This window comes from Benincasa hispida, chromosome 11, assembly GCF_009727055.1.
Source record: "Benincasa hispida cultivar B227 chromosome 11, ASM972705v1, whole genome shotgun sequence".
Classification (NCBI taxonomy): domain Eukaryota; kingdom Viridiplantae; phylum Streptophyta; class Magnoliopsida; order Cucurbitales; family Cucurbitaceae; genus Benincasa; species Benincasa hispida.
This window is the reverse complement of record NC_052359.1, coordinates 70,682,438-70,754,526: the sequence shown is the minus strand read 5'-3', so window position 1 is coordinate 70,754,526 and position 72,089 is coordinate 70,682,438. Positions and strand designations below refer to the sequence as shown.

The 72,089-nt window shown below is 34.0% G+C and overlaps 5 protein-coding genes across 12 annotated transcripts in view; 2 read left to right on the top strand and 3 right to left on the bottom strand.

Annotated features, from left to right (window-relative positions):
- LOC120090365 (delta(12)-fatty-acid desaturase FAD2) overlaps positions 1 to 2,633 on the top strand; it is a 3,440-nt gene extending 807 nt beyond the window's left edge. Inside the window, exon 2 of the mRNA XM_039047978.1 lies at positions 997 to 2,633. Within this exon, the coding sequence (XP_038903906.1) occupies positions 1,015 to 2,163 (1,149 nt within the window). The 5' untranslated portion in view covers positions 997 to 1,014 and the 3' untranslated portion in view covers positions 2,164 to 2,633. The remainder of the gene's footprint in view (positions 1 to 996) is intronic.
- Positions 2,634 to 30,771: 28,138 nt separating this feature from the next.
- Positions 30,772 to 34,645, bottom strand: LOC120090941 (DNA-3-methyladenine glycosylase 1-like). The gene is made up of 2 exons (XM_039048641.1): positions 33,135 to 34,645; positions 30,772 to 31,178 (listed from the first exon to the last, which is right to left on the bottom strand). Exons 1-2 carry the CDS (start codon positions 34,250 to 34,252, stop codon positions 31,157 to 31,159), a joined length of 1,140 nt encoding a protein of 379 aa, XP_038904569.1. The 5' UTR covers positions 34,253 to 34,645; the 3' UTR covers positions 30,772 to 31,156.
- A 3,155-nt stretch (positions 34,646 to 37,800) lies between these two features.
- Positions 37,801 to 42,470, top strand: LOC120091466 (sugar transporter ERD6-like 6). 3 transcript variants are annotated; one of them, XM_039049501.1, is made up of 18 exons: positions 37,801 to 38,209; positions 38,415 to 38,477; positions 38,565 to 38,654; positions 38,749 to 38,808; positions 38,913 to 38,978; positions 39,063 to 39,128; positions 39,213 to 39,288; positions 39,493 to 39,557; positions 39,650 to 39,742; positions 39,882 to 39,962; positions 40,056 to 40,140; positions 40,583 to 40,629; positions 40,717 to 40,779; positions 41,131 to 41,190; positions 41,284 to 41,349; positions 41,446 to 41,505; positions 41,715 to 41,829; positions 41,914 to 42,470. In XM_039049501.1, the coding sequence occupies exons 1-18, from the start codon at positions 38,018 to 38,020 to the stop codon at positions 42,024 to 42,026; spliced, it is 1,461 nt and encodes a 486-aa protein (XP_038905429.1). In that variant the 5' UTR covers positions 37,801 to 38,017; the 3' UTR covers positions 42,027 to 42,470. The 3 variants fall into 3 exon arrangements, with proteins under 3 accessions (XP_038905429.1, XP_038905428.1, XP_038905427.1); XM_039049500.1 differs by having other exon boundaries at positions 39,541 to 39,557; positions 41,715 to 42,470; XM_039049499.1 differs by having other exon boundaries at positions 41,715 to 42,470.
- A 141-nt stretch (positions 42,471 to 42,611) lies between these two features.
- Positions 42,612 to 49,740, bottom strand: LOC120091467 (7-methyl-GTP pyrophosphatase). 6 transcript variants are annotated; one of them, XM_039049505.1, is made up of 10 exons: positions 49,591 to 49,740; positions 48,603 to 48,674; positions 48,438 to 48,512; positions 47,864 to 47,947; positions 47,470 to 47,550; positions 44,347 to 44,416; positions 44,172 to 44,263; positions 43,694 to 43,735; positions 43,513 to 43,593; positions 42,612 to 42,885 (listed from the first exon to the last, which is right to left on the bottom strand). In XM_039049505.1, exons 1-10 carry the CDS (start codon positions 49,615 to 49,617, stop codon positions 42,814 to 42,816), a joined length of 696 nt encoding a protein of 231 aa, XP_038905433.1. In that variant the 5' UTR covers positions 49,618 to 49,740; the 3' UTR covers positions 42,612 to 42,813. The 6 variants fall into 6 exon arrangements, with proteins under 6 accessions (XP_038905433.1, XP_038905434.1, XP_038905435.1 ...); XM_039049506.1 differs by lacking the exon at positions 47,470 to 47,550; XM_039049507.1 differs by lacking the exon at positions 47,864 to 47,947 and having other exon boundaries at positions 42,614 to 42,885.
- Positions 49,741 to 50,887: 1,147 nt separating this feature from the next.
- On the bottom strand, positions 50,888 to 52,874 carry LOC120091643 (protein RADIALIS-like 3). Its single transcript, XM_039049745.1, has 2 exons — positions 52,515 to 52,874; positions 50,888 to 51,158 (listed from the first exon to the last, which is right to left on the bottom strand). The coding sequence occupies exons 1-2, from the start codon at positions 52,772 to 52,774 to the stop codon at positions 51,134 to 51,136; spliced, it is 285 nt and encodes a 94-aa protein (XP_038905673.1). The 5' UTR covers positions 52,775 to 52,874; the 3' UTR covers positions 50,888 to 51,133.
- Between the last annotated feature and the right edge of the window lie 19,215 nt (positions 52,875 to 72,089).

Sequence of the window (72,089 nt, the reverse complement as noted above, 5' to 3'; positions counted from 1 at the left end):
GTCGTATTTGATATTAATGCATTTTTTTAACTCTTAATTGACGTTAACTATTTTATTATTATTATCTTTTATTTATGGTTGTTCTAATAGGTTTTCCTTTTACTAAAAGCTAGGTGTATTTGGGGTTTCCCGGTCTTTGTTCCCGAGTCAATTAGGATAGGCGCCGTATCGGTTTTAGCTTCTGTAGCATTCACCAATCACCATGTGTATATTGTGTTCTAAGGGGAAAAAAACAGAAGAAAATTCCTCTGTCCTACAGTGTGCTGAGTAACAATTTGAGCAGCCTTTTCTGCCGAATACTTTTTAAAATTATTTTTCTTCTGTGATTAGGTGAACTTAAATTGTTTTAATAACACGATTAAACGAACATAGTTTTAATGAATATTATTTTATTAAAACAATCCCCATCAATCCTGATATCTCCTAGAAAACCCATAAATCACACATCTTGATCAACAAATATAGAAGAAGACAATAGGATAGCCCTTTTTTTTCTTTTTGCATTCTAGTTTAATTAAGTTTCACAATAAGCAATTTTTCTTTCTCAAATGTTTGGTAGGGTCAAACAATTTGTAAAATACTTAATATACGGCCATTTGTCCGACGTAAATGTGAAGTTGACAGCCACCTTATCGCTCTTCCAGGCGTTCATAAACTTACCAAGCCCTCTAGTTGATACAAACCGGAGGATTCCACTTGCGCTTTTAAATTACAGAATATTTCTGTCATAGACTTTTCCTGTTTGTATTCTATCTTCTCTTTCCGCCTCGAGTAGGCGGTGAAGTGTCTTGGGAAGTTGGTTTTCTTTGTACTGCCACCCCTTCTCCTTTGGCCCTTTTATTTACGTTTTCCCCTTTAATTTCGTGGTAGGCGTACGTTGAATTAGTAGGTTTGCATTTAACATATGTATTTATAAATCTGTTAAGCAATAAATGTGGGACCTGGTGCTTTGACTCTTATTTGATCAAATGTACTTCGATTTTTTGCTTGTTTCAGGACAATATCCTTGAAAAAATGGGTGCTGGAGGTCGAATGTCCTCTCCTTCGTCCCTCAAGAAGTCAGATTCTGACCACTTGAAGCGAGTACCATCCACAAAACCCCCATTCACCCTTGGTGAGCTCAAAAAAGCCATTCCCCCACATTGCTTTCAACGGTCAGTCCTTCGTTCATTCTCCTATGTCGTTTATGACCTTACACTAGCCTCTATCTTCTATTACATTGCAACCACCTATTTCCAAAACCTTCCTAGCCTCTTATTTTATCCAGCCTGGGCTGTGTACTGGGCTGCCCAAGGCTGTGTCCTGACTGGCGTATGGGTCATTGCTCACGAGTGTGGCCACCACGCCTTCAGTGATTACCAGTGGCTCGATGATACTGTTGGCCTAATCCTCCACTCTTTCCTCATGGTCCCCTACTTCTCTTGGAAGTATAGCCACCGTCGACATCATTCCAACACTGGTTCTCTCGAGCGAGATGAAGTCTTTGTCCCTAAACAGAAATCTGCCATGAAATGGTACTCCACATACCTCAACAACCCACTTGGCCGAGTCCTCGTTCTCACCATCCAACTGGTCTTAGGCTGGCCTCTTTACTTGGCCTTCAATGTTTCCGGCCGTCCCTATGACCGTTTTGCCTGCCACTATGACCCGTACGGTCCCATCTACTCTGACCGCGAGCGGTTGCAGATATTCATTTCCGATGCTGGGCTGCTAGCCATCGCCTACGGGCTCTACCGCCTTGTTCTAGCCAAAGGCTTTGCCTGGGTGGTCTGTGTTTACGGAGTGCCACTGCTAATTGTAAACGGATTCCTTGTCCTGATCACATACCTTCAACACACTCACCCGGCATTGCCACATTACGATTCCTCAGAATGGGACTGGCTAAGAGGCGCATTGGCAACAGTAGACAGAGACTATGGCATCTTGAACAAGGTTTTTCACAACATCACTGACACTCATGTGGCTCATCACTTGGTCTCCACAATGCCACATTACCACGCCATGGAAGCAACCAAGGCAATCAAGCCAATTTTGGGTCAGTACTATCACTTTGATGGGACTCCAGTTGTAAAAGCAATGTGGAGAGAGGCAAAAGAGTGCATCTACGTGGAGCCTGATGAAGGTGACAAGAGAGGCGTTTTCTGGTATAAAAACAAGTTATAATGTGCTTATGGAAGAAGCAGTGAGAAGTGGATTTTGCTTAAGGTGGGGGAACTTTTAAGCACTTTTCACTTTTCTCTATATCCTGGTTCTGCTACTACTCTAGAAGAACTGTTTGTTTTCTTCTTTGTTATGGACCTTAGTTTCTGTTATGGACCTTAGTTTCTGTTATGGGTAAGTTTACTTCCTACCAAAATGCCAACCCCTTGCGTTAAGTCGGTCAAGTTTCTTGGTTGGTTTGCTTTGCTGGTTCGTTTTGGTTTGGTTCTAGATTACGAGAAACTAGTAGGTATGCAGATGCTCAACGATAAATCTTTCCGATATAATGTTAATAATGCATTCGGTTAACTCTTTGGAAGACTATGCTGCATCTATGTTATGGATAGATTAGGCTCTACATGTGTAATAAATTTTCATGTATTGAAAGATGTCTTTGGACTCTCGGCTTAATATATTTTTAAGTTGAACGAGCATGTTGGTTCGTCTGTCAATCGAGTAAATAACATGTCAATTCAAACGTGACTTATTGGATGAAACATGTCGATTATCATTCAACATTCGGATGGTTTGTTGATGAACAAGAACACATGAGGTCGGAAAAGGATTATAAAGAATGAACCATGTTAACCTTGGATGGTTGGTGGGAAAGATTGGACTTATCTTATATTTTGGTTGGTATACGGCTGCTTTGGAACTGCAAATCCTTTTGAAAAGGACTTCGAATTTTTCCGACCAATTACTACTCTTTCGTCGTCTTGGCATTGATGCTTTTTCTAGTCACTTTCAATTAAAACAGTAGGCTCAGATCTCACTTTCAAAAGAAGCAAACGAACAAAAATGAAAGCAAAAGTCATTAATACCCTTACCTAAAAAAAGTTCAAAAATATAATTACGATACTTCATTTCAAAAGTTATACCGTCGTGACACCTTAAGATTTAAATATTTTAACAAAATTGTATTTTAGTTAAATGTGTGTTAATATATTTAGATTTAATATGCAAAAAGAAAGTATATTTTGCATATTAATAAACAGTTTTTGTCCATATACAATGAGTAATAATATTTTTCGAACTTTCTTTTAAAAAGATAAATATATTAATGTAACTTTTGAAAGTTTAATATATTTCTGAATCGAGGTAATAACAAAAACTTCAGTGATATTTTTCAAAGTTTTTTTTTTTTTTTTTTTTTTTTTTTTTTTTTTTTTTTTTTAACAAGTAAAAAGTTAGGTATTTCCTATAATTTAGCTTCACCGGTTTTGCTTTTGATAATATGCTTTCACTATTTCGTCAACAACTAAGCACTTTCCCACTATGTTCTTGTAAGGTCTTTTTCTACTGTTTTCAATAATGTGTGGATTTTCCTCCACAAACTCAGCCACTTACTACCGGATAAGAAAAAAGGAAATTTTTATATATGGCTAAAGAAATTAAAAATTGTCTAAAATTATGTGATATTAAAATTTGGCTAACTACTTAAATGTAAATTATTTTAATTTAAGATGTCTTGGTTGCATTTGTGTTCCTTTTAATATGCAAATATGTTACTAATTATGTAATTAACTAAAACTATCTGGTAGCTTATAAATGTGTTTGGTTGAGGCCTACCCCAAGAATAATCCAAAGTCCACGGGCGGATCTGAGCCTAAACGGGAATAGAGACTTGCATAGGGATCTATGCATCTCAAAAGGGAAAGAGACTCTTGAATTTCAGGTCGACTAACCAAGCCGACAAAACTACACCAAAGGAAAATGATCGAGCCAAGCTTGTCACTAACACTCTACAACCTCAAGGGTCACATCCATCCTAACATCATTGGTATTACACATATCCCCTAATGAGTGTCAGAGGAAGGTTCTTATTAATAGTTGCATATCCACAACTTCAAGTGGTAAGTAATTCTTTCTATGCTTAGCTGAGTTAAATACGCCCTATACTAACTTAGGTATTAGAGTGTACTCTGCTCAATACCACATCGGTGCAAGTTCTCTTTTGCAGGTAAGTTTTAGTGGAGCATTCGAACCAAAGGAGTGCTCAAAGTCCCCTTGCGAGTTTCTCGTGCCGACACGTTTCCTTGTTTTATTATGCACTTTCTAAAAAACTTTTCAAAACCAAGCCATTTTTTTGTTTTTTAAAAAAAACTTCAAAAGTAGTTTTTTTTAAAGAATTTACTAAGAATTTGAGTGTTTCCTCATCAGAATTTTAAAACCAAATGGTAAAAACAAAATTATTACCAAATGAGACTTTCAACCTTTGAAATATAATCTAGAGTTTATTTGTAACGTCCCAAGCCCAAAATTCGGAGTCTGAACTCGACACTTGATAGTCCCAACATTCCTTTATATCCCCTATGACCTGACAATTGTAGGATCGATATGACAACCTTAGAGGGTGTGAATGGAGTTTATTAAAATTAATTACAACTTTTTACTAATATGAACCCAATTAAACAAATGAATACAATTTTAATAATATGTAATTTAAACAATAAACTTATGAAAATAATTTCACTTTGAATTAAACAAGAAAATAAGAATCACACTTTAAAGCACCAATAAAAAAAAATTGGTGATGGCTATAGAGAATTTAAAACTATATGAACAATTAATTTAAAGAAAAAATATTGCAATTAATTTAATGTACTAAACTATAACAACAAATTGCAATTAAAGAGGAGAGGGATTGAGAAATTGACACCAAGAATTTTATAGTAGTTTGGCACAACTGGCCTACATCCACTTCTTAAGCTCCTCTTGGGTATGTCAATACGAACTTGACTCTTTCCACGACTTAAAGTCAAATCGCTACAATGTTCTTTTTCCAGGAGCAAGATAAAACCCGATCATTTCCACGGTTGAGAATCAAACTGTTACAACCACTCTTTTTAGGAATCAAGAGCAACCCTTACAATGAATTTGGAAATGAAGAACAATATGAGAAAAACTCTCTTCAAGAGTAGATTTACAAGTTTAACACTCAATGAACCAATCCTCATAACATAAAATATCTCTCTCAAGAAGAAGATGAAAAGAAGAAACTTGAAACTTGGAGAAAGAGCAATAATGGTGGCTTAATGAGTTACTTGTTGTCATGATTTGGAGAAGATGAGTTCAAATAGAGAAGAAAAATTATTGAAAACCATATTTAATTTGGACTATTGGATAAAAGAAAAATCAATAGTGGAGATTTTAAACTAAACTAAGACACAAACAAAATATAATACTAAATTCTTTTTTCTTTTTAAATTCATTTTTTTAAAAAAAAAAACACACAACAAAAAGCAAAAACCCACAATGTGTCCAAAACTAGCCGTTAGACACAAATATTAAATTCATTTTCTTTTTAAAAACCTAATAGAAAGTAAAAACATACCATGTATCAAAAACTAGTTGTTAGACACAAACATAAAATAATATTGAATTCTTTTTCTTTTTAAATTTATTTCCTTTTTAAAATCAATCCAATAATAAAAAAAACCCACCATGTGTCACTCCTCCATTGCTCCAAGTGGCACCTTTCAATTGGTTCACTTTGATGAGAAAACTTCGACCACGTTATCAGCTCGAGATTTTTCTATTAAGCTTGTTTTGTCTATATCTTCTTCGTTTGAGCTCCGATTTGGGTGATTCAAATTGCGTTGGAATCATTGTTCCGAGCTCTACGTAATAAATACTTTAAAAATACTCAAATTATTAATAAATAAAAACAGGTTTGTTATCATCAAAACATTAATTAATTAAAATCAATATATTTTGGCCTAGTTGTACTTTTGCGGTCTGGTCTTATACAAACTTCTTTGTATAGAATACCTTCACTCACATGTCTCCACATGAATGATCAGGATCAGATCATTTATAACACTTTACAACAATTGTAACATCTACAAAGTTGGTCGTATTCATAGTGTCACTAGGATAAAGTAACCAACCTTATCCATCTACCACAGACCATTTAGGTTATCACTTAAACACGATCCACCCGTATGTCTCTACATACATGTTTAAGCTACAGATGATAATCTTGGATGTTAATTTATTGATTTGTGGGTTTAATGCTACTAAATGTCAAATAAAACATCTCATAGTTTATTAAATAAACAAAATGTTTATACAATACAATTACAAACTACATAACCTTACGAGATTCAGGGCATCAACTCCAATAATCTCTCACTTGTCCTAAAGCTAGTGGGGTGTACAATACACAAGTCATACTAATATACAAGTACATAAATCAATAAACTAAGGCATAAAACGAGTTCAATATAACATCTTCCACTTGTCCTAGACTATATGTGTCCTGTTCCGTAGACCCATACTCTGCTGGTGCGAACCGAAGCAAAAGAAAAATTTGTAAATCACCGAACTACTCTTATCACTACTAAACGTAGCAATAGTGGTAAGTGTGGGGTTGAACTACAGAGAAGCAAAGAATTATTATTTTTTTTTTGTATTAGATTTAGCTGTAGGAAAAATAGTAAAAACGGGGTTTTGGTTTCGATTTAGAAAGATGCAAGAAAAGTAAATTGCAAGGGATATATGGAATGGTAAATGACTCGTTTAGTGCTTAGATCAAGTGGCCATTCGATGTAAATTAAATCATTGTTTTATGCCAAATAACAAATATTCGAATTATGCATGCATAACTACTCAATTTGATAAGAATTAATCAATCTCTACAAAGGCCGACAATCAATTAATCCAAACCAAATTGAGTGTCCTAATCCGTAGCTAAGGCTGGAAAGAATGTGCCCTAACTAGCCTACATGCTCCTAGATGTAATTGGGTCCTTAGCGGCCATAAAAAACTAGAAACACTTGCATGAAGATCAAGGATTCAACTATGTTGATTAAGTGTTAGGAAAGCCATGTTCAAATAATCAAAGTATTCTTTAAATCTAGATTAAACGTGCAATGCAAAGATTAAAGGTCAGTCTATACACCTAAGCATGCTCATCTAATCTGTGCTACAGAGGTAAATTCAAAGCATGGACGATTACAAGGATACGTGTAAACCTGAATTTAACTAGCAAAGACATGCAATCATGATAGGGTCATCAGTCCAACACACAAAAGCAAATTTAAATCATGCAATATATAAAAAAAAAACATAATTCTTAATTAAAGCACAAAATTGAACATATAACTCATTAAATTACAAGGAACACTCAATCCAATAACTAATAGAAAATTACCTCATTGATTCATAGGTTTGTCCAGAAAAGTAAATCTAACCTACAATACTTAAAATATAGAGGAAAAGGAGAAATCAAGGCCTCTCATCGGTCTCCATGAAGAGTTTCGGCCTTTTTTTGGCCTTTCTCAATACAATTCAACATATTTTTTGACCTAGCAAAAGGAGATATTTATAGAAAATCTCAGGGCAACATTGTAATGCTCACTCGCGCACGTGCCTTTTCTCCGTTCGTCAAATGTCGTGCTACGCTACTGTCTTACAATGTTGGGCTTGAGCGTTGCGCGACATTGTGACACTAATGCTAAGGGGTATTTTGGTCATTTCATGTCCCTTGAAGCCTGGATACCCAAATCTACTCTAAATTGCTTCAAATTAGCCTTAATCAGCTTCAAATATCTGATTCTATCTCTTGGTTGCTCGTTACCTACAAAATAGAAAAATAAACACATAAAATCCACTAACGAGTTTGAATTAAGCTAGGAATAATAGCTCTTTTTGAGATCTAACACTTTCAAACACATTAGCTGTAAGGGCCTTTGTAAATGGATTAGTAACGTTGTGCTCCGAAGCAATCTGTGTGACGATCACGTCCCCTCGATGCACAATCTGTTGGGTTTTATGTCTTAAAACTCGTGGTTTGTAAACAATAAACTTATTCTGTTAATCAATAAAGATGTTATTGAAGTTTGATTCAATAAAGTAGTTATTGAATATATGAATTGCTCATTTCGTTTTAGAAATAAATCCAATAAACTTAAGATTCACGACTATTACATGAGTACTTAAACTTTATATGGAGACATAAGAGTAGATCAAGTTCGAGTAAATAGCCAAGATCTATAGTATATAAATAATGTTGGGTACCTTATTTTTAGAATACTATCGGATGCGGTCCACTTTGTAGATGTTATAAATGTTGTAAAGTGCTACAAATGAAATGATCCTGATTCGTTCATGTGGAGACATAAGGAGTGGGGGCATCCTATATAAAGAGTTTACATAAGATCAGACCAAGAAATAAGTCACTCTTACTTTATAACACTGTTTAATATTTAAAACTGACAATTTCAAAGTGATGACCTAGGTAATTTAACCTTAATCCTAAGCTAACTATGAACTCCTGTTTATTCGGGATTATCTTTTGCATGGGTGAGGGTTGGCTCAATAGCGCTGGCTCGATAAGCCTCCCATTTCAGGGGTAAGACTGGGTAGATAGCTAGGGACATAGGGTGCAAGATAGAATTCACTTCTACCCGCTTTTAGAGATAGTAGAGAGGTTGTTCCTTAAGTGCTGACTCTGGGTCTTGAACAAAGAGCTCACCCTCTCATGGCCCGAGAGAGACTCGGTTTGATGATTGGGTCTCAAACTAATTGTTTATTAGAAGATCAATGAGACTTAAGGAACAAGAGGTAATCTCAGGGGTAAAACAGCTATTGACCCAACCGATATTATGAACAACCTGTGAAAGGTTAACTTACTAAGAATGATTATCTCGAGTGGACACAATTATCTACAGTGAGAGGAGTGCAACTATTGGGTTTTAGTGGAGTGACCTAGTAGTTAAGGAATGGTGGTTAATTAGGTTAAAGAGTTTAGCCGGTTAATCTCGAATCATTGGAGCCCATGATATGTAGGTCCATTAGGTCCCCCTACTAGCTTACAAATAGAATACACCCTAGAATAGCGTGATGAGTGAATTTGAAATGTTCAAATTCAAATTAAGAGAATTAGTAATTATATGAAATATAAATACATGTTTAATTATCAAACTAACTTGAAATTGGTTTTAATTTTGAAATGAATTTTAAAATTAAAACAGGAAAATGGATTTTAGTGAAACCCATTAAAAGTGGGATTTTTCCACGTCAAAAACACTTTGCATTCCACTCAAATCCACCTAAATTGGTGAAGTAGATGGTATCTTCATTTGATGAAGAATCCCAGCATACTGGAGATGAATAAAACACACAAGATTGAGCTAAGAATTTAGCATGCAAACTGTGTTTTTTACTTCAAATTCCCTCTAATCTCAACTTATTTTGAGTCCCACACTCAATCTAAGGTTCTAAAGAATATTAGAGAAGATCTTCTAGTGGTCTACACTTAATAGCTATGAAGATTGAGCTGAATTTAAAGATAAAAAATGTTCTTCAAAGGTATTTCTGAAACTCTCTTCATATTGTATGAGCATGCTTAATTTGTTGCTAAAATTAATGAATTAGAGTGCTTAATGATCCTGAAATTTTTTCGTTGTATCTTGCTACTTCCAACATAATCTCTCAGATGAGATTATACTTCTGCTTTATGTGTTTCCTGCGTTTGTGACTCCGAAGCTCTCAGAAGTTAGCCACAATATCACTATTATCACAATAAAGGGTAATGGGCTTTGATATGTTTAGAACCACTTCCAGATCAGTAAGAAATTTTTTGAGCCACACAGCTTCCTTAGCAGCTTTACAAGCCACTACATACTCAGCTTCCATGGTGGAGTCAACAATGCACCCCTGCTTGATGCTCCTCCAGACTATTGCTCCTTCGTTAAAAGTAAACACTGATCCTTATGTGGATTTCCTAGAATCCTTATTAGTCTAGAAATCTGAGTCAGTGTATCCTGTAAGGATCAAATCCTTAGAACCATAAACGAGCATGTAGTCCCTCGTTCTTCGTAGATACTTGAGGATGTTCTTAACGGCGATCCAATGATCATATCCTAGATTAGACTGATATTTACTGACTATCCCCACCGCACAACAGATGTCAGGTCTAGTACATACATCGCATACATCAGGCTGCTAACAGTCGATGTAATAGGGATTCATCTCATTTCCTTAACTTCTCGAGATGTCTTAGGACACTACTCCTTAGATAATATAACGCCATGCCTGAAAGGTAGTAAACCTCTCTTGGAGTTCTGCATCGAAAACTTAACAAGCATTTTGTCAATGTACGATGCCTGTGACAAGTCTAGTGTTTTTTTCTTTTGATCTCTAAAGATTTGAATGCCTAGAACAAATTGTGCCTCTTCCAAATGCCTAGAACACAAAGCTTATCAACGTTTTGATCAAATCCATAAGATTTGATGCAGTACTAAATCTTATATTCTAAGATCGAGAAGCTTGCTTCAATCCATAGATGGACCAATTAAGCCTGGAAACCTTTTGTTCTTGACCTTAGGATATGAATCCCTCAGGATGCTTCATATAAATGGTCTCCTCAAGATTGCCATTCAGAAAAGTAGCCTTGACGTCCATTTGCTAAATCTCATAGTCATAATATGAGACAATGGACAGAAGGATCCAAATAGACTTTAATATGGCAACAGGCCAGAAAGTCTCCTCATAGTCGATTCCCTCAACTTGGGTATAACCTTTTGCCAAAAGTCTAGCCTTGTCACCTTCCCATCAGCACCTCATTTTCTCTTCTAGATCTATTTGCAACCAATACATTTTATCCCATCAGGTTGATCTACAAGATTTCAAATAGAATTGAAGTACATAGACTTCATTTCGAGATCCATAGCTTTGATCCATTAATCTTTGTCAACATCCTCCATTTCCTTCTTGTAAGACAATGGATCCTTAACATCTCCGTCAACTACCATAGCTAGGATTTTTGTTAAACCCATATAATGGACAGGCGGGTTCACAACCCTCCCACTACGTCAAGATTCCCTCAACTTCAACTACCCTTGTTAAGATGTTGGGTTCTTCAACAACTCTTGTTGAAGATTCAACAGTTTCCTTGGAAAGTTCATTCAACATAATCTTACTGCGGGGCTTATGCTCCCTAATGTGGTCCTCCTTTAGAAATGTAGCATTTTTCGACACAAACACTTTATTTTCTTTAGGATCGTAAGAGTAACCACCTCTCGTTCCTTTAGAGTAGCCTACAAATAGACACAATTTTGAACAAGGTTTCAGTTTCTTAGGATTTTCCTCAAGCATTGGGCAACCCCAGACCTTGAAATGATGTAAATTACCTTTACGACCATTCCATAATTCTAAAGGTGTTTTGGTAACACTCCTGGATGGAACATAGTTCAAAATATATGTTGCATTTTGTACTGCATCACCCCAAAACAAGTCCGGTAGTGATGCATAACTCATCATATACCAAACCATGTCTAACAAGGTTCGATTTATCCTTATGATACACCATTATGTCGAGGTATATCAGGTGGTGAGAGTTGGGATACAATACCGTGTTCTATCAAATAGTTTTTAAACGTAAGATCCAAAAACTCTTTGTCTCGATCAGATTGAAATGTTTTAATCGTTTTATTTAATGAATTTTCAACCTTGGCCTTAAACTCTTTGAACTTTTCAAAAGCTTCAGACTTCTGTTGCATTAAATAAACATACTCGTATCTTGAATAATCATATGTAAAAGTGATGAAATATCAAAACCCTCATCTTGCTTTAACATTCATTGGATTGCAGAGGTTTAAATGTACAAGCCCTAAGGGTTCTTTGGCCCTATGATCTTTTCCAGTAAAATATCTTTTAGTCATTTTGCCTTCAAAGCATAACTCACACACAGGTTAAAGCATTTTCTTCTAACTCGCTTAGAAGTCCATTATTAACCAATCTCTCAATCCTATTGAGATTGATGTGTCCTAACCTTAGGTGACAAAGACGAGCATTTTCTTTAGGAGAAATTTTAAGTCTTTTATTTTGAGTTACCACAATTTTAAAATTTTCAGTATTAAGGAGGGATTTATTTGCTAACGGTCTTAGCACATAAAAATTATCTTCAAGATTAGCACAACAAATTAATGTTCCATTCTTGTAAATAGACACTTTATTTACTTGAAAATTAAGAGAGTAATGTTGTTCAAGAAGACATTTTACAAAAATCAAGTTCTTTTTCAAACCTGGAACCATATATACATTATCTAATAAAATATAAGATTTCTGTAAGCAGTCACAACCCTCCCATTGCCATAGCTGAGGCGACGTGCCCAGTTCTAACATGCATCATCATCTCCATAGCTTCCAATTTTCGCTAGGAACTAATTCTCTTAAATGAAAAACAAACATGGTTAATGGCGCATGAATAAATTATTCAGACTGAATCATCATTCTTCACTAAAGAAGTCCTTAATACCTGTCTCTTATACACATCTAGATGTGTATAAGAGACAGGTCTTAGACACAATGGTTTATTTTAATATTGCATAAGCTCATGGGGCTACTGATAACTTGTAGAAATACAAGTTATTTATGCCACCTTATCTAGATATTGTGGCCAAGAGTTAGTAATTATGCGCCGATTGTATGAAAATTAGTCTAGTATTACAATAATTATAAATGTTTGCAATTACACCTACTAACACCATAAAGATGGAAGACAAGCCGGATTTTACTCTGTTTTGCAGGAGACCAAGTCACCGCTTGCGTTCAAGGCTCACGAGAAACTAATCAACGCATCTCTGTCACATTGCGCCCGTCAATCAACAATGAAGAGACGATTACCGCAATGGCAGTGCAATGCGATAGTTGATCCAGAGCTGTGTTTCATCCGCATGAGGTAATAAAAACAACACCGCATGCGAACCCATGATCGAAAGATGCAGCTGAGCAACGCAAAAGCGGAGGATTGAGACACGTGTACAACTAATGGTTGTGCAGAATTGACAGTCTGATTGCATAACAGAAAGAATAATATCCTTCCATCTTCGGAATTACCATGACAATCATATGGGGACCACAAGGCCGGAGTCAAAGACCTGCACCTATAAATACCCCATTGATTTCAGAGAAAAAGTTTGCTACGGGATATGGGGTAAATGCTGCAAAATTGTTGAGAGAAAAGGCTGAGCTGAGTGCTTGAGTGAAGAAATCCGGGAAGAAGATGAGATAAGGCCGAGAGGTGAATCTCAGATCTAACCTGCCAAACACCCGATTGAAAGCTCTGTGCAAAGATCCCTGCTACCGGTAGGGCAAGCCTGAGAGGGAAGCTCTTCCTACCATCAAATCTATCCTAAAGATTTACATTTCATTAGGATGACCATAGGTGACATGACCTGAATCTTGAGTGAGTTGTGAACTCCCGCTTATGAAGACGGTCCTTTTATTCATATAGATGAGAATGGCCAGATTGCCAACACAACAAGCATACCATTTTGAGGATTCTTCTGACTAGGGAGCTGGAAACGTAGCTACACAAGACGAAATTCACTCCTTCCCTGATGCAGGGGCAAGTAAATTGCTCCCTTAAGGGCTAATTCTGGGTCTTGAACATAGTGGCCACACCCTCTCTTGGCCCAAGAGAGACTTGGTCATAGTGGGACTATGACTTATTGTTCATTAGAGGAATTAGTGGTACTTAAGGAGTTAGATGTAACTACAATAGCAAAACGATATTTTGGCCCAGGTGAATTTACAAGCAATTTGTGAAGGGTCATCGCACTGTTGATTGGTTATATCCAATGGACACAAAAATTATCTGTAGTGTAAAAAGTGCAACTGTCGGTCTTTAGTAGAGTGACCGACAGTTAACGGATGTTGGGTAATTTAATTAAAGAGTTTAATTAATTATCCGAGTACCGTTGGAGCTTCAATCTATAGTAAAGTTCCCTCTGTAGCTCAATAGGGATTTAACTGAGGATTAATTTGATGTATTTAAATTGATTGAGGAAATTAATTATATATGATATTGTGAAACCCGGATTTCCATTTTCCCTACTTAAGCAGGGGTTAATGAAATTAACTAAGTGAAAGTTAAATCCTATGTTGAAGTGAAGGAAATTTCTAAAGTGTTGAATAGATTTTCCTTGAGTAGTTTTGAGTTAAGCTTTAATTGATAAAATTTGGCTAAGTGTAAGGTCAAAAGGACCCATGCGTTAAGATTAGGAGACATTAACGCATAAGTTGAAACCATGCGTTTGTAAGGTTGGACGCATGATTGGCCGAAGTATTGGTAAGAGGTATTGCCAAAAGTAACCATGCGTTGGAAGCCAATGAGAGATATGACTAAGTATTTGACAAATGCGTTAGTGTGTGCCATGCGTTGGCCATTAGACTTTGAGAGTTTATTTAGGAGGATAGTAGTGCATGCAGCAGTCAAGGTCTTAAAGAGGTTAGAAAAGGCATGCGGCAGCCTCAAGTTGCGCATCCAAGGGCGTTAGACGTTGGACGCAATGGACGCGATGGATACGATGGTTGCGGCAGTACTACGTGTGCATACGGTGCGATGGATGCGATGGTTGCGGCAATACTATGTGTGCATGCTGTGCGATGGATGTGATGGTTGTGTTGGTAGCATACGACAATGGATGGCATGCAGTGATGGGCTATGCATCGATGGTATACGGTAGCACTATGCGTTGGGGTCACAACGGTGATATTATGCATTGATGCTATGTGACGGTGCTATGCATTAATGACATGGGGCGGTGCTATGCGTTGGGGGCATGCGGCGACTTTGCTACACGAGAGTGTGCGGCCGAGGGCATGCAGTGATGCGGCCTATTGTATGCCTGTATGCGAACGAAGAAAATGCGTTGGTTGTATACATTGATGCGGTGCAAGGGCATACGGTGTTGCGAGGGCATGCGGTGATGCGGTACAAAGCATGCAGCGATGGTTGGCATGCGGCGTTGGACGCGGTAGTGCTATGCGATGGTATGCCGCGATGGATGCGATGGACGCGATGGACGCGACAGTGCTATGCGATGGTAAGCAGTGATGGATGCCATGGATGCGATGGATGCGGCAGTGCTACACTATGCGTTGGTGATGTGCTATGGGTTGGACATCCAAGGGCATGTGGGCGCATAGAACAAACTAGTAGTATGCGTTGAAAGAGTGTTAGTCAATATTCTAGTTGAGCGCATAGAGTAAAGGTAAGCCATGCGGAAGAGAAGGATATGCGGCCAAAGAGGAGCTTGCGAGCATCTAGCATAAGTGACCAAGTTGTGTCAATAAGATGCACAAGGAAAGATTGAATGGATGCATGCGCCGATGGATGGTGTCCGGACATAAGTGGGTTGCGGCAATTGGATGGGCGCATTTGTGGTTAACGCATATATGGTTGGATGAACGCATATGAAGGATGAACACATATGGAGCTGTCTCTTATACACATCTAGATGTGTATAAGAGACAGAGCCACTCTCACCCATACTAATCAAAGGACCACCCTCAAAGGCAAGAGTTCCCAAAACACTTAAGATTGAGGTCGTGTCACTTATGGTCGTTTAGGTGAGATGTAAGTCTCTAGTATAAATGGCGTTATATACAGAGTCTAGTCATCTCATGGTCCAGTCTTATACAAACTCTTTGTATCGGACACCCCCCCCCCTTGCACGTCTCTACATGAATGGTTAGGATCTACCATCTGTAGTAGTTTACAACACTTGAAAACTTCTAAAAAGCGGGTCATATTCGTAGTGTCACCAGGATTAGGTATACTACCTTAATCCTTATACTACAGACCTATTTAAGTTATCAATTAAGGCATGATCCACTTGTATATCACATATACATGCTTAAGTTCACATAAGATAACCAAAGAGCTTTGTTTATTGGATATGAGTAAATGCCAGAATTAAATAACAATAATTTTATTCATCAAACAATGTGTATCATTGCAAACAACGAGACTGTGAGAGAATTAGGACACCATCCCAACAGCATGTTTCCACATGAATGGTTAGGATCAGACCATCTATAATAATTCACAACACTTGTAAACCTTTACAAAGCTGTTTGTATCCGTAGTGTCACCAGGATAAGGATCCCTTCTATATCCTTATACTACTGAATATTTAGGTTATTACTTAAGGCATGATCCACTTGTATATCTCATATACATGCTTAAGTTTACATAAAATAACCACAGATCTTTGTTTATTGGATATGAGTAAATGCAAATAAAATAACTCGTATTTTATTAATAACAATGTGTATAACTGTTTACAAACTACGAGACTCCGGGAGAATTAGGACACCAATCCAAACACTGACGTCGTCAAAGTTACATGTAACCACAGGCAACTGTTAGGAGGAAGAGCATTATAAATAGCCCTATTCGTCAAACCCAAGGAGGAGAGTAAGTAATCTCCAAAGCAGAGCTCTGACCTTACTTTTGTGTTTATACACGAACTATACACTCCTTGTGAAACTCGGATTTCCATTTTTCCTACTTAAGCAGGTGATTAAGGAAATTAACTAAGTGAAAGTTAAATCCTATGTTGAAGCGAAGGAAATTTCTAAGTGTTGAGTAGATTTTCCTTGAATAGCTTTGAGTTAAGCTTTAATTGATGAAATTTGGCTAAGTGTAAGGTCAAAAGGACTCATGCGTTAAGAGTTAGGAGACATTAACGCATAAGTTGAAAAGGCAACCATGTGTTTGTAAGGTTGGACGCATGATTGGCCGAAGTATTGGCAAGAGGCATTGCCAAGAGTAACCATGCGTTGGAAGCCAAGGAGAAAAATGACTAAGTATTTGACAATGCGTTAGTGTGTGCATGCATCGGCCATTAGACTTTGAGAGGTTATTTGGGAGATTAGTAGTGCATGCAGCAGCCAAGGTCTTGAAGAGGTTAGAAAACGCATGCGGCAGCCTCAAGTTACGCATCCAAGGGCGCTGGACATTGGACGCGATGGATACGATGGATGCGATGGATAGAGGCATGCGGCAATAGAGGCAAGTGCGATGGATGCGATGGTTGTGGCAGTACTACGTGCGCATGCAGTGCGATGGATGTGATGGTTGCGTTGGTAGCATGCGGCAATGGATGGCATACAGTGATGGGGGTATGCGTTGATGGTATACGGTAGCACTATGCATTGGTGTCACACTGTGATGCTATGCGGCGGTGCTATACATTGATGACATGCGGTGGTGCTATGCGTTGATGACATGGGGCGGTGCTATGCGTTGAGGGCATGCGGCGACTTTGCTACGCGAGAGTGTGCGGCCGAGGGCATGCGGTGATGCGGCCTATAGTATGCGTGGAAAGAGTGTTAGTCAATATTCTAGTTGAGCGCATAGAGTAAAGGTAAGCCATGCGGAAGAGAAGGATATGCGGCCAAAGAGGAGCTTGCGAGCATCTAGCATAAGTGACCAAGTTGTGTCAATAAGATGCACAAGGAAAGATTGAATGGATGCATGCGCCGATGGATGGTGTCCGGACATAAGTGGGTTGCGGCAATTGGATGGGCGCATTTGTGGTTAACGCATATATGGTTGGATGAACGCATATGAAGGATGAACACATATGGAGGATGGACGCATTCAAGAACGTCATCCAGACATGTGGCTTGTTGGGAAGAAATCTTAAGCCTTAAGTAAATCAGGTGGATGCATAAGAAGACATGAAAAGTTGAGGGCGATGCGTTGGTAAAATAGGAGCAAGACACCTTGGGTTGCGCTGATGCAAGATTGCATTAATAATGTAAGGAAAAGACACTTGGACATGCGGCCAAGTAAGAGGTGTTGGCCTTAGAGAAGTCTTGGACGCATATAAATAGGGCCAAGAACTTCAGATGAGAACTCAATTCTCTTCAAAGGACATAAAGAAGAGTGTATTGGGAGGAGACTATGTGTTGGTAGCAAGACCATGCAATGGTCAAGAGGTTCCAAGTGGGGAGATGTTGTCGGACGGAAAGGACAGGAAGTAGCATCAACTTGAGACGAGAAGTTCTCCCAGAATACTCGTGCGTTTGATGTGATTCCAAAGCCATCTGAAAGCTAAAAGAGTCTAGTTTTTCAGGGTAGGGCTCGCGAAGAAGAAGCTCCAAGAAATCGGGCTGGAGAATGAGGACAAGACAGAGGGGTTGAGCTGTCGGGTAAGTTAGGCCAGTCTTGATGTTTTGATGATTTCGACCAAACCACGAGGAGTTATGAGCTAAGATTTTGAGGGTCCAAGAAGAGCCCGAGAAGATCAAGGAACTTCTAGAGAGAAAGATTCCTAAACGACCAAAGTGAGTGGTACTTTCCTTTAAGTCTTAAAGTATATCTTTTAGAGTAAATTGTATATGTTTATGTTATGAATGAGTATCTAGCATCAGAATAACTTTATGTGAGCAGGATGGTCAGGGGGTCAATAGACCTAGCTTTTGAGCCCGTAAGCAAAACCTCACGGGATGGTCAAGGGACCGAGAGGTCTAGTTTTGTATGAGCTTTTTAATAATAAAACTCCAAACATTAGCTATTTCAAAGTCTTTGGTTGCAAATGTTTTATTTTGAAAGACAAAGGGAAACTTGGAAAGTTTGAGCCAAAAATAGACATTGGCATATTCTTAGGATATTCTACATGTAGTAAAGCATATAGAGCTTTTAATAAAAGAACTCATGTACTTGAAGAGTCAATGAATGTTNCTATGCGTTGGTGATGTGCTATGTGTTGGTGATGTACTATGCGTTAGTGATATACTATGCATTGGTGATGTGCTATGCGTTGGTGATGTGCTATGCGTTGGACATCCAAGGGCATGTGGGCGTATAGGACAAACTAGTAGTATGCGTTGAAAGAGTGTTGGTCAATATCCTAGTTGAGCACGTAGAGCAAAGGTAAGCCATGCGAAAGAGAAGGATATGCGGCTAAAGAGGAGCTTGCGAGCATCTAGCATAAGTGACCAAGTTGCGTCAATTAGATGCACAAGGAAAGATTGAATGGATGCATGCGCCGATGGATGATGTCCGGACATAAGTAGGTTGCGGCAATTGGATGGGCGCATTTGTGGTTAACGCATATGTGGTTGGATGAACACATATGAAGGATGAACGCATATAGAGGATGGATGCATTCAAGGACGTCATCCGGACATATGGCTTGTTGGGAAGAAATCTTAAGCCTTAAGCAAATGAGATGGATGCATAAGAAGACATGAAAAGTTGAGGGCTATGCGTTGGTAAAAGGGGAGCAAGACACCTTGGGTTTCGCTGATGCAAGATTGCGACAATAGTGTAAGGAAGAGACACTTGGACATGCGGCCAAGTAGGAGATGTCGGCCTTAGAGCAATCTTGGACGCATATAAATAGGGCCAAAGACTTCAAATGAGAACTCAAATTCTCTTCAAAGGACATAAAGAAGAGTGTATTGAGAGGAGACTATGCATTGGTAGCAAGAACATGCGTTGGTCAAGAGGTTCCAAGAGGGGAGATGTTGTCGGACAGAAAGGACAGGAAGTAGCATCAACTTGGGATAAGGATTTCTCCTAGAATACTCGTGCGTTTGGAGTAATTCCAAAGCCAATTGAAATGTAGAAGAGTTTAGTTTTCAGGGTAGGGCTGCCAGAGAAGAAACTCCAAGGAATCGGGCTAGAGAATAAGGACAATACAGAGGGGTCGAGCTGTCGGGTAAGTTGAGCCAGTCTTGATGTTTTGAAGATTCCAGCCAAACCACGAAAAGTTCTGAGCTAATATTTTGAGGTAATCTTCCTGAGACATTTTAGAGCATATTTTTAGAATGAAGTAACTCGAGATAAAGCCTAGAACTATGAGTAGTCCGAGCCTTAAATTGAATCTAGAATTTAGGGTTTAAAAGAGGAGCCCGGGAAGATCAAGGAACTTCTAGAGAGAAAGGTTCCTGACCAAGGTGAGTGGTACTGTCCTATAATTCTTAAAGCATATATTTTAGAGTAAATTATATATGTTTATATTATGAATGAGTATCTAGCATGAGAATGAGATTATGTGATCGGGATGGTCAACGGGTCAATAGACCTAGTTTCTGAGCCCGTAAGCAAAACCTCACGGGATGGTCAGGGGATTAAGAGGTCTAGTTCCTAAGCCTATAGAAGGATCCTCGTATGGGATGGTCAAAGGGCCGACGGGCCTAGCTTCTGAGCCCATGAGCGGGGTGCTATGTGCACATAGGAAACATAGGAGACAAAGGAAACGTAAAGAGTAAGCATTGTATTTAGTAACAGTTATCTATCTATCGTGTGTGTAGGTAGACNCTATCTATCGTGTGTGTAGGTAGACAGCATACTCATTCTGAGTAGTTATCAATTTAACTATCTACCATGCGCGTAGATAGAGTTGAGACCAGACTTACTCAAGGCGGAGGTTTGAATGTAACCTCGTATTTATGATATGCTTTTTATTTATGAGTTGAAATAGACTCTAGAAGTTACTTGCCACTCACTGAGCTTTGTGAAGCTCATTCTGTTATTTCATGTTTTCTTCCCAGGTAGCGAAAGGTGAGGAGTTACAGGGTGTTGCTAAGGTCAAGGTCTGCCACAAGCCACAGTTACACTTCCAGAGGGTTTTACAGTTGTTCTTGTAAACTTGTAGATAAGTCTTGGAGTTGTATAAACATTACATTGTTGTAATAAAATGGGCCTACTTAATCAATTGTTGTTTCCCTCCTTGACTTTATCAGTTGGTTGTTGAATTTGTTCGTTGGCATCAGAATTATTTTCACAAGAGTTATTAGGTAGTAAGTGTCAACAAAAGGGCTGATAACTGCTGCAGTCATGTCCTTTCCTAGGCTCAGAGAGTAATCTGGGGCAAGGTGTGACACTCCTTGTACTAACTTAGACATTGAAGTGTGGTAGGCTTAGCCCACATTGGTGCAAGAATCTTTTGCACAGGTTGACTCGGAAAATGAGACCATACAAGGAAAAGTGAGCCAAAGGTCAAGTCCATAAGGAACCCGCGATGATAGAACATAAATGTTCTATCCCACTCAGTTTAACTCGAGATCGTATGCTATTTAATGTGTTTAATTGATTATTTTATAGGTATCAATCAATCTGAATGTGGAATCGAGCACTGGGAGAAAACAAAGCTAAAATTGATCAATTTGGAGTCCTAATGAAGCTAGGTCAAAAGAACGTGAAAGAATCAAAATGCCCCTAAAGGCTAGCACGATTCCATAAGACAAAATGGGGAGTTTGAAATAGTGTTGCAGTGCCATGGCGTGGCTATAAATTTCGCAACTCATAATTAGGTCATAACTTTCAATGGAGTGCCTGTTTTAGGCAAATGACCATTTGTTTTCCTTTTTTTTTTCCCGTCCTCTATCCATATACAGCATTAGATTTTAACTTTATTTTGTTTTGACTTCTATAATCAAACCAAATGATGATGATTTTTGGCAATATCGCCCCGTCTTGTTGCTAGGGTTCGTTTTCTAGTTTAGGAGTAGGAAAAACCTAAGATTATAAGGAATTGGTTTATAATATGATTTTCTAATAAATTTTTGTGATTCTTGGATGTATTTTAACTTCTATGCTTTGGATTTATGAACGGTTTGATCGTCCCATCGTTAGGTTAGAAATTCATAATTGATATGTGATATATAACCTTGCATGAATCGCCAAGTAGTAAAAATAAAAGCAAGCTTGTGTGTAGGTTGATCGGTTGTTTAGACTAATTCATTTACAACATTGCATGATTGGTTAAATTCAAGAACGAAATTGATTAGTAACTTAGGCTATCCAAGTTTAATCATCTTAGTGTAATCTCCTAGGGTTAATGTGGATGGTGAGGCTTTTATGGACACGATCGAACCCAATTAATCAAGCATCTAGTTTAATTAAATTCTTATTTAATAATTAAGATCTTGTGACTGTAATGGCAGCAAGTAGGCTAAGTGCACATCCATGCATAAGAAATTGTCTTTAGAATTACTATGATCAATTGTACAATTGGGTGGTTCCTAATTTCTAAGCTAGCCAATTTTATTTTGTTGCACTTTACATTTTCGCACTTTATTTTCCTTGCTTAAATTCTCAAACCATATCAAAACCCCTCACATTTACTGTTTTAGCTAGAAAACTTATTCGCGCTTCTTTGTGGATCGATCTAGCCAACTATTACTACTGTTTTAGTTTATGTCTGGAGTTTATAAATTTTATTTAGTAGATTGAGGAAGAATTCAATACCCTTTTTTGACCCGTCACGTGACACGACGAAAGTGTGCAAGATCTATACACTAGCAAAACTAAAACTGATTTTTAATTACTTAAGGACATATTTGGAATTGATTTTTAGAATAATTACTTTGAGCTAAATTATTTAAGTAAAATTAGCTTTGTAAAAAATGACAAATCATGTTAATATTTGATTTCATACCCGTACAAATGATTTTAAATTTGATTAGAAGTATTTATAAATTATTAATGTTTGTTTTCAAATATAGTTTTAGAATCATCAAATTATTAAATTAAATATTACATTTGAGATTAAAAAAAAATAGCGAGAGAAATAAAAGTTTAAAAGAAAAAAATGGAAAGTTAGAGAAAAATTTCAAAGAGAAAAAACTGTTAGAGATAGAGGACAAAAATAGAGAAATTTAATAGAGAACAAAGTTTCATAGAAAGAGAATAAAGTTACAAAGATATTATTAGTATTTTTTTTTTTTTTCGGAGAATGAGTTTAAAGAGAAAAAAAACTTAGAGTAAGAAAAAAAAACTTAAGAGCAAGAAAAACTAAAGAAAAAAAATTAGAAAAAAGAAACACCAGAGAGAGTTAAAAGCCATTGAGAAAGAAAAAGTGAGATTTTCCAAAAAAAATAGAATAAAATTAAAGGTAAATATTATAAAAACCTTAGAGAGAAATAACAATAAAATTGAACACAAATTTTAAAAAGAAAAATACAGAATTTCTAAAACTTTAAGACAAAATAAATTGAAATAGGAGAAGAAAATTTTAATATGAAATAATAGTTTTTAAAACCACCAAACATCACCTAACAAAGATATTTTGGAATCACCTTGATTGATACGACATCAAAGGATCTAAAATTGCTTTGTCATCGTTATAAAACATCACAATATTAGAAAAATAATTTTAGATATGTCGATAATGATTTTCTAAAATCATTCTCAAATATATTCTTAAGATTTTTGAAAAAAATTAGGAAAAAATATCTTTTTGGTTCTAAATTTTAAAGAATATATGCATTTAGTGATCGATGTTTCAAATTGGTCATTTTAATTCCTTGAGATTTAAAGAATAGGTTTAAAAATCCTTCTCTAAAAAAACTCTGAATTTAATATAAAAAGATTTATAGATACTTACATGGAAAGATGACATGAAAAATAAATATTTTTTAATCTTTCATTTTCTCTCTCTCTTTCCTCCAATCTTGATTCTCTCATCCTTCTTCATCCTCTCTCTCTCTCTCCTATCTCCATTACCAAACCTTTTTTATTTTCTTTTTTTCAAACCAATCTATATTAGCTTTAATATAGGATGGCCATCATGATCTATATTAGCTTTGGAACTCATGTCGATTTTTTGGTTGATCCCAATAGTATTGTTTGGGGGGATTATGAATTTGATGATGTTGCTGTTATTGTGCTCTCTCATAAGCTTGCCTATGGTGGAGAGAGAAATTATGTAATAATTTGAGGCAAGGAAGAAGATAATCTTCAGAGTAGATGATAGGCTTGTGAGTTAGACTTTAAGGAAGAAGATGAATGAGGATAATACTCAGTTGATTTCTTTCTTATTAAAGAAAGGGTACAATGAGCCCAAATTTATTCAGATTGCCCAATTAGGGCTACATGAATAAAATAAATAATAATAGAATATGGAGGAATATTAATTTGTTTTACTTGATAGATGGACCAATCACAAAAGAGAGGAATAAGGATTGTTGAAAGCCAATCCTAACAGAATTTTCTGAATTTTGTTATTTCAATGTGGCTTTTCTGTATGATGTGGTGGTCTCTGGCTGATGTGGCTTCTTTGACCCATCCTTGGTGGCAATATTCCTAACATCCCCCCTCAAACTTGTGGGGAGTTCATCTACACCAAGTTTGGATCGTAAGTAAAAAAACTGTGAGTGTGTTAAGGGCTTCGTGAGACAATCAGCCAACTGGTCAGAGAATGGTATATACCTTATTTCAAGTTTGTCTTTAAAGACGAGATCTCACACAAAATGGACATCGATTTCAATGTGTTTGGTCCTATCGTGAAACACAGGATTGTTTGCTAATGCCCCTGCACTAACGTTGTCACACCAAATGATGGGTTTGTGATGATGGGACTGCTGAATTTCAGTGAGGAGTTGTTGAAGCCAAACTATTTCTGAGGTCATGTGTGCAAGAGTACAATACTCTAACTCAGTGCTTAACCTTGTTACTATCGTTTGCTTCTTTGAAGACCAAGATACAAGATTATTACCAACAAACATACAGTAAGCTGCCACTGACTTTCTGTCGTCTATATTTGATGCCCAATCAGCATCTGAGAAGGCTGATACTTCAAGAGATGGACTCAGTTGAAATAGTAACCCATAGTGCTTTGTTCCACTAACATATCGAAGGACCCGTTTCGTTGCTTGCCAGTGAATGTCGATGGGAGCATTAAGAAACTGACTTAGGTAATTTACAATGAAAGTGATGTTTGGCCATGTGTGAGTCAAGTATTGAAAGGCTCCGATCGTACTTCGATGCAGGTATGGATCAGTAAAAGGGACTCCTTCATTCACTAAAAGATATTTGCCCAAGGTGCACGGTGAGATTGTTGGTTTAGTTCAATGAAACCTATCCTTTGAAGTAGATCATCGACATATTTAGACTGATTTAATATGAACCCATGTTCTAAATAATGAACTTGAATACCCAAGAAGTAACTAAGCTAGCCCAAATCCTTGAGTGCAAACAATTTGTGCAATGCAGTTACCAACTGAGAAATCAGATAGTTAGCATTGCCAGTGACAATTACATCATCAACATATACTAGGAGAAGAATAACCAAGCCATTTGTATTGAGTATGAATAGATATGTTAAGCCTTTGAGTGTGTGAACCTCCAGCCAGTCAAAGTTTTACTCAATGTGTCATTCCAGGCCCTAGGGGCTTGCTTCAGGCCATATATGGCTTTATCCAATTTACAGACATAGTTAGGGAAATCAAAGTGAACGTACCCAGGTGGTTGATGTATATAGAAATCCTCTGTAAGTTTTCTATTCAGAAACACATTGTTAAAGTCTAGCTGACGAAGAACCCATCCTTTTGAAACAACGATATTGAGCACAACTTTTATAGTTGAAGCTTTTACCACCGGGCTGAAGGTTTCAAAAAAGCCAATCCCAAGGTGCTGATGGAACCCTTTGGCCACCAAAAGAACCTTGTACCTCTGTATCAAGCCATCTGGATTCTTTTTAAGTCGAAAAATCCATTTACTGCCCAACACATTGAATGATGATGATGGAGGGACGAGGTGCCAAGTATGATTATGCATAAGAGCATGATATTCAGTGTCCATTGCAGCTTTCCATTGGGGTGTGGCAAAAGCGTCTGAGACCCTGATTGGTTTTGTCAAAGACCAATCAGACTTCATAGTATTTAACTAGGTCTTTGGTTTGAAGATACTAGCTTTGCCCTTGTAATCATGGGATGTGAAGGTTGTAGAGGATTGGTGAGGCATGTATAGGTAAGGGTGATGGATTAGTAGGTGATGGGGACTCATGAACTGATTGAGAAAGGGGAGAAGGGCAGGGAGGGTAGAAGACTGATTGCTCGATAGGGTGTGTCTGTAGGAGGGCTATGTACTGAGTCTGGCATAGTTAAGCTCGATAGATTGGACTGAGATGGATAAGGTTGGCAACAGGGCCGAGGCGGGGCAAGAGGGCATTCCTCGTCCCCGATCCCATGGGGGAAATTCTCCCTCATCTTCGGAAAACAGGGTCCCCACAGGACCCCATTCCCTGTTTCCCTGTGGGGATTCCCCATTTTTTTAATTAAAATTTGATCTAAATTTTGATTTTATTTAAGTTTTTTGAGTTTGGGCTTAGCTTCTTGGGCTTAGAGTTAGAATTTGATATTTAATATTGGGCTTCAATCTAACATTATACATTATAAACATATATATAAATAAATTATTTATATATTATAAATATATCAAATCGGGGGTCGGGAATTAATCGGGTTCGGGGTCGGGGCAGGGATACCGTTCCGTCCCCGCCTATCCCGGACGGGGCCCTAAAATTTTTCCCGGTTTGAACTCCCATGCCCCAGTCAAACTGGGGATTTTTCGCCCCGATCAAGGCGGATCCCTGCGGAAAATTTTGCCAACCCTAGAGATGATAAAGATCTCACAATAGTTGAGATAGGCATAAAGGGAGAGGGTTGATTGTCTATGTGTTGAGGTTGATCTAAGGGGCTGAGACATTGAAGTGGACTCGAGTGGGTGAGTTGTCTTGAAAGATTATATAACAATGGAGTGAAGTTAGGGGAAAGGATATTTGGACCATTTGTCATTCCTGATTTAGAGATAGAGGAGTTTGAGTCCCGAATGCCAAAAAAAAATAGAAAATCAGATTCATTAAAGAGAACACTTCTGGAAATATAGACTCTACCATCCTTGTTTAGGCATCGATGCCCTTTGTGAACAATGTTTGGCCCTAAGTATACACACTTGGCAAAATGGAATTAAAACTTGTTGATTTGATATGGTCTAGGCATAGAAAATAGGCACACCCAAAGACCCTTAACTTTCTAATATCCAAGAGTTTCTCATACATCAGCTGAAAAAGAGACATTCTTTAGGACTGGAGAGGGAAGTCCATTAATTAAGAAGTCGGCATTGAGGAAGGCATCCCACCAAAACTTTAAAGGCATTGATGCTTGTGATAATAGGGTGAGTCCTATCTCTACCAAGTGTCAGTGTTTTCTCTCAGCCCATCCATTTTGTGTAGATATATAAGGGCAAGAAAAATGTGATGCAATGCCTAAGGAGCTACATAACTGATGTAACTTAAGGTATTCTCCTCCATTATCCGATTGTAATGCTTTTATGCTTGTGTTAAACTTTGTGCTAATGACTTGAAGAAAATGTTTAAAGGCTTGCAATGTATCAGATTTTTGTTTGAGTGGATATAACCAGAGATATTTGTTGTAATCATCAATAAACTAAATGTAATATCTATATCCTTCAGTAGAGTTTATCGAGGCTGGTCCCTATACATCTGAATGTATTAAATCAAATTTGTGCTTTGCATGAGACAAAAAGTTGGGAAAGGGTAGGGAGTATGCTTTTCCAAGACAACAGGGTTCACAAAATTTATCATCACCATTTAACTTAGTAGGCACATTACAGACTTTTAAAACATAATCCAAAACTTTGGATGAAGGGTCCTAATATCCTATGCCACAATCCTTTAGATTCTACCAAATTTACTTCAATATCCGAGAGAGTAAGGCAGTAGATCTTTTATTTTTGTCCATCAGATTGGGAGAACTGATATCCTTTCTATTAATCACATCAACCAGAGTCACTTGTGCTTCATCCAACTGATATAGGTCATCTTTAAGGGTTCCTTTCACCAGTGTTTTCCCCGAACATTTGTCCTTAACAACACAAGAATCGTTATAAAATTCAACAGAGACATCATTATCTTGAACAAGTTTTGACATACTGACAAGATTCTTAGCAATATTGGAAACACATAAAAAATTTTTCAGATTCATACTACAGTTAGGAGCATGTAAACAAGCATTGCCAACAGACGATGTGTTTAATTGTTGTCCATTTCCTACCATGATGAGATCATTACTTGTATACTTAGATGGATTGGCTACGTTGGTGGGATCAGCTGTGACATGATTTGTAGCTCCACTGTCTACATACCAATTGAAATCTCCTACATACTCGTTTTGAAGAAATGGATTAAGGTTCTGAGAGGTTACAAACACTGATGGATTGGACCCTGAGTTCCTTTGGTTGTAATTGTTACCATTGCCATTGTTCTGGTTTGGAACAAATTCTCTATTATACCTCTGATAACACACATCTGCAATGTGTCCATACCTGGAGCAAACTTGGCAGGTAAGTCTATTTCTCCTGCCTCGACCTCTTCCTTTGTTTCCTCCTCCACTAAAGTTGCCATTACCTCTAGACACATTGAACTGTTGTCGGCTTCCTCCCTGAGAGTTTCCTTGTCCATATGGTTTAGATGCAGTTGTGTTGCGATTGAATGCTACATTGGCCGAGGCATTAGGAGCAAACACTGCAGTAGCTTTTTGGTATTCTGATGCTCCAAACATTTTTCGAATGAGAGTAACTCCAACTGCATATCGAGCCAGGAGATTTCAGGTTTGCTTTGGATGACTACTACCACTGGGTTATATTCCTCATCCAATCCAAGAAGAACTTGAGACACAAGGTTGCGGGTAGAGATTGGACTTCCCGCTTGGGCTAAATTGTTAGAATGAAGTTTCATAAGTTTCAAATATTCAGACATTGATGTGTTACCTTTATGGATTTGTTGAAAGACTTGACATAAATAGTCTTCTTCAGCTCTTTGATTGAACTCCAAATAGAGAGTGAATAGCATCCCACAGACTCTTAACATATTCATGTCCCATCAGCTGCACTGCAACTTCGGGAGTCATTGAGTTGTATAACCAACCTAACAAAAGCTGGTCAGCAGTAACCCATGCTTCATATAGTGGATTGAAAGTCTTTTCACTGGTTGAGCTCGACGCTTCTCCTGATACTTTAGAGTCAAAATCATCAGTTTCAGTGCTAGGTATAGTAGAAATGGTGAACATTGGAGGACAAACCTTGGTTACAGAAAGGTGCCCTTCGAATTTGTATCCTCTTAAGATTGGAAGAGCTAACGTATTCCCCAGCATGAAATTGCCTCTTTCTAATTTGGTGCTGGTTATCTGGTTGAGCAGCTATTCAGTGGAGGCGTACTAAAATTCATCTAATCACCGGATGAGGACCCTGTAGCAATGACGTTGGCCATATCGAGCTCTGATACCAAGTTAGATTTTAAGGAAGAAGATGAATAGGGATAATACTAAGCTGATTTCTTTCTTATTGAAGAAAGGGCACAATGAGTACAAATTTATACAGATTGCCCAATTAGGGCTACATGAATAAAATAAATCATAAAAGAATATGGAGGAATATTAATTTGTTATACTTGACAGATGGACCAATCACAATAAGGACTGTTGAAAGCCAATCTTAATAGAACTGTCTGAATTTTGTTATTCCAACGTGGCTCTTTTGTGTGATGTGGTGGTCTCCAGCTGATGTGGCTTCTTTGACCCATCCTTGGTGGCAATATTCCTAACATCGTGGGTGCTTGAATACTTCAAAATGTGTGTATTGTTTTCTTGGCCAATTGGACTTCCTATTGAAATTGGTTTGAAAAAAAGAAAATAAAGAAGATTTGGTAATGAAGACGGACCGGAGATAAGAGAGAGAACAGAATGAGTGTGGATGAAGAGGGAGGAGAGAGAACAAGGGAGGAGATGAGGGAGAAAGAAAATGAAAAATAACAAACAAAAAAAATTAAAAAAATCTTTTGCATTACATAAGTATCAATAAATTCTTTTCATATTAAATTTTAAGATTTTTAGAGAGTGACATTTTAAACATATTCTTGAAAACTAAGTGAATTTCAAACTTCGAGGATTAAATGCATCTATTTTTTAAAATTTAGAGACCAAAAAGATTTTTTTTCTCAAAAATTTAGCATAATTTAGATAAAAATATAACCACTGGAAATATTTTTAAATATAACAAAATGTCATAATAACAGATGATAATAAATATAGATTAGCTCATTTACAATATTTGAAAATGCCCATAATTTTATAAAAAGAATTGAAATTGGGTGGAAAATCTTTTACATTTATAATATTAAGATAAATAACTTCATGAAGGATTCAAAGTGTTCGTAGGCTGAGCTGTAAGCAGGTGGGATGGCAAGCTAAGGATCTCAAAATGACTGATTTTCCTAGTTAAATTTATTGACTAATTTTATGTTGTATTGCACCTACAGACCAACTTGAGCATTACTATGAGTACATATATACTCTCAATCAAGAAGTTTCAATCTCTACCATGATGAATTGCAAGAGTCCATTCAAATAATTTGTTTAATAGTATCAACCACTTTAACATTGCAACTTCAAAACCAATCCAATTACGTTCAGTCAACTTTGATCAATTTTGATCGGTTGGAAAGTTTATTTCAACAATTGGTCATAGTTATGGGAAGGGGAAAAAACGATCAGCTTTTATTCAAAAAACCGACATGTTAGTTAGGTGTCAATTTTAATCCATTACTCCCCAAAGAGCAATTTGAAGCTGACACACATAGGACAGAATGTCCCATCACTTGAGAACAGGAAGGAAATTGGCCCTGCCAAAAAAGACCAAAAACAATGAAAAAGAAGTAGCTGGCCTTCTTGTCACTTTCAGATATTCAAAGTTATTTGATTCCAAGTGACAAGTAGACTACTCAAGCCTCATGGTCCCTAATAAATCAAGTTCTCAGACGTAAACGATACGACGCTTTATTATTATAAACATCAGCTATATTTTAAATGAATGAAGCTACTGACCCATGTCTTTTCTCCCACCATGTTGAATAGATGAGGAAAGGTAAGATAAGTCCAAATAGCAAATGCCACAGCCAGCCAGTCATTGATTACCCGCATTCATGATCCTTTTCTATATACAAACTATGACCAAGGAGGCAGTAAAATGAAAACGGAGAAAGGGGTAAGAGATAGATCACAAAGTCATTACAGATTGTTCTGCCGTTGAATATGCGCAAATGAACAATCGATTTTCTCGAAGTCCAACTGTGCTAAATCACATTGAGAGCAGACATTCAGAGGAACATTCTATCGATAAATCCCCACCACATGATACATGTTGACGGCCTTAAAAGTGATGTCAACCAACCTAGAAAAGAAACCTAGCACATGTCATTTCATTATTTAGTATGGAAGTCTAGAGTATCCAACCTCGAGGAACCAAATATTCATTGTTGAGTCTTCTACTCCCACATAATTGGCATACTTTTCATTCAGTGGACAATTGATTGGGATATCTGCAGAAATGTACTCTTTTCAATCTGGGTTACTGCCCCCAAGCACAGGCCCTATTTACGTATGGCACAGAAACAACAATCACCAGGTAAGCATTAGAGATCACATACAGAGTAGTAAATAAAGGAATTGAATGATAACACCAATTAACCACCATCAAACTAAAAATTGAAGAACAGAGAAAAATTTATTACTAATTTCCAATGATCCAAAATATGAGAAAAGGGATGAGAGAGTAATCATTCATGACCCACCGGCCAAAACAAAACAGATGCCTAAGTTAATCTGGGGACAGCGACAATAAGTTTTTACAATTGTTCAACTTGTCCTTTCTCTTTATTCCTAAAGAGGGACCCATCTTGATTTATGTTAATGACCATAAACCTTAACGATACAAATCTTATTCCTTATTTCAAATCAACACAACATTTGGGGTAGGGATATTTAAATTGAACCTGTGGCCCATTGGTCAAGAGCATGCCTTAACCAATTGAGATATGCTTAGCTAGACCTTAATGATACAAATCTTATTTTCTGGATCCAAAAGACAGAAAGTACTCCTCTGAGACTTAAATGTAAATAAATTTTGTGTATGCGAAAACATAGAATAACAAATTATATGATATGAAGAGATGAAGAAATTTGAGGTTTTACAAGAGAATGTGGAGAGACACTAACCTTTTTGAAGAATATTTCTGAGTTTCTTCCTAAGAAATTAAAAACAAACAAAAATAAACAAATGGGGCTGTTCAAGCAGAGAGGGGGCATCTCAGGCTTGCTTTATTAAGAGCACCTCCATTTTAACTTTTCCGAAAGGTGTGCCTAGCCTAGATTTTCAAATTGAAAATAAAATATGAAAATGACAGCTCTAGTTATAGAAAACCAAAACAAGGAAAAAATAAAAAATTATGTAAAATTACAGACTTCTAAAACTCAAAAAAAATAACAATAATAGAAAGCAGAAGGGAAAAAACAGTATGCCATTCACCGAGTGAAAGCACCAAAGAAGAGAAGAGAAGAATACAAGGATATGAATAACCGATGCCCTTAAGAGTGACGCTCATTTCCATATCCACCTTCCACATTCTTTAACCACTCAAGAGACAAGAAGATCAATGATCCAACTACCGAAGAAGTATACCCAACTCACCATCTTAAACATTGCACATGGTATACTACCGAAGAAGATCGATGGCCCATATGGGACAGGAAGAGATGAAGAGAATGTATGGAATGTCAACAGAGAAGTTGATTAAACATTCAACAAATATAGAAGTACGTGCTATTATCAAATTTAGCTTGTGGGTCTGTTTCAATACTAGTGACCTATGCTATCCCCTATCATAAGAAACCTGCAGCAACCAAAGACTAAAATAATGTTGCCAATAAGCATGGATAGTGATTATTTTCACCAAGCATCTGGATGATGAAGGGAACAACAAGTATTTAACTTAGCCAATAGCTCGTGGTTTTTTATATTTTATTCTCCTAATGAATTTTTTTGTTTCTTTACCAAAATAAAAGGATTGCACATGTGTGTGTGTGTGTGTGTGAAAACAAAGCAGACACAATTGGAAGCACAATATAGAAATAAAAAGAGTACAGACAAGAAAAGGGCAATATGTAAAGAAGCATAACGATCCCAGAAAGACGGCTGGAAATTTAAAATTTTTTATTTAAAAAAATTTACTTATATACGTCACAAGAAATATTGCAAATAAGCATCGTTAATTTTAGATATGCAAATAGATTTCGTTAGAAGCTAGATGCAATAGAAAGAGTTCACTCTAAACAACATGTATAAGTATGATAGGCCGCATTTGCTAAACAATAGATGCAAGAAACACAATTCGGACTGCACATAGTGAAAGCTCCAACACAAGAAGTAAAACTTATTTTAGTTTATATCCATCAAAAGAGAAAAATATAGATTTTCCTACACGAACTGCATGTAATAATTGGAAATAAATAACCAACAAGAAAAAATGCTACAGATATAAAGGTTTTACCCAAGATTGAGAATGCTATTAAGCGGGTCAAGAAGTTGTGGCTGCTGTGGATGCTGTGGATGCTGGTGTTCCTGGTGGTGCTCTTGTTGCTGTAGTTGTAAACTGGCACCAGCAGCCACTGCTGCGGCGCTTGAAGAAGCCCCCTTTGCCTCAGCGAGCCTCCACATATACCACGACCCAACCGATCGATACGGCCTCCACTTCTCGCATAACTGATCCATCTGCGATGGTCGAGGCAACTCTTCAAGATTGTAAAGAAGCTGAACACCTTTGCGAACATTAAGATCATTGATAGGAAGCACATCTGGTCTGTGCAGCGAGAAAATCATGAACATGTGAACAGACCAGGACCCAATTCCATTGACCATTGTGAGCATCGTGAACAGCGATTTATCATCCATATTTACAATTGCCGGGTCTGAAAGAATCCCATTTTGGTATTTCCTCGCAAGGTCATGAAGATAACTAGATTTACGACCCGAAATTCCAATTTGCCTGAGTTGTTGAGGGTTCAAAGCAAGAACCGTTTCAGGAAGAACACCAGCCTCGCCGCCACAAAGGGCAATGAAACGGGTGTAGATAGAAGTGCCAGCTTTGTAAGCCAGCTGCTGATATAAGATACTTCTAGTTAGGGCAAGAAATGGGGTTTGAAAACTGTCGAAGGTAGGACGTTGATGGAGGTCAATCAACTGTGCAAGGAGTGGATCCGCATTCCGGAGATGCCGAAGCGCGATTTCCACCTCGCCCTCACAGGAAAGTGAACGGGCAGGCGGAACTGGGGCAGACGCGAAGGCGGCGCGTTGTTGGGTCGTCTTGCTTTTGTTAGATTTACCGGTGGCGATAGGTTTCGGTCCATCCGGAATGGCAAGAGCGTGAGAGGAATTTGGATCTGATTCCTCCGGCGAGAGCTTTCGGATCTTCCGCGGACGCAAGGGCATTTTGGATGGGGGAGAAGAGGTTTGCGATGGCGCATTCATCACCTCGCTTAACATTACAGTGGCTTGAGCGATAGGGGTTGTGGAGTTGGAGGATTCATGAAGCGTATTCTGAGGCTGGGATTGTGGTTGAGATTGGCTTTGTGTCTGAGTCTGAACCTGCACTTGCGTTTGCTCTCCCATATGTAAGAGATTCGATTCAAGCTGTATCTTTCCCCCTTTACTCAGACAATCTGGTCGAAATGAAACACAATCGGAGGCAACAGTAGCGGTGGAGAATCAGAACGAGGGCAAAAACTCGATGCTCCAGATGAAAGAGCAAGAACTGGATTGAGTCTAACAAAAAGAGAAATTGAAATTAACTGTGAAATTGAGCAGGTTAGGGGTTTCGAATTGTGTTACAGAGTAGAGAAGTGGATTATCAATGGCATAGCGAAGGAGGAGAGGGAAATCCTGGCGCTGTTGTTGTTCGTTTCAAGCACTTTCTCTTCTCTGTTTCTGTCTGTCGCTCGCTCGTTCAGTTCTCTAACCCAACTGGCTCTTTCGATTTCCCCTCCACACTGGGAAATCAACTTTTCGCTGCTTTCCTTTGTAAGCGGGTACATGTCCTCTCATTCTCTTACTGTCGGCCCAGGCCCATTTTTCAAGAAATAGGCCCTATAGTTGTTGTGTGAGTTGGGGTCCTCGAGTTCTCCCACAGTAAGCCCATGGCTCGGCCCATTATAATCACTGGCTATCCATATCTACTCCATCAGCCCATGGTTCGGCCCATTGTAATCACTGGCTATCCATATCTACCCCATCTATCAATATCTATACTATTTCAAATAGGGAAAAGTAGGACAATTTTTACTTTCTCGATTTGCCCTCTATTTTCAGCCAAATGACTGTTATACCCCTAATTTCCTTAGATTTAGTGGTTATTCAACGTATTATTGGGAAAATATTTAATTTTTATAAATCAAATAGTTTAAGAGTTTTCTGCATAATTGACACATCTATACAAAATTCATGTTTGTTTCACATATTTCAACACTTTGAAGAAATAAATTATTCCTAAAAATATTCAATTTTTTCACGAAACGGGGAATGGGGAAGAAAATTCTCCATGAACTAAATGGGTACGGGACGGGGAATGTTCCCCGTCCCCGCCCCCACCCTCGCCTCGTTCCCCATCCCCGTATTGTTATTTATTTAGTATAGTTATCTAATATTATGTTGTTATTATTATTATATAAATATTACATTTAAATTTGAAATTTGATTGTTTATTGGTAAATATAATGCATATGTTTATGTTGAATATTTAAATTTAGAGTATATATGTGAATAATTTGATTTGTATTTATTTATTTATACTAACAAAAACTAATTAGCTTTTTTAGATCAAAGTTTGAGTAATTTATTTTAAGTTCAAGTTGTCATGTAAAACTAATCATAATAACAAAATTAGTGATAAAGTTGATTATTTAATTAAAATTCGTTCACATTAATTATTTAAATTAATTAGTTTTTTACAAAAAAAAATGTAACGAGAAAAAATTCCTGCGGAAACCCGATCCCACAAATTCTCTGCAAGAATCCTGCCTTGATTCCCGTGGGGAAGGGAATGAAATGGGGAGTAGGGACGGGGATGGGGAATGGCATCCCTAGTCCCGTCCCGTGAACATCTCTAACTATTACCAAGTATCCTCATTTACCATTGTGTTCTTTTTTTCCTTTTCCTTTTCACCTTTTAATATAATTTCATTTTAAAATAGTTAATTACTTAATTAATTAATATTAATTTAACCAATTTAATATAAATATTTATTTTAATATATTAATGATAATTTATTTAAATATTTTCCTTGCTTATTGTTACAATAAAATTTATTAGATGAATAAAATTGTTTTTTTTTACATGAATAAGTAATTAATTAGATAACAATATCTGGAATATATTTAATTAGTCAATCGTGATTCGTTAAATTTAATCAATATAAAAATTTTATTTTTAATAATAATAATTGATTATTCCTTTATAATCAAACAATTATTTGTTGAGATTAATTTTAATTTGACCATTCATCATAAATTTATAAAAAAAATTTAGTATTATTTATTGACGTTCTTCGTTCACATCTCATATTTTTATCTCGTTTTTTACTTTTTATATAATATATTATTTATTAAAATATATTTTATTATATTATTTAATTAAAACTAAAATTACTATGTTGATCTTAATTAATTTTAAAAATGATTAAGTATTAGATTATAATTAATATGATATTCATTTAAAATACTAATTGGTTGATTTTAATTATAAATTATTTAATTTTCAAATATATATAATTAAAATTATTGTTGATTATTGATTAATTAACTTTTATCAATATATCGAATGATATTTATTTTTTAATTAATTTATTTATTACAATCATATAAGATTGTCATACTTAATCTCATTAATTAAATACAAACATAAATTTTGTTCATAAACTTCCGATACCATTTTCCACGTACAACAAAATAGTCATATTTGATTTTCAAATATTGTATTCCATGCGTCCTCAGACATTCTTTATTTCCGAACATCTACGATCCTTTAAATCAAACGGCCCCTAAATAGAAAATGTTATAGTATTATGGTAGTATAAAAAATGTTACAAACAAAGATGGCATAACAAACTCTATTTATTTAAAAATTACGTAAAGACTATTGATATTTATGAAAACAAATTTATAGTATGAATGAAGGGAGTATAGTACTCTATAATTTTTTTTATTTTTTATTTTTATTTTTCTAGAGACGGTGTAGCCCTCTCTCTCTTACTGCCTCACCAAGGTTATCCTTTCTACCTCAACTTGTTCTTAATTTCATTCTACTTCAATTCTTATATTTATACTTTTGCTCGTCTAAATTTAGCATTTTTTTTTTTTTTTCAAAAGCTTGAAAATTTTAGTCTATATGTATTTGTATCAAAATTGGTTAAATAATATTTAAAATTTATGCAAAAAAAATGGTAATCCATAATTTTTTTAGCAAATCAACAATAGAGTGAGAACTAGATATAATGTTTAATAAAAGAAAAAAAAAACTAAAATTAAGTATATAAGAACTATCATAACTAAAAAGACTATTTTAAAAAAGGGTTAAAAATGAGTTTTAGTCCCTTAATTTTTGTGTTATTAACAATATAGCTTTTGATAAGTTAGTCTCTGAACTTTCAAAATTAATATTAAATTTTAATGAAATTTTTTGCATAAATAAATTGATACACTTATTGGAGATTCACTATTTTTGGTAAAATACAAAGTCAACATCATAAAATAATAAAATTTGACATCGAATTTTGATAATTTTTTAAAGTTAAGAACTAAATTGTAACAATTTGAAAGTATAATGACTAAATTGTTACAAAATTTAAAGTACGGAAATTAAATTGTTACCCCAAAGTATAAGGACTAAATTGTTACTTTGGTCCTATATATATATATATATATATGGAAAAAGACTGTTGGGATAGGCTCATAATGAGGTCAGGCGGAGTTTCATGGGCTGGGCCTAGATTCAAGAAGAATAAGAAGAGGCCTTGATGGCGTTATGGGGCCCCCGCCCAGTCGAGCCAATAAACAGACGCTTGCTTAGTATACGGTCGGGTACAGCGTGGCAAAATGAGGACCCACCATGGCTGTAAGTATATATGAATTTAGGTAACAACGGCAGACTGATCTCTCCCGCCCTCTCTCATCTCTCCTCTGCCATTTCTTGTTTCCCGTTGCAACCAGAAACAACGTACGTTTCTTTCTTTGGCAATCAATTGAAACAGATTATCGTTCGTTTCTTTCTCTGGCAATCACCCCCAACAGATTGGCATTTGATTACGATACCTATCGTGTTCTTAATTGTGATCGGAAAGTGACGTAATACATCACTGTCGATTTCAAACAGAAGCGGAAGAGATGAGTTTCAGGGATGAGAATGAGGAAGGGAGGGATCTCAGGAAGCCTTTCCTCCATACCGGAAGTTGGTACCGTATGGGATCCAGGCAATCCAGTATGATGGGATCATCGCAGGCCATTCGTGATACCTCCGTTTCTGTTCTTGCCTGCGTCTTGATCGTCGCTCTCGGTCCAATCCAGTTTGGTTTTACCGTACTCATCATTTCTCCATCTTCTATATGTTTGTTTTGTTTATTGTACGAAAAATAAATTAGGAGAGGAAGTTTTGGTTGAGAATCGATTTAGTTCATCTGATTATGTTGGTGTTTAATTTGATCTATTGCCAATACTGCGTTTCACGATCTCACAGTTACTTTCGAATTGAGTTTTAATGAACTTTTGGATTCACTTGATGTAGTGTGGCTATTCATCTCCCACCCAATCTTCGATAATGAAGGATCTACGACTCACAGTCCCGGAGGTGTGGATTCATAATACCTTCCGTTCTTTCCCCAACCCCATTCGAACAATATCACATTGGATTTTTTATATCTGATTTTTCGTTCAGTATTCTGTATTCGGTTCTCTATCCAATGTGGGTGCTATGGTTGGGGCTATTTCCAGTGGTCAGATAGCCGAATACATTGGTCGAAAAGGAGTAAGATCCTTCATGAAGCATTTTCCATTTAGCACGATATATCTTGTTTAGTTTCTACTGGTTTTCATGACTAATGTGTTTTAGTTTATTTCAGTCTTTGATGATTGCTGCAATTCCTAATATTATAGGGTGGCTTGCTATATCATTTGCAAAAGTAAGTTGGGTGATTAATGTATTACTATAAATTGATTAGAGTAATGGCTGACAATAGAATCAGTCTCAATCTCTTACCCTTTTTGCTTATTTAATGCTTTGTAGGATTCTTCTTTCCTTTACATGGGGAGGTTGTTGGCAGGTTTTGGTGTGGGAATAATCTCATATACGGTTAGACGTTATTGAGTATATATTGTGTTAAATTCTTTACTTCTTATGGAATCTCAAGAGTACAACATTTGTTGATGATTGTAGGTTCCAGTATATATTGCTGAGATAGCTCCTCAAAACTTGAGAGGGGGCCTTGGTTCAGTTAACCAGGTTGGTTAGAAGTTAGAACTATTGACTTCTTTTATTTTCACAGTATTTTTTTGTTGTTAAGATACTCTCATTTCTTGTTTCTAGCTCTCTGTCACCATTGGAATAATGCTTGCTTATCTTCTTGGACTTTTCGTACCATGGCGACTGCTTGCAGTTCTGGGTAATGCTCTTGAGGGACATGTTATAATATTGCTTCTGTTGGTAAATAGGACGAATATGCATAGCAATTTCAGATTTTCCTTAGCAACTGATCATGAAATGCATGCTAAAGTTTCTTGGCTTAGTAATGATGAAGATTCCTTCCAAGAATCCATTCTCTTTTCTAAAGTGAAATTCATTTTAATGGTTGCCCTTTTTTTCACAGGAATTTTGCCTTGTACTGTTCTGATACCTGGTTTGTTTTTTATCCCAGAATCTCCTCGGTGGCTGGTAAGTTTCTTAAGTAGATTTCCTTATGATAACTTTATTTATGCATACTATGTTTACATTCTGAATACGAGTCTTTTTCAAACTAAGTCCAGGCGAAAATGGGTATGACGGAAGAATTTGAAACATCCTTGCAAGTTCTTCGGGGATTTGATGCTGATATATCTATTGAAGTGAATGAAATCAAGGTAAATTAGGCATCAAATACATTGCTTTGCAAGTTGGCTATTAAATATATTTATCATTCCTCAAAAAACTCCTTACAAGACAGACATTAATAGTTTGGTCAATTCTCTCATGTCTCTTTGACTGATGCACATTGTGTAGAGGTCTGCAGCAACCACAAGCAAAAGAACAACAATTCGATTTGCAGAACTCAAGCGGAGAAGATACTGGCTTCCTTTGATGGTATAACTACTAAATCATTGACTGGACATTTTCTTTCAGCTTTCCAACTTGACAGTATCATTGATCATTTTTGCTATATCATTCAAATTGCAGATCGGTATTGGGTTACTAATGTTGCAGCAGCTTACTGGAATTAATGCAGTGTTGTTCTATTCAAGTACCATATTTGCAGCTGCTGGTATGGAAAAAAATTTGTCTTAATCCTGTGTGGTTATCACTTATCGGTTAAATTACAAATCCGATCTCTATAATTTGGAGAAAATCAAATTTTAATTTTTTTTATTTTGAATGTTCGAATTTCATTCTTATGGTTTGATAAACCGTTCTAAATAGTCCATATGAGTGAATTCTAACTTTTAAACTATAGGACTAAAAGTCTTTTAACTTTCTCTAAACCATAGAGATTGAATTTATCATTTAACCTCATTTAAATTTAAGTGGAAGAGATTACTTGCTCTTTAATCGACTTGTTGCTACTACTACGGAATAAAACATGATTGGCATTAAGTTCTAAAACTACATTGATGTATAGATTTCACCAATAAGGTTTGTTCTATATTTTGCTTTTTAGTCAATTGAAGGATCTTGTTAAGAGTGCCTGTTGATTTTGTATGAAACAGGGGTTAAATCAAGTAATGCTGCTACGTGTGGGCTCGGTGCAGTCCAGGTTCAATTTTAAGAATGTCTTATACAAATTATTATATACATGCATTGTTGCCAATTTAGTATTGACATGGAATTTCATATCGTTTAGGTTGTTGCCACTGCAGTGACGACATGGTTGGTTGACAGAGCAGGCCGTCGAATTCTCCTTATCGTAAGTTTTCTTTTTTCTCCTCATTTATCTAGGAGCAAGGTTTGAAATGACTATGTCAACCAAATATCAATGTCTCAATTTTACGAAAATGTAGATGAAAATATTGATAAAACAATAAATATTTCTGAAAAAATTATAAAACAATAAATTCATTAAAAAAATTAAATTAATAAATGAACATTTTATACTTTTTTTAAACAAGTTAAAACGTTTATTTTTTATAATCTTCATATTAGTAATATGTTGTTGTTTATTGTTTTTTATTTTATAAATTTTTGTACAATATGGTGAAAATGTGGATTCATTTCTCATATCAATGTTGATGAAAACTACACTATGTTTTTGTTTTAGGTGTCCACAGCTGGAATGACGTTTAGTCTTTTAACTGTGTCCGTAGTCTTCTTTTTGAAGGTAAAAATTATTGAAGGATTGCATTTTATAATTATACAAGACCATAAAGAACATCTCTAACACGTCTTCCCTGCTATTTTAAATTTGTATCAGGATCTTACCCCAGACACTTCCAATTTATTTAGCATTCTGAGTATTTTATCAGTTGTTGGTGTCGTGGTATGTTTATTTCAAAGCAGCACTAGACTAAATACAATTTGATATCTAAACTATTTCTCCCATTGAAATGGTCATCCGCTTGTTTCTTTTCTTCAGGCCCTGGTGGTATTCTTTTCTTTGGGTCTTGGGGCTATTCCATGGGTTATAATGTCTGAGGTACCTTCCTTGTCATTCATATTGCCTATATGTTTCTTTCTTTCGACTCCATATGAAGTTTGACAGTTGCCCATGTCATAATCTAAAAGAGAACAGCTGCTTTTACCTGTATTTAGTTGGGAAGATTGATACCACATCCCCATAACATTGTGATTTGTATGGTTTGAATGATGCTTCTATGTTGTCTAAGGGGGGGAAAAATGCTGCAGATTCTTCCCATCAATATCAAAGGTCTCGCAGGAAGCATGGCAACGTTAGCTAACTGGTTCATTGCTTGGTTGGTCACAATGACTGCAAACTTGCTTTTGGAATGGAGCAATGGAGGTTTTTTTTTCCTACTTCCTTCTCTCTCTCTCAATAATCGAATTGCATTAGATTCCAACATGCTGCTGCTGCTATTGGCTGCAGGAACGTTCGCCATCTACATGTTGGTTAGTGCTTTCACAATGGCATTTGTCATACTCTGGGTCCCGGAGACGAAAGGAAGAACGCTGGAAGAAATTCAGTTCTCCTTCAGATAAGAAAGTTGTTTTTTTTTTTTTTTTTGTTCGGTCACTTTTTGGTGCCCTGCCTGTTGGAAAGCAAGCCTATCTATCATTTATCACTTTGCAACTCCATCCAGGAGAACAATGCACTGCAAAATAGTAAATATGCGTTTTCCCCTCAATCTATAAAAGTGTCAGTGCCTTGAAGCCGGTACTCTCTGAAATTCCCTTGTGTTGCATCTTTGTAATATTGGTACAGTTTCTGCAAGATCCTTTAAGTGGTTCCTAATTATTTGATTGGTTCATCAATTCATTCATTGTCTAAATAGTGGCACACTAGTTACACGACCAATAAGCTTTCTGGGTGGAAATATGAACAAACCTACAACCTTTCAAGATTTGCAGAGACCCGTTCTAAAACAAAAAGGATAAACAAAATGTTTTGGGTTATTGATCTTAACTCTCAAAAACAGGTGGGAAAAATTTATGCAATATGACCATCACTCATGATAATATATTTTGGTTAGATGCATAGTTTAGAAATAGAACTAAAATTTTCTTTTATACACTTAATAGTATGAAAGGAACTGCTAGATCATACCAACAAGAAGCGAGAATATGAATTCAGAAGGGATACAAGTTCGTTTTTAAATATTTAACTGATTACAACATTGCTAATACAAATAATAGTTCATTGTTACCGAAGTCCACAAGAAGCAAGAATAATTGATTGTCAGGTTAGGCTGACAGTTCCCCAATGGAGGAAAGAGATGTTCATTAGAAAATAAGCTAAATGTAAATGTGATTTATCCATACCACCCACCTACATGGCTTCCTTCAAGAGTTTCTCAGTCAGAGCCTTAGGAAGACCCATCACACTGTCTGTCGTCCCTACCTGCAGAGATCCAAAGGTCCCTAAGTTATCACGATGGGCATATTTGTGGATGCCCCAACCGATTTGTTGGCCATATGTAAAACTGTATCTCGTTTTCAGAATAAAACAGTATTAATCTTCAGGACTTATAGACAGAAGAAGCTTGTCTGCGTACGCACGTTTTACCCAAGTATACAAAAGTTATTTTGGGAAAAAAAATAATAATAACTAAAACTAAAATTAAAATTATACCACGAAATTAACCGGTATAGCTGTCTTTTCTTTTTTCCCTCCTTCACAATAAGCATTAAGAGTGAGCAACCTTTTCTAGATACCATTTTAACTATCATATCAATATGATGTAATCTCACGATATCTACGAGTGTATATATTCATGTCATATGAACTCATTATCATGCACGTACATGCATGCTACATACACTTCATATTTATGGAATTCAAACCACTAGGAGGATTATAGGAATATTTTATTCAAGGTTCAGATGGAACACAACCAATGATCCAAGTATATGAATGCAAGCAGGGGAGCCATATCACCAGCTGGATGCTTCTTTCCAAAATGATGGATTCCATGTATGAATAAAAGCTTGAGATCATTGTCAATAGAAAAGAAGAAAGGAAGCTGACCACTTCTTTCACATGGGGTAAAATCAAAGGATGCTCGATAATCAGCCCTCCAGCGACATTGAGCACACTCCCCTCCTCGACCTAAAATGTAAAGAAAAAAAATCAAGATAACAAAAGATACAATGCTTCGTTTTCCTAATGAAAACACAACCAACATCAACCTATAAAATGAAATCCCTACCAGCTTGTCGATGACTTCATCGGGTATTTCATCGAAAAAGATCTGTAAGAGCACATGTCAATATTGGAGCATAAGAAAACAAAAATTGTGTGGTGTAGTAAACAGAACTAAAATTTTCTAGAAGTCATCTACCAGTTGCTAGGAATCAGAAAACCGACACTGGATAGCATCAGAACAGGAAGCTCCTTCTCATTATATATATATATTTAAAAAAAAAAAAAAAAAAAAGGTATCTAGTGGCATCTATTCTGCTGGTCCCTTATCAGATCACATACCAAGGCGATTGGTCTTGTAGAATAAGTTTATAGTAGGTCTATAAAAGTAGGGTATCGTTCCATTTGTTTAGTCAATGAGAAGGTAGCAGTCTAAGGAACGTGAGTGTCTTTGTTAATACTATATAGGGAAAATATCAAGAGACACAGGAACTTGTAAACGAGAACTATAAAGATCATCAACAGATAAACAGATATATATATACCTCTACTCGATCCCATTCCCCTTTCCTAAATCCTGTTTTGAGGTTTGTGACAAATACAGATCCAAGTGTGGCTGCATGCCCTCCTGAAAAATCTGCAACATAATTTTTTTATCGAACAAAAACATTCAAGAAATAGTAAAGAAAATAGAAATTCATAACTACTATATAAACAAACCTTTCATAAATTGTCGTGCTTCCTCCTTGCTGGCTGGTTTTTCTCTGATGACACCTTCATAGATCACCACCTCCACATCAATTACCAATAGAAGTAAGAAAGTATGTCTAAGAGGAACTTTGCAAACAGAACAAGAAAGTGTCGTAATGGCATATGTTATCACGAAAAGACCATTTATGTTTTCAGGATACAATACGCAACAGGGTCTAAGAATAAATTCTAAAGGGGAAAAAGAAAAGAAAGGGAAAAAAAAAAAAAAGGGAAAGGAGTTCTATTAACTTCTTTCTCAAGGTAAAATGGGTATAATAGGGCAAAATGAGTGGCGGCAGGTCTTTCACATGAGATTGGCAATATATATTTGATCTGGTTATTGGTGAAGGGGGCAGAGACTGAGGAAAAACCATTAAGCACCAACTTGCCATTATCGGCTGGATTCAAGAAATTTTGTCACAAGTCATAAACTATTAAGAAAAAGAAAGAAATAGATGCCAGAGATTAAAAGCATTCTAATGAACGTTTTTTTTTTTAGGAAAATCAACTTTCATTGAGAAAAAAATGAAAGAATACAAGGACATACAAAAAATCAAACCCCCAAAAGCAACCATCTAAAGAAAGGACTTCCAACTAAGCATGATGTTGCCTATAGAATAATTACAAAAAAGCTTCGAAACCGAAGCCCAAAGCGACTTATGAAACCTCACTACGAAGGACCAAATCTCACTACGGTAATTTCCAGACCTCTAAATACCTTATTGTTCCTCTCCTCCCAAATATCCCATAACACAGCACAGACCTCCCAAAACCACAACAAACGGCCGTTCTTTCTAAAAGGTAGGTGGAGGAGGAACTCCCCGAGCGTTGCACCAATATTCCTCGGCTAGCAATCTGCATCAAACTCCTGGAAAAAGCTAATCCATACAGACCTTGTGAACTAACAGCCCCAGAGAAAGTGGTCTAGGTTTTCCTCTACCTTCCGACAGAGAATACGACAGAAAGGACCTGTTAACAAGGACCCTTTCTTAGCAAGCCTATCCAAGGTGTTCACACGGCCAAGCAAAACCTGCCAAGTAAAGAACTTTATTTTTTTTGGTATCTTAATCCTCCAAACCACATTAAAAATTGACTTATAAGCAGGGGAGGGATCCAATAACGACCTAAAGAAAGATTTACAGGAAAAGCCCTCAAGAAGGTTAGGCTTCCAAACTCAAGTATCCTTACTCCCCTCCCTGAAATCACAATCATCCAACAACCAAAGAAGAGAGTTGACCTCCGTCGTCTCCCTATCGGTTAAACGACGATGGAAACCGAAAGAAAAGGACACGGAGCTCCCCGACCACAACAAAAAATCTGGAGACCAGACAATTTTTAAAGGATGACAAGTGATAAGATGAGGGAACGCAGAACATAGAGGACTATCCCCAACCCATTGATCTTCCCAAAAGCAAGTATCCTAACTGTCCCCCATGATGCAACGAACCAAAATGGAGATCAAGGGGAGTTTTAATGCGATATCTTTCCAAGGCTTCCGGTGTGTGCCTTTAACCCCCTTTGCCATCCAGACAAAGGGAAGAATGTCGTATCTATTACCAATGACTCTATGCCACAAGGATTCAGGTTCAAGGGCAAAACATCAGAGCCCACTTAGTCAATAGAGCTTTGTTCCAAAGTCTTAAATTCCCAATCTCCAACCCACCTTGATGAACCATACTCCCAAATAACCAGGTGAGACCCATTACCTTCATTCGCATCTTCCCATAAAAAGTCTCTCATGTATTTCTCAATACTTTTAAACACTGAGCTGGGGACCCTAAATAGAGAAAGATAATAAATAGGAATGCCGCTTAGAACAGATCTGATCAGCATAAGTCTAGCCAAGTAAAGATAATAAATAGGAATGTCACTTAGAACAGATCTGATCAGCGTAAGTCTGCCTGCCTTAGCAAAGTAACCTTTCTTCCAAGAATCAAGCCTTTTTCGGATCTTCTCAGAAATGGGATCCCAAAAAGATTAACATTTTATTATCATCCTTTTGTTAATTTCTTTTATCATTATTAAAAAAACAATAATAATAAAAATAAATAAATAAAGGAGAGAGAGAGAAGAAGAAGAAGTTAGCGAACGCAAATAATNTTTTTTTTTTTTTTTAATATTATCAAAATCAACTTAGATTAAATAACATCCAATTTTGAGGCCAGATGTTCAATTTTTCCATCTATATATCAACTAAAAAAAATTAATTTGGTTGCTAAAGTTTCTTGACCCCTTCCAATTTAAGAGATTGTAATATTCCAAAAAGTAATAATAAAGAATGTCGTAAACAAATAAAAAGGAAAAATATATATATTTTTTACATAGGAGAACTTTCAAAAATAAAAAATATGAAAAATTATTTATATAAAATAACATAATTTTATTTTTCTTTGATAGAGGCTAATAGAAGTTGATAGAAATCTATCATTGATTGATGTTGATAAAAGTCTATCGATATTTTTTTACTATTTTTATTAATAGTTTGACAATTTTTTTTTTATCTACGAAAATTTTCCTTTTACATACGTATTCTAAGCCATTATAAACTAGTCTCAAAAAGAGGGGAAAATCTATGTCAAATACTATGAATTATGCTTAAGTTAGCATGTTATTATTTATTTTTAAGAAATGTTGTTATTATCTTTGAACCTTAGTCACTTCATTTGTACTATCTCTCTAAAAACAAAATTATAATATTTTTAATTGAATAAGAAATATACCATTGACAAAAGAATAAGAAGTTTAAGTATGCTTCCATGTTATTTAAAACTCAAAAAAAAAAAAAAAAAAAAAAAAAAAAACGAAAAAGAAAAAGAAACAAATAATCTTAATATTTAAATACATACTCTCAATGGTTGTCTGCTATGTTGTCCGTTTCATGTTGTTCTTTTGATTTTATTGTTTATGTTTGCAAAAAAAAAAAAAAGTCTACAAATCCTAACGTCAATTTTGGAAATCTTTACTGAGTCAGGTAGAGAGAGACATGCAATGAACATAGCAAAAAAACAGTACCTATATGGTTCAGGTCGAAATTAAGAAATCACTTAAAACATATAAAAAACGGATGAATGTCAGAGGACTTGATGTATATACTTGATCAGAAGTAATCAATAGTGTTGGCTCTGCATCCTTCATAAAATCATCAATGGAGAGTCTTCCTAAGATGGCTTCTGCCTGAGAATAAATATCCATCAGCTAAGAAATAAGCCAAAGTAACCTACTCCCACAATCAAACCCCGTACTAAAATTGTGAAAGATAAAGGAATAAGCTTTGGCATGAAGCAGTTGAGTCAATTAAGACTTCAAAGAGTGATGAAAAAGTTGCACACCGGAAAATATCAATTCCAAGGAAACACTTCCTATCATAAAATGGACGCCGCTGTGACTGTATCCTCAATTTATAAATGGCCCCATGTGATACAAGCCATCATGCACCATATTGTTCAACAGAGAGAATAACGACTAACATTAACATTGAAAAACATACTGTGTCAGCAGCAATCAAAATTGTTGGTTCTGCTTCCTTTTCATGTGTATGAATTTTTTGTAAATTGGATATGATGGCATCAGCCTGAGATGAAACTCATGCCTAATTAATACAAGATGCTTGCGCAAAAATAATCACATACCAATTTATGTCATATATAGAGATTTTAAAGGAGAATAAGAAACAAGAACAGATGCAGAAGAGATGAGTGTGGCCACATTTCCAGCTCATTAGGCTTTGTAATCCACGTCCCTACAGCTTGAAGGGTTAGTCAAATCTTTCAATTTTGTACTCTATTTGTTCTTCACCATTGAGGCGTAATATCCAAACCATGCAAATCATTGTATCCACTATAGGATGGTTTTAGAAATATTATGCAGCTAATTGAAGTTTCTAAATTCTAGATGTAGTGTTAGCAAGGAACCAAAGACAAATTATATATCTAAAATCATTCTTTAGGTGATGGTGTTCATGTAGTACAAGCAATTTACAAAAGGGGACTAATAACATTTTCAGCAATATTTCAGTCACAGAATATGGTGAAGCACAAAGTAATCGCAAGATGACACCTAACCTTTGCTTCAGCAAGAGCCACAACCAACTCTTCCGGCCTTTCTTTGCGTATTGCTTTCTCATCAATATCTGCAGACTTCATTTTGAGAGAGAAAAGGTAAACATTCTGAGAAGGGAGAGTTTTCACTTTTCAGGTAATGTAAGTACTTCTAGGTAAAGAATATACCATAATGGTGAATTCATAACCCATCTCAGATAATATTTTCCTACGAGCCACTGAAGACGATCCCAAAATTATCTGTCAAACAGAAACCGTTTTATACAATAAAATCATTATTACAGCAGATAAGCGCCACACCACATTGATTGCAAGCCGACTAAAATTTCAATCAACATATTGACATTCTTAATGATGAAAAGATTAGACATCTAGAAAATCGTCTCTTTTTCCTCCGATGAAGACATCAATGAAATGTGAAATGATCATCATTAAGTATGAGAAATTAACAACATTATGAATATAAGTACTTGTACTATTGACGATTAAGGGCTGAATAATTGTTCTTAATACGAACAGTTCTTGACAATGTTTGGAAATGTTGTGGATATTGACATTTGACATTCGCAATACGCAAATAGAAACTTCCTTCAGACTGGAATATGCAATTGCAACAGTATTTTGTCTTCAACTACTGTAATCAGTATCTAGTTAAATACTAAACAATCGAATTTCTGCATCCTTCATTGATGTTATGGTCATAAGTCTGACTGAGGTAGATGATTTTAAACATTCCACGCCTCAGTAACGTCCCACGGTCTTTCAAAGTGGAAGTCATTGCAAATTTAAAAACAAAACAAAACAAAACAAGAAGACTCAGCTCAATGTTGAGCTCTAGAAAACAACCAATATCTACAACAAAACAAACAAGAAGACTCAGACATCATTTCTGCTGAAAGGTAAGAAAATATCTTCAATATATCGGTGTCCGCAATCGACATGTCGATTCCACGAAAGCAGACTCGAATAATCTCATCATATGAACAGCCAAAAAGACGAGCAAATAGTCTGAAAACGAGTTCCTGGACTTTAACACATTGTGCAGAAGATGGAAAAATGAAAAACATAGATTCATCAAAGATGGAATGTAAGCATCTGGAGATTTCGGTTTCATCAAAGCCGGAAAAGGGCAGGAAAGATTGAAAACGGACAGTACCTTAAACGAAGACGAATTAGCATCCATGACTCCCTGCTGCACCAATCAGTTGAAAACTGAAGCTCGTAACTGATGAATATTGAATGGTGCAATCACTCTCAACTTCACTACCTTCTCTCGGCGGGACGAAACTTCATCTTCCTCTCTTTCTCGGGCCTCTGGACTTGAACCAATTCGTGTGGGCTTTTCTTGAACAGGCTTCCACGCAAAATGGGCTCTTTTACCAATGTAGGCCCATGATATATTTTTACAAGTTTTGATAGAATATACATAAATATGGATGTGAAATTTATATTTAATTAAATACTTGATTATATAAATTTTAAATTTTAGAGTTGTTTTCAAATATAGTAAAATAACCAAAATATTTATAAATATAGTAAAATATCATTGTCTATCAATGAAAATTGTCCATTGATAATAGATGATAGTAGTTTATCAGTGTCTACACTGACACTGATAAACTATGATTTTTTGTTATATTTATAAATATTTTTATCTAGTCGTTTAAAACAATTTCCCTCAATTTTACGAATAAAAAATATTTTAAAAAATAAATTTACTAATTAAAAAAAACCTTAGTATTAATTAAGTCATGTTTCCACCAAGTTGATACGATTGAGTCTTTTGAGTGCATTTGGAATACATTTTCTAATGTTTAATCTACAAAATAAATCATTTTAGGAAAAAAAATTAGAGTGTTTGACAATCATTTAAAATAGCTTTTGAAGTATAGTTTCAACAATTCTTGTCAAAATTGTAAAAATAGAAATTAGTCTTTTAAAAAAATATTTTTTTATCAAGTCAATCCAAACAGGTTTTTTATCTACCTTCTTACTCAAACCACTTTCTAACGAGGATACTTTATTGTTAAAAAATCAGGCTAACTTAAACCCTTCAAAAACTTCATACAATTTCTCGGAGTTAGATGCTCGAGTTCTCACTCTTGATTATTAAACTAAAAAAAAAATAACATGATTAAAGTTAGTTTGAACTATCACTTAATCAAATTTTACAGTTTAAAATTTAGTCATATGAATTTCAAGTTCAAATTTCTCTCTATGTCATTTGAGACAAGTAAGTCCAATTAAATTGACGTTTTCTTTAATTAAAGATAAAGTAAAACAATACTACATTAGCGTCCTTGGATAATTAAAAAATAACATTTAAAGGATTATCATGTTACGAACTTAATAACCAATCTTGTAAGTATAATAACAACTAGAGAGTATTTATTATTATTGTTATTATATATAGTTTGACGTGATACATTTGAACATAGTATGAGAATACATGATTTATATCAATCGAGTTATATTATAGTTGACATACGAGTATTATTCAATATAAAACAAATTGGACCACAGTTGATGATAAAAGATTTAAAAAAGAAAAAAGAAAAAAACTAAATTACAATTAAAGATGGGTGAAGAAAACTAGCTATATTGGCCTTCATATTTCATTAACATTTGGTGGTTGGACATTGAAAGTTTTAGTTGAAAAAAGGTTAATGGAGAGACTCTCGTCTTCCCACGTCTGTACTTCAGTGCAATCGTAGACTCCTCATCCTGCATCGATCACGGTAAATTCTTGTTAGAATGAGTCAGGTTAAGTTATATTACAATTTAAATAAATAATTCATATAATTACAAAAATTATTTTAAATAATAAAATTACTTAAAAATATGTATAAATAATAACAAAATATCCCCATCTATCTGCAATAGACTAGTATACGTGTTTATGTGATAGACACAGATATTATTTTATTGTAGATAAATGGTAAAATTTGTTATATTTGTAAATATTTTTTATTCATTTTTCTATATTTGAAAACAATCATATATTTTAATGAATTTAACGTTTAACCAATAAATTTTGCTCTAAATTTTTTAAAAAGATATATGTAGTTTAAAAATATATATTTATATCTATCATGATACAAATAGACACAACTAGTAGTCTATCACAAATAAACAATAAAATTTTACTATATGTATAATTTTTTTTCATTTTCATATATTTAAAAATAGTCATATATTTTAATTAATTTGGTGCTTAACTGCTAACTCTTGCTCTAAGTTTAAAATATATATATATATATATATATATATATATATATATATGTAGTTATACACTTGTACCTAAACATATCTACACTATTTACCTTTTAAAATTCTGGGTTCAAAACTATCCCTCTTAATTACATTTTATAAAAAGTAAAAAAAGAAAAGGAAAAAAAAATGATTGCAAATGAATAAAAATATAACCAAATTTAAAATGTTGTCGATTATTTTATAGAAAGGGGTCCTTTTAAATATAAAAATATGTTTAAAAATATTTCCACTTTATAGAAAAAAAAATTTCAAAAGTACAAACACTTCTTAAACTTTTTGTTATAAAGTGTAAATATTTTTTGAATTTTTCTATTTATAAGAATTTCCATTTTTTTATATTTATATTATATGCACACTAATCACATTTTATTGTTTTATGAATTTTTTTATAATGTAATAAATATTAATTCATTTTTCACATCGATATTGAATTCCATGAAAATACCGATGGAATCTAATATGGATCATTGATTGATTTTATTTGTATATTTTAAATTTTAAAAATTATATATATCTACTTTCTTAATTAAATTTTCTTTAAAATAGTCAATAAAAAATATGACCGTTTCAATTGGATGGCAGCCACAAAAGATAGTGCAGTCCGCTACACCTAAATTTACTTTGTCAGTAAAACTTTGGCTATATTTAAAAAACAGAGAACAAAATTTTGAGTGCAAAAACTGCTGGTTTTGTTTTTCAAAAACAACAAAACAAATTATAATTACAGGTCGATTTTAAAAATACATTACCCAAACAAAAAAAATATAATTGAAAAAAAGAAAAAGGTTGGGGCGTTTTAATCATTACCGTTGTTCTTCGTCAACAAAGCAAAATCCTCTAACGGCAGGTCCGGACCTTCGGTAATTAGGGAAAGGAACTTGGCCGGTCTCGATCTTGTTGACATCTTCAACGAGCCTTTCGTAGTGGCGTTTAACTTCCTCCGCCGTCTTGCCGCCGACGGCTCTGGCAAGATTGTGCCACCGCTCCGGCGTGTCTTTGTCGTAGATGGCTAAAGCATTTTCGAACACCTTGTTCTGCTTCGCCGTCCAATGGGATCCAGAACCCATCGTAAAATCAACTCCCCGTTTTTATGACGCACAATCAATTACAGATCAGTGGTTGATTTTTTTGTTGCCATTTGTGATGTTTAAATACTAGTGTCAGTGATATCACACATAGCGAATATTGGGCAAGTGGGTTCAACCTTATTTGCCTTTTACCTCTTGCTTTCCACGGAAAACACGGTCAGCTTTGTTTATTTATTTTTATTTATTTTTAATTACCAATATATTTATATAAATAAGTCATCATTTGGTTTTACCTCTTAAGTTAACTTCCAGCTTTAGTTGTATTCATTAGATTTTTATCCGAGATTTTCAAAAGTAGGAAAATAAGAAAGAGTATTTATATAAAATAGTAAAATTTTAATTTTATTTGTAAAGGATGATGGAGATTGATAGAAGTTTGTTAGTAGACATCGATACAAGTTTATTTGTGTTTATCAATGTTTATTTTTTATTTTTATAAATAATTTGACATTTTTTTTCTATAGGTGAAAATTTCTTATTTTCTAATTTGCATAACAAATTTTAAAGTTATTTAGATCTAATTCAACTGAGGTAAATTTTGTACTATGTTAATGAAAAGTTTAGAGATTCGATATCTTATCTTAAAAAAATTAAAGGTTGAAAAATGTATAGATATATCACTTTTGAATTTTGTGTTTAAATAATATAAAGTGAAAGTTTAAATTCATATTAGATATAAATTTGGGAGTTAATTAATTTATTAAATAAATGGTCAAATCATGTGGCCTTTATTAAATATAATCTAAATTACTATTTTAGTGTATATATATATATATATATACACATACGCGCGCACATGTGTTTGTTTAATTCTAGTCTATATAATTTCAATAAATCTTAAAATTAGTCGCTCTAGCTAGTTTATTGTTAATTCTAATAAAATTGTCTACTCGCTTTTTTTTTTTTTTTTTTAATAAAGAGCAATACTTTGGTGCATCCCAAAATGCACCCATCTTTATACATCATAAACTGATCATTCAAAAAAGAAGAACTTGCATTTTGGCAAATTATGATTGGACATTTGGTGGAATGATAGGTGGAGCCTTTGATGAAATTTATTATTGTTATTTAATCAACTCCAATACAAATTTATTTTGAAGTACCAAAATTGAGATTTATTAAAAGTACAAAGTCTAAATTTAAATTTAATAAAGTATGTGAACTAAAGCCAAATTTACCCCAACAAAGAGGTAAGAAATCAATGGCAATATGAAAAGTTTGATTATCCTTGATATTGTTTACTTGTTATCTGTATTAACACATGGGGTCCACTTCCAAATCTATAATCAAAAAACGGAAACGGATTAACTACAATATGTCGTTATTGTTACCATTATAGTTATTATTACGATTATCATTATTGTTACTATTCCAAAGTAAAAATTAAGAATTTTAACACGTTTACTGTTACCATTATTGTTTGACTATCAGAGGTAACAATAACGGTAATAGTAAATGTGATAAAATTCATAACTTTAAGTAAACACGATTAAAAATAATCTAATTACATTCCATCATAGTTGATCTATAAACAAAATTTCATTCCAATTCTATTCATTTTTATTACGATTTGATAAAAGTGACCTAAAATAAAATGGCACGGCTTCTAAGAAATAGAGTAAAAGGTAATTTTCATGGGACCTAACTCCACGGCTGCAAACTTTAACCGAGAAAGTTCCGTATAAGAAATTTCCCATTTCAGAGCTACTTTTTGGGGCCCTCACGTTTCCCATATTTGGGAACAAAATTCAACCATCTGTTTCAATTACTTTTATATGCTAAGCTGCACCTTTTAAGGCTTGCTCGCAGCAACCAAAATAATAATCATTTTTAACAAAATTATAATTCACATTTTTTATCCAGCTACAATAATAAACCCATCTTTTTAAAAATAAATTAAAAAAAAATGATATCTGTTTCCTTTTAAGGGCCATTCTTCTGAAGCTTCTAAGATCCCTGGAAGAAAAAGCATTAAGAGTATTATAATATAATTAGAATGGGCTGCAAATTGGCGCAAGTGGAGGACTTGGTCTTAACTTTCACAAGACATTAAACGGTGGAAAGTGCAAGTTGTCCAATTTTTTGAGTGGTCAAAATTGTTTACAAAAACAAACAAACTTGGGGTTTTGTGCCTCTCTGCTGGCTGTATTTTTCAAAACACTATTTTGGTTTTACCTATTTTGGCCGTCCAGATTATCGGCTCCGTACAATTTTGTACAATCGGACCCTGACTTTGCCTCCACGTTGGCTCCACATTGGCCGAGAAAATTTTATAGTACTAACAAAAATCATATTTTCTTGAAATGTCTCTTTATAAATATTTTTATATATATCTAATTTCTATTTCATCTTAACCACCTCTTGTTACATGAATTACTATTTTATATTCCTTATTTAGCTACCATCAACACTATTTTAAAATATCAATTTGTTACAGTTTTTATTATTTTACCTTCATCATTTTTTATTTTTGTTTTTGCCACAGTGTTTACTATTTTCTTCCCAAACTAAAATAGTTTATATCTCAAACACATACTATTATAATACAAACTAAAATAGTTTACACCCCAAATACAAATATTACAATCCAACTGTAATAATCCATAACTATAATGATCAGTTCCTTGTCTTAAATGCCTCATAAGTTTAATTTCAATTCAATTACTATAAAATATTATAAATGATGATTGAGATTTGAGTTTTTTTCAATTTGATCAATATTTTTCGTTTTTTTATTAAATACTTCAATATTTGACATTGATATTTATTAATTAATTAAAAATAATTATGAAGTGAAATTTTAAATTTAATATAACGAAACTTAAACAATTATAATTCACTTAATTATTTTTAATTAATTAATAAACATCGATTCAATTTTTACCATTCCTCCCATGGTCTGATCATTTTAAATTAGTTCCAACAGCTTTTTTGTTATAATTTTTATCATTTTCTTATGAGCTGAGATATATGTTTTATTATTTGTTGAACATATAAGAAAACTATTTTTTTAAACAAAATTTGGAGTAGAAATTTATTAACAAAATTAAAATTCTAATAATTACGCTTATCTAAATTTGAGGTACAATTTGATTAAGCTGAAAGTTTAAAGTCAAACTTGAGAAACATGACTAAGTTAAGGGTTAAATTTGATTATTGTGAAACATATTAATTCTTTCAAATTGAATTTCCAAATTGTTATAAGTGAATCAATTTATATCTTATTCTTATACGTGTATCGATTTCTTCAAATGTCGGATTAATAAAATAAACGACTAATATTGTTGAGTGTCTAAATTGATTCATTTATGAAAGATTAAATGATTACTTGATAAAATTATAAATCTCACGTGATGTTATACAAACATACCGTAATGGAGGATTAAATTGTTATACTTACGAAAAATCAAGGTTTAAATAGATACAACCCCAAGTTTAGGGGTGTGATATCCCCAAAAAGAAGTGTAATATATATATATATATATACTTTTAAAAAAAAATCCAAATAAAACTACGAAGTTGATATTAGGCCACGTTTACCAAACCGTAATGAAAATTGGTGTAACCATAATGAGATTTTATTGATAGATGAATCCTAATAAGCCTAAATCACAAACATAATTGGATTGTTTTTTATCGCATTTATCAAAAATTATAAATATGTCACATTTTACTGTTACTATTATCGTTACCATATTGCTTGACCCTAAACGGTAACGGTAACTATAACGATGCCAGTAACGATAATAATAACGGTAAATATAACAATAAATGTAGAAAATTCATAAATTTCATACTGTTACAGTAAAAATATCTGTAACGACAACGGTAAATGTAGTGGGTCCCATGTAATTTTCAAATATATCAGATTAGGTGCCTTTCATTTGTCAATTAGATTACATGATTTGATTACAAATTTCAAGGCGGAACCCAATATCAGAAAGCAGGTAATAACAACAAAAGTAATCAACTGGGACTCACTTTTTACCTTACTATTGATAGATTACGGTCCTTTAATTGGTGTAAAGGTGACCTTAGTTTAAGCTAAGATTTTATTTTCTTTTATTTTCTTAGATAATTTTTGTTCACTTTAGATTTTAATGACTTGAGAGGTTGCTTTTTTGTGGTTGAGTGGGCATATTGTGTCAAGTCAAGATGAGATGAGAATAGCAAAAGAAAAGGAAAAAAAAGAGTCAATCTTATGCCATTTGCGTCATAGAAAAAAACATAAGGAACATATACCATTCTGGATGGATATTAATTACCAGGATAATGTTATCGTAATCTTCGATTGTCCCATGCAATTTGCTATTCTTTTTGTTTTTTTGTTTTTTTGTTTTTTTTTTAATTATTATTAAATAAAATGGGTATATGCGTGAATACACCATTTCAGGAGTATTTTTGGTTTCTTCTACGGGGAAAAACATATCTTTTTACTTTTATTAAACCACCCAAAAAGATTTTAAGCCATTAAATTACTGCAAGTTTAATTATTCCATTCCTTCTCAACATGTTTCTTCTTCCAAAAAAGGTGAAATTTTAATTATTTATATCCACTTGAAGAAATTGTAACAAATATAACCAATATTCGGTGACATACAAGGAGAAAAAAAGGTTAATTAAAATATTCCATTTCATATTATAGTGTCGTATCTTACTCAAACAACTCCAATAATTAAGTCAAAATGCATTGTTGTAAATATAATTTAATTGCTCTTACTATTAAGTCAAATGTAGTTTTCGGTATAACAAATGTGGAGTACGTAGATTTGAACCAAGATATAAACAAAATTAGAAAACTTTTTACGAATTAAAAAAAAAAACAAATTATTTACCGAAATAATAAAAAGAAAAAGAAAATATTGCTAGACATAGATAGACTAGCATCTATCACATGGTATTAATAATAGACTTTTATCAGTTTCTATATAAAAAGAAGATTAAATTTTGCTATTTTATATAAATATTTTTCTCATTTTTTTTTCATTTTTGAAAATCCCCCAAAAAAATTACATATTAGTTATTACTAAACTATATTTATGTTGACAATTCAAAATAGTTTCGGTGTTGAAAAAATACTCTTAAATGACTAAATATATGGATTTAAATAAGTAGTTTTGTAATTTTGACTACATTTGTAATTATTGATGATAATCATGGAAACATCATAACTAAAATGGTTGTTTTTAAATATAAGAAAATGAACCAAAATATTTATAACTAATAACAAAATACCACAATCTATTTGTGTTAGACAATATAAACAACGATAGACGACTATCTGTTTATTTCTATGTCATTGTAGACATAGATAATAATCTATCATGATCTATCGTAATTTATCGTAGATAGATTGTGATATTTTACTATTAATCATAAATATTTTGAGCACTTGTATCATTTAAATTAATTTTACTAACTAAAATGTATTATGGTTTGCATTTATGGTGAAAATGCAATAAATTGGGAATCCATCAAAATGAGATGTAATTTTGTTTGAAGGGTAAGGTTCGGTGGCAACATCTTCATAAATAAAATGTTCATCACTTTGGTACAAAGAAACAATATCATTATGTCAATATTCAACATTTTAATTTACTATTATGAGAAAATGCAAAAAATGTAGAACTAAATGGGAGAGAATTGTTTTCTTTTCAAAACTAAAAATAAAAGATGGGGTGAACTATTAGATATGCCATCTTTTATTTCATTTTAATTCAACGTAAATATCAAATCATCAATATTTTTATCGTAATTAAAAAATATATATATTTATATACACACTAAAATTAAGATAAAGTGATATTTTTCTTTTGTTCGATTTAAAAATTATAGCGAGATCCTTATCTATTAAATACATAATGATACTTTACCTACTACCTACAAATAAGTTTTTCTACATTGATCCATTAAAAGCTAGACAAATATAAATAGTGAAAGGAAAGCAAAAATCTTGCTTCCTACTATTTATGCCTTATTATCTAATAAGGCGTAATCGACATTTATGTAAGAATAGGGGAGAGAGTGATGACAAATTTTTATTTAGACAGTTACAAAGATGCAATATAAAAATATCGTTAACTTACAAATTTGATCCATATAATTTCAAAAAAGTTTGAATTTAGTCTCTATAATTTTTAATATTACACTATGGTTAGCTGAAGAGAGGGGAGAAAAAAGAAAGAAAATTGAGAAGTAAAACAATATCAATAATTTCTGTTCATCTAAGTATTTTTTAACTTTTTTTTCTTCTTCTAAGTCTAAGTTTCTAACACTTTCGAAAAATTAGATATATTCTTGACACAAAATACCAATGGTTTGTATTTAAAACTAATCGTACGAATATTTTTTTAACACATTTTGAAAATTTAAGAATATTTTTTTAAATTTTTAAAAGTTCAAAGGTATTTTTGATATGAAATACGAAGTTTCTTTTTAAAATATACCTTAAAATCAAATCCAAAAATCAAATCCACTCGACATAATTTCTAAAAACTAAATTTTAATTCGATAAGAAATTTGTAATTCAATTAAAAAATAGAAACATGTATTTTTTCAACAATTTAGAAAAAAAAATTAGGTGTTATCAGGCCAAATTCATCTCTTATGCAACACGATCAACACCCAATGAAATTGTGGCATTTTTTTCTAATGTTACAATTGACAGCTAATATTTAAAAGTTAGATTGGAAGTGTTAGCCAATCAGAAAATTCACTCGTGGAATTGAATCCCTTTTGCTTCAACAAAATTTCATGTTCAGAATCCTTATCGCCAACGTCCAATCTTCAAACAAGAATATGTATATATATATATCTCTGTCTCTCCGGTCATCGCCTTTTTCCCGTCGCATTCAAAACCGGTCTGCGGTCCCCACTCTATCGTCTCCGATTCTTTCCGCTGCAAATTGGGGGGGGTGCCTATGGCGGGGCCGCCGCCTCTGTGCCTGATTCCGATGCCGAATAATCGCTGACTTTCTGGCCGACAGATTCAATTTTCCGGTGCTTCGAAATCAAGCGCTTTCCTTTTACGCCGTTAGTCACTCTTAGCCCTAACATTTCGCCGATCGGCCGATTCAATGGCAGCGTCGCTGTGCTAAATTTGACTGTGATTTTAACCTCGAACGGCGTCGTTTAGAGAAAAAGGCCATTTACAAATTACTGTGTGAAATGCGAATCTTTATCGTTTATCGCAAATGAAACGTGATTCTCACTGAACTTTTTCTAACTTCGACGTACGAACTTTGAAGCTTGGTTCAAAATATTTTTAGTGATAAAATCGTTATATTTTATTATGTAGAATAAATCAATAAAATTATGGCCAATAAATTTACTTTTAACAAAATTCAATACCCACTAAGTAGTTATATCGACTCTTATCATGATTGCATTCATTTTATATGTGAGACCCGAATCCAGAAGAATGGTGGATCCATAACTCAAACTATGAGTTTCCATAAAATATAAGAAATGGGCTCCAGATATTATAAACATAATCTATATGTTTTGGTTTTAAATTATATAGTTACAAATACTTAACTAAAATTGAATATGTTAACTTTAGTTAAATTCTCTAGTATGAGGATATGATTAAAGAGTACTAGCAGTACAAGAGGTTCGAGGGAATGCCTTGCATTGAGATCAGGAGAGAGAATGATCATATGGGATTATAATAATTTTTCACCTAGTGCAAATTTTCTAGTCCATAGTTTTTTTTTTCCCTCAGATTGGAACTTTTCTGGTCCATGCATTTGGGATCGGGAATATATATAAAAAAACTTTATTTTCATTAAGAAAGTCAAGTTAGCAATTCTATCAAGTAGATGCAAACAATATATCTTCATAGATTGTGGGGTATTGTTAAAAAGCAATCGGTCTTCTAGATGCATGTGACGAGTAAGTCTATAAGGATGACTCGATCATCCTCAGACAATCTCTCGATGTCAAACTACTATAGAAGACGACTTTTAAACACTATAAACTATTAATTTCGAATTTGTATTTAAAAACACTTTTGTTAGTCAATATTTTTTTCTTTTAGTATATGATCGGTTGACTGATCATTAGAGATGAATGACGAAATTGGAATTTGAAGTTAGTTGCTTGAGGTGATCGTTGGAATTGGTTGTCAGGGGTGGTCTTCGTTGAAGTTGAATCACCAGAGGTAGTCTTCATCGAGTTAGTTGTCTGAGGTGAACATTGGGTGATGGTTGTCAATGAAGTTGATCATCGAAGGCAATCTTTGTCTGGATTAGCGTTGAAGGTTGTACTAAAGCCCAGAGTTGATCGTGTAAAGGTGGTTATCGGAGTTGATAATTAGATATGAAGCACTAACACATATACGAATGCGGGATATAGATACGATATAATATAACGATACACCAATTTCTAAAAAAAAAAATGATATGATTACGTCGAAGATACGCCATTTTTTATATGTATGAATATATATTTTCTTTATTCGTGTAAATTTAACATAAAAAATACTTAATGAAATCTATTAAAAAGCATAAAATGTCAACGTAATAACTAAATATTGAAGTCTGAAAGTGAAGTAGTTGAAGTACAGAAAGGAAATGAAGATGAACTTCGAAGTTGAATTTCAAAGTTCGAAGAAATGAAAAAGGGTGTGAGATTAAAGTTAAGTTCGAAGTTGAAGAGATGAGAAAGATATTTTGAAATTTTTTATTTATTTTCTTTTGGGATGTTGGATTTGATTATTTATAATGGGCTTGAATAAAAATGGCTTAGGTTAAATATTTAAAACACTGGAATTAATTTGAAAAAAAAAAAAAAAGTTTAAGTGTGTCCCTTCACGTAACTGAAAGGGAACATACATATCTAAAATTAAAAAAATATAAATAAATTCAAATATTCGAAGTCACGTATCAAATACATATTTCTTACGTATCTGAACGTATCAATATTAAATATGTATTTGATGTCAAATATCTATACAATTTGAAGTATTTGTGCTTCATAGGTAGTTGGTTGGTAGCAATAGTTATTGACAGTGGCCAACGGGTGGAGTCTTTATAAATTGGAGGGAGGAAGAGTTGATGAAAATAACTAACTGAACTCCACCAAAATTTGAAGTTAGTGGGTCAAACATAGAGTTGGTAATTTTTACTATCTCAACCTAACTCGTGTTGGTGAGCTGAACATCCTACAAGTAATAATTATTTAGGATTTTACAAATTAAAAAAAGTTTTGTCAACCTAACTAAATATAATTCACGTTAAACGAATATAAATATATTTAACTAATATAAAACATGTAACTTAGATTAAGAGATCACATGTTCAAAATCCTCCAATCCACATGATTTGTTGAACCGAAAAATAAACATGAGTATCTTTATCTCTTTCCAAAATACATCGCAAATTTTCAGAGTTCAACAGTATTAGCATGTGCTCCGATTCAAGAGGTTGGAGGTTCAATCTCCCATTCTTGTAATTGTTGTACTAAAAAAAACGTCGCAAATCATGTGAAATAAGTGGGCTTAACAATGTATACATACCATACCCACATCATTAGCCAATATATTAAAGGTAGAAATCGATGAGAGGATAAGTTGGGCTGGACATCAATTTACGTTAAGCCCAACATTTGGGGTAAAGAGAAACAGCCCATCTTCGCCTTTTCTTCCCCCCTCCCCGTTTTTGTTGGGCCAGAAATGTTGGATTTTTTTCCTTTGGTACGGCGAGGTATGTTGGAGTCGTTATTTATTTATTTATTTTGAGGAAAAAGAAGTTTATTGTCTCAAAGGACCACAATTTGATACAAAGTCTACATCAGCTTCGTTCTTAATCCACATAGGATAATCGTTCAATAATCCATTAATCTAGCATTTTTTGCAACTTGATCAACAAGCTTATTTATTTTTCTCGAAATATGTGTAAAAGAGATATTCTCAAAAAGCACAAATAGGTCTCATATGTCTTCTAGCCACACTCTCACGTTTTCTTTGGATAAAACTTGTTTTTTCATCCAGGAGATCGCTTCTTTGCAGTTGCTTTCAACAATAAGATTTTTGAAATTCAATTTGGAAGCCAGATGCATGCCCTGAAGAATCGCATAAACTTCGACAAGAGGATGATGAGCTTCCAATAGCTTTCAAATAACCATGGTGATCTCTGATTAGAGCACCAAAGCTAGAAGAACTCGAGGAAGATTTCCAAGCTGCATCAACGTTTATCTTGAAGAAATCTGGAGGTGGAGGGACCCAAGCTTAAGCTGAAACTCCAGGAAAAAATTATTTTAATTGGTGAGCTCTGCAAGTCGAGATCCTATCAATCGAAACTTGAAATTCGTCCATATATCTTAGAATCTGACTATATCTTGATGCTATCGGGGGAATTGGTTGGTGATGCACTATGCTATTTCTATCATTCCATAAGGACCAAACGATAATCATAATTAATTCTAATTATTTCGTTGTTAAACTTGAGCATAAGGATAACCATCAATCACTGAAACTATTGTTGAAATCTGTCTGGAAATTTTGGTTTGGACTAAGATGTTGCCATATAATTTTTGCTCATTTACATTTAAAGAGGATATGATCAGTCGATTCCTTTTTCTTTCCACGAACAATACATAAGGTAGTGATGTTCGAACCTTTCTTTTGAAGGTTTATTCTGGTTGGAATGATTTCCTTGGTACATTTCCAAACAAAATATTTGATTTTTGATGAAATTTTAAATTGCCAGATTTTTTCCCAATATTTCTTGTATTCATTTTCACTTGATGAGGTATGGAGTAAATTTTGTTGTAGGAAAACTTTGTATCCAGTTTTAATAGTATAGATATCACTTTTCGTGTGGTGCCAAATTAATTTATCCTGGATTTTTATGTTTAAAGGAATTGTCTTGATTAAATCTATATCTTCTTTTGAGAAAGTCTGATGGAGAAGATCAAGGTTCCAAGAACCCTGTTGATTGATAAAATCTGTAACCTTGGAAGAAAGAAGATTTTGACAAGCCTTTATAGGTTTAAAGGTGTAAAGCCTTGGCATCCAAGGGACTAAGAACATTTTGGAGAGTGGCCATTTTCTATTCTGAGGGGAAAACAATTGCTAATTTGCTGTAATTGATGTTTTCCCCTGAAGCTTTTCAAAAGTGTTGAGGATTAACTTGGATGAATTTAGCTCTTGTTCATTAGCCCTACAAAAAATAAGACAATCATCAGGGAAGAGAAGATGATTAATTATTATGGAGCTACTTTGATAAGATAATAAGGCTGATAGGTATCCTACAGTAGTGACATTTTTAAGTAAAGGAAAACGGCCTTCTATAACAAACAAAAAAAGATAAAGGTGATACTGTGAAAAACTCAAATCAATTGTTAGGCTTGTTAGGGAAAATGAAATATATAAATGGAATACATTGGGCAAACTGAATATACCTCAACTATATACAGTACATACAATGTATGTAATAATAATGAAGTAGGTCAAATATTATAACAAGGCTTATGAATTGAAATAACTAAAAACCTCAAGATATTGTGGACGCATTAATAGGTAGTCGAGACATACTTCTAATAAGTGTTATCCTAAAAATAATTATTCGCTATGTACGGTTGCAAGCAGACCACAAGGATTGTCTCCCAACAAGATTCAATGACAAACTTCGGTAGAATTGCAACCACACACTATTCAGATTGACAGAACACTTGGATACATGCTCTCAACTCAACTCAAGATCGAAAAGAATAAATGAGAGAACTCTTCAATTTGGAACAAGATGTAATAAATGAAGAAACAAGTTGTTACTTATAAGCTTTAAAGTTAGTAATACTCCAAAATACAAAATAAAATCAAATAAATACAAAATTGAAATATTTGTCAAACTCAACTCAATTGAGTTGTTACCTAACCAAAATCAAACACACCTCATTCAAATTGAATAAACTACAAAATTAATTTTCATGTATGTTAAATTTATACATGAAACATCATCTAAATCGATGTTTTCAATCCAATTTGAAACTTCTAATTAACCATAAATTTAATCTAACACAATTAAATATACTTTTATGTTTCAAATATTCATAAAAGTTTTACTTTCTTTTACTGTGAATATCAAACAAAGTTAACTTAAGTGAACTAGTATAAGAAATACACTCTTAACTAAAACGTCAAAAAATCGACCATCTCATCCTAAATGGTTGTTAAAAGGAATTAGTCAGGTTTTCCTATGGTGTTTAGGTACTTAGCTTAGTAATGAAATTTGGAGTTAAAGAAGTTTGTGTTTGGAGTGCACAATTATATGGAGCCTTCTTGATAAATGTATAAAATAGAAAAAAAAAATGGAGATAAAGTTTATTCTATAAATGTGCAAAGTTCAATATTGTTTATAATTGAAATTGAATTATTTAACACCTAACAGATAAAATTGACAGGTCAAAACATTGGTATTAGTATTAGCTTATTACCTCGAATTATAGTCTTTAAAATAGTGCAACTTCCAATTTTTTTTTTTTTTTTTTTTTTTTTTCATCTAAGAGAGGTAGTCATATCATATCATTTTGAATTTGAATATGTATCGTCCAAAAAAATTTAAATATGAATGTGTATACTTCATAAATGGGAAAAATTCATCAATTTTCTTTCCGCAATCACAGGGTATGGATTAAGTTATTTCAAGATATTTTTGCTTTTTTGTTTTTTTTTTTCTACAATAATAAGGGATCGCCCTCTTCATGTAATAATTATCCACAATACACTTCATGATCTTAATGGATGTAAAATTTAAATTATTCGTACAATATCATAGTGCTCTCATACATTAGAGTTTTTCCTCCCTCCCTTGTTTGTGCTCATGTTCAACTAATAAACAATAGTGCTCACCTATGATATTTCTTCCCTCACGCTCACACTTCTCTATCGTATTCTCACTCACCCCTCCTCCTTACTCTTTCACTCGTATCTGCGCTCCTCCTCACATTCTCTCACTCATACTCGCCACTATGAACCCTCATTAGAGATGTTCACGAGGCGGGAGTCATCGTCCCTATTTATCATCTCCATTTCATTCTTCGTTTAATTTTGTTAGGACCGAGTTTTCTGTAGGAAATTTTACATTTTTTTAAGAAAAAAATCAATTAACTTAAGCAACTCTATAGAAAAATTTAAATTAAATAAACAAAGTTCTTAATTACCAAAGTTCTTATTTTATATGAACAATTTGAATTTAAAGAGAAATTACTCAAAATTTTCTAGTAGAATAAAACAATTACCTATCAAATTATTTATATATTCTAAATCTAAATGTTTCATTCTAGCCTATTCATTATTTCGAAAATTAAACAATAAAACTTGAAATTTAAATATAATTATTATGTAATAATAATGACAACATCACAATGATTAGTTGTAATACATTAAAAAAAAAAAGAGACAAATGAGACGGGGACACCTTCCATCCCTGTTTAAGTTATGGGAAATTTTTTCTTCATTTCCCATCTCAAAGAGAAAATGAACATCTCTAACCTTCATTAATGGTGTTCAAGGGACGATATGAATAATTTATGCACTTTTAATCCATTATTATAATGACAGAGAATCATCCTTCATTATTTTAAAAAATTAGGATAAATGACATTAACCATTTGAAATTTAGGTCCACATTTTTTTAATAAAAAAATTCTGTTATATTTGAATCATTATTATAATTATTTTAATTAAAAAGAGAACACGTTGGCTTGGCTTCTATAATCAATCAAAGATATAATATCCAACCCCAAACAAGGCCAAATAACGAAGTTGCGTCGCAGCTACTGGTTGAGGACAAAAATGTAAATTAAGATGCTTTTGAATGCAATAATTCGACGTTGACGTCCACGTCAATGTGAGCGTCAATATCTTGTTGATAAAAAATAAAAATTAGGTATTGCTCACATGTCATTTCGACTGTACGTGGACCAAGTCAATTCTACATTTGTTTTTTTCTGATTGGCTGCCGCAGCCTTGGACCACTTGAATTTCCACAAACACCTGCCACGTCAGTTTTTCTATTTTTTTTTGTCGTGCTTAATCATTTCTAATGTTGCCCTACATTGCATCATCTTCGTTTTCGTTTGACAATCATTTAAATTTTTGTTTTTATTTTTAAGAATTAAATCTATTTTATCTACATTTATTATAAATTTTTTTTCATCTTTCTCAAATATAATGGTTGAATTTTTAAACAAATTTCAAAAATAAAAATAACTTTTTAAAATTTATTTTTTTTAGTTTTCAAAATTTAACTTGATTTTTTAAACTATTGATAAAAAATAAATAATAAAGTAAGAAATTTGGGGTGGAAGTAGTGCTTAATTATTAAAAACAAAAACAAAAAATAAAATGGTTATCATTGAATATTGTTTTTATGGTAAGTAATAAAAATTTGAATGGAAAAAACTATTCATACTGCTAATGCCAAAATCTTTAACAAAAAAAAAAAAAAAAAAAAGAACACCCGATTTCAATTAATTTGTTTGAAGAAAAAAATGTGAATCTCTGGCCAACAAAAGAGAAAATTTGCACACTTATTATATACACTTTAATGCTTAAGTTAGAGAGTGAAAGAATGTGAAAACTAGAGAGGTTGAGAGTATTAATTCAAATTACCTTATATAAGAGCTATAGTGATATATTTATAAAGGTGATAAGTTGTCACGATAAGGTTCAAAGTTACTCTAGGATAATCCTTCAACTTATCCAATTGAGGTCGAGCAAGTTGATTTGGACTTTGACACAAACTAACCCTTTCTCTAGGCTTGACCTAGGATGCTGTTTTTTGGTTCGAATCCTTGTTATTTTCTTAAGTTTTGTAAGAGAGTAGATTTTATAATATTATGATAATATATATTACTTTCATTCCACATTTGACGTGTAATTAAATAATATCTTATTTTAATTCATGGATCCCATATAAATTTAGGACAATTTGTAAAAACCACCCCTAAAATATGTTTGTAGTTATAATTATACTAAACTTTAAATTTTAAAGATCGAGGTCTCAAATTTATACAAGTGTGTTAAAATTAAACCCTCAAATTTATATAATTGTAAAAGTTTGAGAGTTCAACTTTTACCATTCGTGGGTCTAATTTCTATAATAATTTTAAGCTTTTGTATGTAATTTTAACATTTTTAGAAGTTTGAGATGCAATTTTTACAATTACAAATTTGAAGGTGTTAACTACCACACCATACTTCACGAGTAATTTTTGTAATTTGTCCTAATTTTTTTTGATGACAAATAATGAATGAAAATATATATATATATATATATATATATATATATATTTGCAAAGGTATTATAATTAAAGTGTAGGGTAGGGCAATCGAATCTCTGATCTTGAGGTTGATAGTACAGACACTATGCCAATTAAGCTATTTTTTTTTTTTTTTCTAAAAGCAGGCCACATTGCCAACATGAGTAGCTCAACTGACATAGTGTTTGTACTATCGATTTTGAAGTCAGAAGTTCATTCTCTACCCCACACTTTAATTACAATACCTTTTAAAAAAGAAGGGACCACCTTGGACGCATGATGATTTAGACAATTACAACAAAAGAATGCGTTACATGCTGGAATGTCGACTCGTTTGACTCTAGTTGCAAGTGGTAGGGTAATTGACCGTGCGTGAGTTCATCAAGTAATTTCAATTTAAAATATATATCTATATTGTTACTTTTTAATATTTCTGTAGAGAGCATACGTCACTAAAACAATTGCAACAGGATTTTACTTGCAACTAAGTGCTGGGATGCAATTCGGTGTATGTGAGTCAGAGTGCTACATTCAATGCGGATTTCATATCTAAGGATATTGTTCTGAAGACACTGTCATATTAGGGCAGAGACGAGAAGACATTGTGTGGTGTTTGTGGCGTCTATGGGAGTTTCGTACTTGTGTGGTCTTTCGCGGAGGATCGGAGATAGCTCAATTGGTGGTTGCTTGAATCAATTATGGGGTCCATTGAAAAATTGAGAGGATTGATGCTAAATTTTAGATAGAGAAAAACACACTTGACGTTCTTGTGACGGCAATTGTAGATTTATAATTTTGGGAAGAGAGTACCTACAAAACAAAACGGAATGGCTTCGATGCCAAAATTAGAATGAAAATTCTATAATGAATAAATGATATGCGCGAACACACGCGTCGAGTTATAATGTAGTTTAAAACAGCCTTAGTCGAGTATCGATCTCTGGGAGTGTAACTATTCGGAAATTGTTCCAATTTTATTTAGGGGATGAAACTCTGATGAAAACTATTATAATCTAACTCTATAAAGCAAATAAATGGTAACAGTGAGGCGAGACTAGACCAAAGTACGTCCTAGGATAATGTCTTTGTTGATAAATTAGGTGAATTAATTGTTTGAACCATAGATTGATTTTATGCCAACTATAGACCTAAAAGCAAGACACACAATTGATTAACAGTTTAATACGCTAGATTTAACTTGACACATTTTCTCTTAAGCAAAACACATAATTAAGTAAACAACATTCAAATATAGTGACCAATTTCTCAAATGCTTTAAAAGCAAGCATGTTGAAATAGTCCATGCATTCAGCCTAAGAAACAATCAACTAGTTTTGCAAAATCCAATAACTAATTAAAAGCTATAAGGATCACAAACTTAACAACTCATGCTACCATACAAATTTAGACAATTCATAACGTACCCAAAAGAGAAAAAGAAGACTAAGAGAGAGAAAAGCAAGTTGAGCTTTTGATTCACATCATCGAGCTCAAAATCATCCTTCAATGGTCTCCTCGATCATCCACTTCTTTGAAAGCTCCAAGCCATCGTCTCCCCATAATTCAGTTATTGTTGAGGCGCTAATCAAACTCTACTTGACCTAATTTAAAATGGCGAAACACACAAAAAAGGAAAAAATGTGTCACACTGTCGCAACACTATAAGTGTGCGCCGCAGCCCCGTATAAAAGTTATGCATTGGAATTTTCGTAGCGTTGCAGGAAATATTGTGATGCTACCCTACTACACCCCTACAGGTTGTGGTGCCGTAGATGACACCGTAGAGCACTGTGCACAACCTTTTATGCAGTTTTTCATTCTTTTTCACCTATTTTCACATCTTAGATTGCCCTAGGTCTCACACTTTGACCTTTCTTAGGGGAATCCTCAAATAAGTCATGATTAAACCATATCTTATCTTATCTCTCTCTCTTTTTCTTTTTAAGCTTATTTTGTTAGATCCAAATTCACCCACAAAATGGAATAAGAGGTGGAATAATACAAATTGGATGGTGGGTCTTTAGAACCTCATTGAAGGGAGGTAAGAGGACGAGGGACGTGTATGGGCTCGTCCATCTGCAGGGTTGTTGGCTTTATCATGTGATGTGATAGAAAGCAAATGAGAAGTTGGTTGGGTGTTGCGAGCTCATGTGGGATGCGATCATTGAAGGGAGGCAGTACAAGGAATTTTCGATGTGTTGTTTGTTGAGGTTAATATGAAATTTGTTTGGTTTACGAGCTGTCGTTTTAATGTGAATATGCCTTTTGCAGTGAGACGGACAATTTGATAGTGGTGCATTTGTTGAATGGGGAGGATGATGTGTTAGCTCCGGTGAAGCAAAAATTTGAGGAAATCTTGTCTAAAGGGATGTAGTTAGGATTAAGTCTTGCAACATCTGACATTCTCAAAATTTTGTAGATGAGTTGGCTTGTTTGGCAAAAGATAGGTATCAATGTCATTGTTGGTGAGATAATTTTCTTACTAAGCTTTGCCATGTATTTGAGGTAGGCTTGACTTGATATCTCTGTAATTATTTATTTATTTGTGCTTTTAAAATATCTATTAAATAGAAAAATACAAGATTTAGACAATTATTAGACATTTTTCAATATTTTTTTAAAAAAAACAACAATAGTTATCAAACATTTTTTTTAGTTCTTAACCACCCATAAACATAAAACAATAGACGAGAAAATAAGAAGTAAAAAATAGAAAATGAAAACATTTCAAAATTCAGGCTATGTTGTACTTGTACCAAAAAAAAGTTGATAATCTTACTTGTACTAAAAAAATTGATAAGAAAAAAAATCGTGTGTTTCGGTTTGAAGGTACGTTGGGGCCTGCATAGAATTTTGCCACGCCATGTTCAGTCCTTCTACCGGTCGCTTTCTGCCCACCCACTCTTGTCCTATAGTTTACCACTGTTTGGACACGACTCCTCAATTTGTTGCACTACAAATCTATCTAATAAAAACTTGGGGAAACTTTATTTCTTGAAAATAACAAATTCAAAACATATCCATTTATACTCTACATTTAAGGTTGTTGTATAATAATACGTTAATATTTTATTAGTTCACATTTAAGGCTTTTATAAATATATCAATTTACATCGTTCATTATATTTCTTTTAATAGAGTCTATCAATTTATGTTATCCATCATATTTTATTTGAAAAAATATTACGTTGATATTTGTATCAATTAAATTCGTAAACTTTTATAAATGCATCAACTGATAATTTTAGTTAGAATTTTCTTTGAAAATTGTTGATGCATCAATTCTAATTGTTTTTATAAGATCAAGAAATCCGTAACCGTATGAAAATTGATGATAAACAAAGTCTAAAGGAGGACATTAATTAATACACCTACAAAAGGTGTACGGTTTAAATTTATAAAATTATCAGTTCATATTTTTAATTGGTATAAGCTTGAGGGGTCTTCTGGTAAAGGAAAATTAAGGATGACGGTTGGTAAAAGTTTATGATATCCTTAGTACGATTTTTCTATCTTTATGGATTGGACATGAGAATATTGTATTCTTGTACATTTTATTTCTACGAATTGGGATATTCTATACTCTTACAAAATGCTGGATTTTCTCTTTTCCCCTCATTTCATATACTTATTATTAGGAAGATAATTGATTAATTAAAACTATTTATATTAATTTCCTTACATCCACAAACTTAATTATTTAACTAGAATAACCCAGTAATATTTTATTAAAATATATACTTAATTTAATTATACAAAATTGCAAATCAAAATTGAATGTAATTGCTGAATTTGTTGTTTCATTTGTAAACTCTTTAATATATTTAACTAGATTAAGATTAATTAAATCAAGCTATTACAAAAATTCAATTTTGAACAATCATAACTAATTATTTTTTGTTTATTCATAATCAATTAATTATTTATTTTGATTAATTTTATTACTTCATCATTAACATATCATAACTATAATTTGTTTAAGTATTTTTTTTTTATTAACGTATCATACATTTTTTCTATCTTGTACATA

Excerpts from the sequence above, each read along its gene's own strand:
- LOC120090941 (XM_039048641.1), bottom strand. The coding sequence starts at position 34,252 with ATGGGAGAGCAAACGCAAGTGCAGGTTCAGACTCAGACACAAAGCCAA. Across the intron at positions 31,179-33,134 it reads AATAGCATTCTCAATCTTGG|GGCCTGTGCTTGGGGGCAGT; the intron begins GTAAAACCTTTA and ends ATACGTAAATAG.
- LOC120091466 (XM_039049499.1), top strand. The coding sequence starts at position 38,018 with ATGAGTTTCAGGGATGAGAATGAGGAAGGGAGGGATCTCAGGAAGCCT. Across the intron at positions 38,979-39,062 it reads TGGGAATAATCTCATATACG|GTTCCAGTATATATTGCTGA; the intron begins GTTAGACGTTAT and ends TGATGATTGTAG. Across the intron at positions 39,743-39,881 it reads TTGAAGTGAATGAAATCAAG|AGGTCTGCAGCAACCACAAG; the intron begins GTAAATTAGGCA and ends CACATTGTGTAG.
- LOC120091467 (XM_039049502.1), bottom strand. The coding sequence starts at position 49,617 with ATGGATGCTAATTCGTCTTCGTTTAAG. Across the intron at positions 44,264-44,346 it reads AGCACGACAATTTATGAAAG|ATTTTTCAGGAGGGCATGCA; the intron begins GTTTGTTTATAT and ends ATTATGTTGCAG. Across the intron at positions 43,736-44,171 it reads GGGAATGGGATCGAGTAGAG|ATCTTTTTCGATGAAATACC; the intron begins GTATATATATAT and ends GTGCTCTTACAG.
- LOC120091643 (XM_039049745.1), bottom strand. The coding sequence starts at position 52,774 with ATGGGTTCTGGATCCCATTGGACGGCGAAGCAGAACAAGGTGTTCGAA. Across the intron at positions 51,159-52,514 it reads TTTGTTGACGAAGAACAACG|GATGAGGAGTCTACGATTGC; the intron begins GTAATGATTAAA and ends TGATCGATGCAG.